Here is a 58,570-nt window from a genome sequence, read left to right as displayed (position 1 = left end):
CTATTAGTATTGCACTAGTACTGCATTCTGTTGAATAAGCAATGTGCAATTGTGCGAGACATTGTTGTGTACTCTTGTGTACAAACTGCATCTCAAAAATCACTCTTGTGTAATGACAAATCATGCTCATCAATTGGTAGTAGTACAGTCTACCAACTGGATGCTCCCTTCAAACTAGCAAACCCTCTTGCTTGCTGCAAATCTAAAAGAAAGCAAGGGGTGAAGCGCAGCAGCCAGACTGTGACGATTTTTAAGATGAACTTCCTGCTTCAATATACATTGTTCATTGAAACTGAGGGTAGTTGTATAATAATACCACAAGGCACAAGCAATCTAGGTCTCCTAAGAAAAATTAAAATTAGGCGACCTGAGAAAATGGTTAACTCTATATCATTCAGTACAATAGTACTGTATAGTAGGGACCACAAAGGAGTAGGCGTGGCCCACGAAATAGTGTCACCCAAAAAAACAGCCTCAATTTCCCCTGACAACGATGAGGCAGTACTGATTGGTTAGGTAAAACTAAGCCCAAACAAGCTTTCAGATTGACCCTAAACGCTTTCAACAAGTTACTATGGAATTTAAAAAAAATTATTTAATGGAATTTTCTAGTGACTGACTGTTGCCTTCAGACAAGTGTAACTCAATAATGGATAAGGCTACAGGCTTGATTTTTTCACTGTTGGATGTCGCTTCGGCCTGACAGGTGCCTTTTGGCATACCGCAGTACGTACAATGCCTTCTTCATGGACTTACCAGTGTCCTCCTTTGTGTCCCATTCATCTTTGCTGACAGCAAAAAGTATCGATTTGGCGATAGCACGTGATGGCTTCCCTTCGTAATGGAAATCGTCTGTATTTGTCATAGTGGCTATTTTGATAACAGAGGTGCTTTTCAAACAGTTCTTGATTCATACTGCTGTGTAACGGGTTGAACATAACCGACAACGAAGCGTAACGATAATTGATATAACCGGGGCATGCGGCACCATCTTTCGGTATGCGTGGATTGCAGAGGTGCTTTTCGAACATTTCTTGATTCAAAATGCTGCGTAACGGGTTGAACAAAGCTGACAATGAAGCATAATGGATACTTCACTTTTCAAACGATAATTGGGGCATGGATGCCATTTCAGATGTGGTATGCGTGGGTTCACCAGTCATAATAATTATTTACAAAAAAGTTAACAAACAAGTATACAGAAAAATTTGGAATTTTCAACTAGAGTAGGGACCATAGCACATCGATAAAAAGTACTGAAACAAGCTGGAGTAGTGCACGATATTAAATCACAGACAAACAATAAGAAGTACCATATAATGGAAATGCACAGTAAGGATATAACACTTTTTATTGTTTTACTGTGATTTAATATTGTGCACTACTCCAGCTTGTTTCAGTACTTTTTATCGATGTGCTATGGTCCCTACTCTAGTTGAAAATTCCAAATTTTTCTGTGTATATATAGCTATATGTATATTATAGCCCGGGCCATTCGTCTTGAAACAAAAAACAAAACAAAAAATTGAATTCATTATTTGGCTGAGAGGGGTTGAGTGTAGCTACATGTGCTATTTTGAAAACGGGCTTAATTTAAGCAGAGATTGACTTGGATATTGAATGGCCATCACTGTAGTGTAAGAATAGGTTATGCAGCTAGCCTAAATTTTTAGTGTTACTAGCTATACCATCTGAGATTGATTCTGTATGATGAGAGTATTTTTAAAGTTGTGTATACATGCAATTTTTAACCTGCCACATGAAAAAAAATGTATTAAACTGTCTGAGATGGGCATTTTTGATAGTTTTGTGCACCATTCTAATAGCAAGCTAACTAGCTTCATAATTTTAGCTAACTATAGCTAGCTGGCCATCAAGGTCTCTCGTGGCTGGGAGCTGAACCCCCAGCAGTATTGAAACACTCTTTGAAGAATCCTGGCTACTTTCCTAACCAACCTGAGGACCGGAGTTTCAGTGGTTTCCCAGCAAGAACAAGCGCCTTTAAAATAATTATTGGTTTAATTTAAAAATTTGCTGTTACGTAAACACCACTCATTCTTCCATGGTTTAAATCGTAGTCAATGTATCGGTACTCTCTCTCTCGTCCCAATGGATTATTGCTAGGTAAGATATAACTGTTTACTTTCTTGATATAGAATTTATTTTAGGTCTGGCCATTTCGATAAATTGACCAAGAATTTGACTTTTCTGCTCGTGTTTCTGCTACTCGGCATGAATCGAACCCAAGAATATGACGCTCTGAAGTACAAGTAAGAAGTAGAGACCATGTACCACTATCGTCTTCTTATTACACTCGATATTACACGACCGTGTCAAGGATCTATGATAGTGTGGATATAGCAAACGGCTTGGTTAGATTTTAAATACATTTAGGAATCAATAGTAAAGTGAGTTGGGACGGCGCGCACGTTCCCAGCTCCTGTCGTGTGCGCTCCTGCCCTCCTAGGGGTAGTGAGCATACACTGCAGCTTTTTGCCCTTTTACATCGAAATGCTGCACCTATCTCTATAGTCAAGCTGTTACCCCAACCTTCTCCGCCTCTCTATATGTAAATGCTATGTATGTGCTAACAAGAGCTAATTACCCACCACTGTGTGGCACAGGTTTCCTCTAGATTCCTAGTCACATCAATGGAACTTGCATTCCTTTTTACAAGGCCTGTATGAGAAAACTTGGCAATATATAACATGTATGTAATAGATTTTATATCTGTCAAATTACACATATACTAGTTAGCTGCTCTGTGTATTGTGAAACAGTTGAATTAGTAAGTATAATGAAATGCAGTGCTTGCTTACCGTGCTGTCTGCGTGTACTGTATAACAGCTACCAAGAATCGTACTCCATTACACAAACATTGCAGAGATCTCTTGACTTGAATAATGGGTTGGTAGTTTGAGATGGTAACAGCAACCCTTTGGACCACAGTGTTTAATAATTGTACTCGTGAGTGACTTATTACACAATTGTTCTGTCATCATCTACAGGTATGACCAATCCCAACGAAGGCTTCAAAGGCTGGAAGAAATGGTGAAGTTGTTAGAAAACCAACTGAAAGAAAAAAGAGACCGAATAGCTGTGTATGTTATGATATACTCATGTATAGCCATTTAGTCCTTAAATTTAAGATATATTTGCTAAAAGAAATCAAGTTGTCTATTATACACACAACGTGTATGTTTTTACATACGGCACCTTTTGGTCACCTCTCTAAGTCAGAAATTGATTCCAAGTAATAAGCATGATTGATAATCTACTTAATCTGGCCATCTCCTAAGAATGTTCACCCTGCACACGACTAAAATTAATTATGTAAGCACAATTGTGAAATTTGATTCCTCAATTAGCATCCGCTTCACACACAGGTCTCATTATAATAGTACTTAATAACAAGATGTACTTTATAACCTCATAAATTATAGTGTGATTTCATTACACTATAGACCATATTTTAAATTCAGATAACTCACTGCCTATTATAATCTCTCTAATTCCAAATCAATTACTAACTCGTTAAAGATGCTTCCTTATTTAGGCATTTGTTTATTCACACTAAGATGCTATAAATATTTGACAGTATACCATGTTTATGTGGTGTGTATTACCCACCTGTCCAGGCTGGAGAGGGTCAGTAATGTTGTGTTGTGGGAGAGGGAGAAGAAACGACTACTAGAGACTACTAAGAACCAGTGAGTTTGTAGTTGTTATGGAAACTGTATTGTGTCCTTGATTTGTTGGTATATGATTATGATGGTGTAATTGCAGTGTTTGTTTGTGCTACATTAATGAAGTTACAGTAATTGTACTTAAATAGAATAGTGTTTGTGTGTGTGTTGTGTGTGCGTGTGTGGTGTAGTGTGTATAAATACATACACAGATACAAACGCGTATGTACATACTTCATGGTGCCATTGCATGTTAGACAAGAAGCCCTGAGTGCAGATCTTGCTCAAGTACAAGAAGAATATGCCAACAGCAAGGACAACTCCAGGAAGACAATACAAGTGAGATGTTTAATCCTCAATCATTTGATGCATACAGAATACAATGCAACCTCTTGAAATTTAAATGGGACCAGTGGATTTTTTTTGCTTGCATATTTGTTCAGCGTAGCTGGTTCTAATAAATCAAGTTCTTATTTGTGTCTGCCTTAGTGGGGTTTTTGCTGTATACTATATACTGTATGTACGTGAAGGGAAGTTGAATTACAGACAGTTTGTGGTGCTGAAAATCTTATGTTTTTGAGTCTTAATGTGGGAGGTCTTTGCTGTACAAAATGTACTACATATTTCTTGTGTGGTTTTTCAACTTGAAATGTCAGTTTTTGCGTGGGACAGTTGTGTATGGTACGGTATAGAAATGTTAGGGTGTATTCTTAACTAGATGTTCTTTAACTTGTCTGCTTGTAAACTCATCACATTAAGCTTGTCAGTTATGGATGGCCTGGATTAATTTTATGTACACAAATGTTTTGTGTGCCTGAGTTTGTAGATATCCTAAGTTAAGAATTTTTGTTTCTTCAACTGTCACAGACATACCATCATCACAATATCAAGCGTGTTGAATATATGCCGAGACCTCATTAATAGGACCACATTTGAGACCAAAAATATGGCCACTTTAGTAGATCATAAAGTTCCATTTGGGACCTACTTGGCTTGGTCACTATAAAGAGATGGTCTTATTAATGAGTACACCATTTGCTATGTATCTGTGTGTTAAACCTAATTGTATACCTTAGCTATCTATGTTTGAGACGTACTCGACATGGTCATTATAATGGAGTGGTCTAGTGAGGTCTTTATGAGGCAAAGGGATAGTGAGTATACACACTTTGCAGCTACCTCTTTAATCAGACCACCTTGGCCATGTTCCATCACTTCCATTAATATGCTAGACCACCTCATAAACAAAGTTATAGTGTCACTAATAAGACTTGATCGTTAATACGGTGTCTATATTTTTCAGTCCCAAATGTGCCCTTATTAACAATCAAGGCTTATTCTTTTCGGCCAACATCTCCTGACCTTATTAACTGCAATAGCATGTACTTGCAAATTGTACGGTGAATTTGGAGATTTTTCATTGGCCAAGTTTAAACAGTTGACCTTGTTAGTTTGTCTACTACGGTTTTTACCACTTATACAATACCTGTATGTTGTGTTATGTACACTGTTTCTGGTTATTGTTCATAATCTGTTCCAAATAACAGAGTCTACAGGAGCAGATTAAGAAGTATGAACTGATGGTGGAGCTGGAGTTGAGGCAGTCTAAGGAAGGTAAGGACCACTGTATTGTGCATGTATAGATATGTCCAAGAAACTGCATCCAACAACTATGTAGATACATACAGTAATTCAGTACAATTTGTATAGTGCGTAATATGTGGGCAGCTGTCATTGTTCAAAAGTAGTTAGTGTATAGTGAGTTAGGTTTGAGGTTAAAATTTTGCAATTGACTGATATGCTATACAGCATTATTCTGTAACGGGGGTTACTATTCAGTGGACTGGACTACTGGACTGGAACACTGGACTGGAACACTGGACTGACATATTTTTGATTTTTGCACATTCTATGGTTGGATTTATGGAGTCTTGCCAGAAAGTACCCTTAAGGCACCTGCAGCCCACTTCTAAACGCTGAAGATGAACAATGGAATATGTGAAAACTGTCTCTTATCTTGATAATTTCACTACTGTACATTATGCCACTATACAACACTTATTTCTTACCCTGGTGTGTAGTAATGCTGCAGGCAGTGCAGGGAATTGATTGTGACAGCAATAGTTAATCAGCAATCAACTAGCCAGTAGACGGTATCCTTTGAGTTATATCCTTAGAGCAAGCTTGAGGAGCAAGCAAGCTAGTCTCGCTGCCAGACTTCTGTCTCAGTGCAAGGGCTTATCAATTAAAGATTATAAGTGCCCATACTGAAAAATCTCTAATTGGTAAGCCCCTGCACTGAACTAGAGGCAAGTCTAGAGGTCTGGCCATGCTGGTGAGACTAGCTTGCTCCTCAAGCTTGCTCTAAGGATATCTTGTCTACTGGCTAGTGGATTGCTGGTGAACCATTGCTGTCACATTCAATTACTACACACCAGGGTAAGGAATAAGTGTTGTATAGTGGCATAATAAACAGCAGCGAAAATATTAAGAGACAGTTTTCGCATATTCCACTGTTCGTCTTCAGCATTTAGAAGTGGGCTGCAGGTGCCATAAGGGTGCTTACTAGCAAGACTCCGTAAATCCAACCGTAGAATGTGCAAAAACCAAAAATATGTCAGTCCAGTGTTCCAGTCCAGTGTTCTAGTCCAGTAGTCCAGTCCAGTAGTCCAGTCCACTGAATAGTAACCCCCATTCTGTAACACTGTTGTCTAGGAGGCAGGTAAACAAGCTAATTGAAATGCTGATTTGCACTAGACCAGAACTTTGTGATTGCAGTGTATCAATACACAAACGTGCAACATTTTGATATGTATCACACATTGGTACATACAGTGCCAAACACACACTTACACTATAATATGTTGTTCCTTCTTCAGATTGCCAGAAGGAGCTGGACAAGGTTAAACAAGAACTTCATGTCAAAAGAACGGTAAGCAACTTGATAATATCTACTTCACTTAAAGTAATCTTATGGCTCACAGGTGGTAGCAAGACTTGAGAAAGAGGTTGCGGAACAGCAGAAGTGTTTTGTTGGTGTTCTGCGAGGCCTGCGAGTTGACTTCAGGTATATTGTCATCATTTGTAAGACTACATGTACTGTCCACATGTGAGAGGGATGGTTGAGCCAATGAAACAACTGATTAAGTTGACATGGCCTGAGTGTAGCCAAATCGTTTACATGAACCGTATTTACTTGGTTATTACTTTATTTCCAAAACTCAATGCAGCAACTAAACAAACTCAACCACTACTCACTGTTGATAACAATGTTTAAGCTCATAATTTTAAAACGACTGTGGCATTGCTTAAGTTTCAAGGTGTGGCATTTAACCAAGTACATACGTATAATATAGAGAGCTTTTGTTCAACTACTCCAGTAAGCAACCTGAAAGAACGTAAACCTGTTGACAAATTTTCTCTAATAGGACAGTCACTTCTGTTCAGATATTCAAGGGTTTGGAAGCCTGCTCTTGTTATTAGCTGGATGCCATCCATCATGTCTAAAACCTTTGGCTGTATAGCGGGTTTTTCTCATGGACAAATTTACTTGTGAAAATAAAATCATGCAACATTAATCTTGTGAGGTGGCAAATTCGCAACATTAAATTCCTCGCAAGAATTTATTACTTATTGTTATAAGTGTTAACATAGAGATGGAAAGCAATGAAATTTTGTCATGTTAGCCATGTTTCTTTGTATCTATGCTTGTATCCATGATAAATTGATGCAGGCGCCTGAAGCTCACCAAAGGGATAGGGCAGCTGTATTCAGCGATGTTTGGTGAAAAAACATGTGTTGTATAGAGCAATGAGTAACTGATTGAGCCTTTATAAATAATCAACAAGCTGTTATGTATATAAACAAGCACTTAGTTTGTTGTCGAATGATCCAACACAAGTTTTCACTAAAATATGTCGTGAATTCTAATACGTCGCGAATTCTAATATTGTGAAGTGCCCAAAACGCGAGATTAAAGTCCTCACGATTAAAACCCGCTATACGGTAATTCTCTTTTTTTAGTACTGTTGTCATTGTGTTGTTAGGGTACTAATGCAGAAATATGTCACAGAGGAGAGCATGCCATCTTGGAAGAATCTTTCAGCCATGTTTGATACAATTTATGATTCTTGTGCAGCAGGTAAACTACAACAATAATACCAATAAACTTTGTCCTGTGTGCTATGTGTATTATATGTATTGGGTCTTGTTTTATAAGGAAACTTGTCATCCCTCCGATTTGCATTGCCAACTCATTATATTGGTCTAACATCAGTAAGTGTGTGTTTGTATGTCTGTGTGTGTTGTGCAACTATATTAGGTGTGCATTTTAGTCATGCTGTATATGTTGCTTGCTCTTTCAGGACATCACTGGTTCTTCATTAATGCTGAGGAAGAAAGGAATGGAGACCTCATCCAGTTGTGTCAGCTTGGAGTCTTTTGATTCTAGCAGTGTTGCTGCTGGTATTGAAAATGATGGAACAGAATCTGTTGATTCTGATGATGATAATGATGACAGGGGATCCATTTCCAGTCTACCGATCCTTGCTCCCAGTGCTAATCTTACTTCGGCCACTTCTAATTTTGTAGTTGAAGTGAAAGAAAAGCTTCAGGCTCACAATCAACACACTACACATGTGTATAGAGAGCAAGCAACACCCAAATCTAATATTGAAGCTATTTCTGTTGCACCCAAACATGTAGCCAGTAGGCAAAGACGTAACTCACTAGGTCTTGATAGGAAAGGATCACGCCATGTTGAAGCTTTGGTGTCCCCGTTAATCAAAAAACGTGCCGTGCAAGGGGCTTGGAGGTCACCCAAATCAGAAAGTTTGCGGTCATCATCTTTCGCCTCATCCAGAGCTAAAGCCAATATATCACCAATTGGTTCCAAGTCCCCTTTAGCCAGCTCAAGCAGTACTGACATGAAACAACAAAAGAAACTTGCAACCAGAATGTCACAAATCTCACTAAACTATCAGGAAGCACAAGAAGAAAAGACAACTCACTCAAGAAGAAAGCTGAAGGCAGAAACAGGTTCCAACTCTATGCCCTTGCCCAGAAAATCACGGATTAAAACTCAATCCACACAGCAACCGGTTGACTTTACAAAGGGTAGGTGATCACGTAATATCTGAATTCTAAAGGTGATGTACAGTCTGTTTCAGGTTGGTTGTCCACATAGGCCAAATGCAAAAATATCACATGAATAGAAATAACCGATGAAATTTCACGCCTGGTGGATGACGCTAGTTTATATAGCAGAAGGCTACTGATCTCATTGGCTACTTTCAAGCACATGACTTTGAACACTTTGTTTCCCTAGTCAACCAACTGGAAATAGACTGTACATACCTTATTCCAAACTTAGTCAGAATGCTGTGTTGTACTTCTCAGGATTTTGGAATTTAAAAACAAATATTTGAGGTTTAAGCAGACAGGCACATCTGCTTCCAGCTGTTTTTCTTTAAGAAAAGAAATTTGTCTACCATAAGTTGCTTTTTTTTGTAAAATAATTTTTGTATGCAACAATTTGCATGAAAATTTCTTACAAGAAAATTTTTACATAAGATCAAACTACTCTAATAGAGCAGTCATTCACTAAATCATACGAAAATATTTTTACACGAAAGTTTTTTTTGTGTAAAAATAAAGCGAATTTATTTATTTATTTATCTAATTTGTCAAAATGACAGGGTGGCACCAAAAGGCATAGCCTGTACAAGGGTGCTTCCCTAAACACATACATTACAAAAATAACACTACAAGGACAAAGAATAACAACACAAAAAGTACACTACAAAGAAAAGAAACAATAGTTACAATAAGCAAAACACACACAGAGACTTAAAAAGCTACGTAGAAAAAAGATGATAAATGGAGTGACGAAAATAATTTACAGATTTAATAGTGAGTGTATCAAATGATACAGTGTTCTACAAAAATACAGTATTCACAAAAAAAAGAATAACGGTGACTGTTGATAGAAGATAGTAAAGGTACAATAGACAGTTCATGGGCTTTGGTGCAGGAAGTATTACAGCGATAGTAAGCAAGCATAAAAGTTAAGAGATGTTCTGTTGTCGAGGATATCATACAGTGTTGACACAGACAGATAGTTATGACGATCAGTGAGACTAGGCCAAAAAAAATGAGTTGCATAAGTGAATTACCAGTTGGCTAGTCAGATTAATGAGATTTTAAAATTTTGCAGATACACAAGCCTTTGTTGTTTGCAGATTAAATAGCATGTATGCTGAAACAGCAAATACTTTATTTAAACTGCTACTAATTCACACGTATACCTACGTAGCAACAGTTCCAAGCCTGGTTGATAAGGAGAATGGAATACTGAAGATTAAAGAGGTGTTGACATGTTTCCCTCACCTCACTGAAGAGCAGGTAACACCTAGTCCAGACTGGTCAGTGTAGTGTGGTCTCTTTGTTAACAGATTTGTAACCACTTTGAGAATTTCATGGAGTATGACACTAACAATGACTACACTCTGGATCTGAGTGAGGTAATACTGTGTACCCTATCACACCTGAGTCCAACTATAAGTTGCCTGGATTTCTTGTCATTTTAAAGTGTGTACTGCTAAGGAATACCTTGGGACCTTCTCAAAGTATAGTTTCCTCTTTTCCAAGTTTTAGCATATGAGAAGAGTTGTGGGTTTATAAAATACCTATCTTTGCTGTACTATAAGGTATCCATATGTGACCGGATTTGCGAAAAGGTACCTTTTTCACACACAAAATGTGACCCATTTTTTGAACTTTAAAGCTTCATACCTTTTTTTATCATGGCATATAATTGCTTGAAATGTTCAATGAATGTAGCTACAGTATCTGGCTACATTTTGATACTAAGAACAAGGTAATCAGTATAAGGAGTCAAATGTTACATCATTTTGTTTGCTGGTATGTCAAATGTGTGGGAAAGGTACCTTTTCGCAAATCCGGTCACATATTATGTACATTTGCAGTGGTGATTTTTTTACAGAGTCTAAAGTGTAGTGCATCACAAGGTTTACCTGTATACAAAAATGAAAATATGTGATCCACTGAGCAAAAATCCGACTTGTTTGCATTTTCATTTTATGACTTTTGTTGTCTAGAGGGAAAAAAACCATTGGGCTGTTAAAGCTTCGGCCTTATGTGTTTATACAAAAAGAGAGCAAAACAATTGATTTGTGTAGTGCCTGTTTGGAAAGAAATTACAAGTACTTGATTGTAAGTCTCCAGTACAGTGGGCTACAGATACAGTTTTTGGCCTAAATACACCCACCCTAGAAGGTTGTTCAAGCTTAGAAACGGTGATAATAAAGTTACATTTTACCACTGCTTCATGGCACGAAAACAAAACAGATATTCTTACTCTCCATGAAGAGGCGAATCCATTGGTATATGAATTTCTTCACTGTTTACTGCAGCAATGTAAAATTATTTATGTAGCATGCATTTTTAATGCAATGTATTTCAATGGCATTTATCTCAAACAAGTCGGATTTCACTCAGCAGGTCTCATATTTGCTGTTTGTGTGTTCCTTTCTGAAGTACCATTGTGACACCTAAGAGTATGCCAAAAAGGCAGATGTTTGCAACTAACTTTTTGCACTCCTTGCTGTAGCTTACAACTGCTATAACACAAGTACTTGAACATGGAATGGTGATCACCAAACAAGAACTCCTAGTAAGACAGCCATTGTATGATCAGTTGCTGACTATATGTGTTATATATGTATTATGTAGGATGTGCTGGAAGAAATCAATTCTCAGTCACTGAATTCTGTTGAGTTTTATGAATACCTATTGCTGTCAAAGAAATGCTTAGAATTGTCAGGTATATTATTTGTGTGTACCTGTGCATTGATGTGTGCCAGTGAGAAAAGGCTATTTAACAGGACCAAAACACCTAAAGTATGGTTTCATTTATGAATGAAGTATCCTTATCATCAAGGTCACACACAATAGGTCATTGACGTACATGTTAGGTATGCTTGTCGTATGATCACTACTATCACGTGGTGATCTATGTTTGGGATCTACTCGAGTGTGCTATAGCTGATATAATGACCTCAATACATATCTCTTTGTAGCAAATTTTGTACTTGATAATTGGTTAGAAACTTTTACCCCTAAGGCCATGTGAGTTAGTAACTGATAGAATATTCCAATAAAACAACCAGGAGTACCTCCATTATTGTGCCCGTGTGACAGTTTAGTTACTAAAGTGTTTTAACTTTAAGCCCAAAACCAAACTATTTTCCATACAGGAACATCTCGTTTACTCAAGAATGAGATGGTGACACAAGATCACAAGAAAATAGCTGAGATGTGCTGTCTCCAGTGACACAAAGCCATTAATATATTATTTGCCATTGACAACCCGTTCACTTATACAATTAATATATACACACTGAAGGTGTAGATTTTTTGACTTAATTTCATAATATAATTTTTATAATCACAATGACGAATGTTACATATTTTGTACAAACAATGTGGTTTATTTATTACACTTGACTTTCCTACTTTCCTTTGTATTGAGGTGGTCTCTTTTCTTGGAAAGCTTTTAATCCTTCTAGTCTATCTTCAGTCGGAATAACCTGGGGTGAAAAAATGATGTATTCTAAATTAATAGACAGTAGTGAGGGTACTGCATAATATTTACATCTCGAAATTGTGGGGTACAACATTGCAAACAAAACAAAAGGGCTACTTGCACAAACTCAAGTGCTGCTGGTAACAACAAACATTGCCAATGTATGAATATGCGGTTGCACGTACAGACCAGTTAGACAATTGAAGGTATGCATAGCTGGCATGAGCCAGCTTACGTACAGTAACAATCCAAGGGTACTAATTGTAATACTTTTTAAAGAACACCTTCGGACCAACCAGATAATGTAGACCAGTTAACACACTAAGAAACATTTTGGAACTTGACTTAGTAATTGGATAACTATACAACAGGAAATTATGATGGAAGGAAAAGTCAAATTGTCACTTCACCAGAATTGATAAATTAAAATTTAATGTTGACAAAAACCACAAAGTCATAGATAGGCTATTGAAGGTGCTAATTTAGGTTTGATGAATTATACCATTTGTCAAATTCATCAACTTCCTCTTTCATCAAAATTTTCCCATTGTACTGCATGCAAGTGTCTTCATTCACAGTACGTGTAACACTAGTACTACTGTATGCAAGTGTGTGTTCTGTTAGAGTAAACTCAACTGTACATTTAGGCAGGACATGTTACCTGTGCATAGCAGGACTCCTCCACTTTCAGAGCAGTAGATAAGTCAGTCTATGAAAATTAAAATTACCTCAACACATCACAGTCAGTACTGCTCACCTGAGCCCCAGTATTGATTGCTTTTTTAGCTAGCTTGATGGCAACTGGCCCCTATATGAAAAGTGAAGACACTTAATTTAATTACAATTGTATCTAGTACTATCTACATGTGCAGTAAGATAAAGCATTATACAAGATACCAATCTCTCAGTAGCTATGTGGCATACCATTCTCAAGCATAGCCACTCAACATGCTTTTGTGAGGAGGAAAAACTGTGGGCTATATAAAAATTTGTCCCATAAATAGCTAGAACATCAGTTTAAGTCAAAATTAGCTGAAATTGTTGATGTTTTAACAGAAAATATTGTACAATTAATAAAAACAGTCAGTCATTCAGCATTTATTGGCATTTCTTCTCCATCTCCAGCAGCTTCATGACACCATCATACATGTCTTGTACACACTGTACTTCAGACAGGCCTAGACGACGCTTGTTGCTGATATCATATACTCCAGCATCTTCACCAGTAGATTCACTGTGTTCACCATGAATACCACGAGCTTGGATCTGGTACTTGTTGCAGACGGCCTTAAAGTCAGGGTGTTTGTAAGCATTGGGGATTTTGATGTGCACACTAGCTCTCATTCCAGTACCAAGGTTAGTGGGGCAGGCAGTGAGATATCCTAAACTTTTGGTATGCTGAAAACCAATCTTGGCATCAATTTCATTCACGGCCTTGCAGAGACGACGGAAAACTGATCCAATGTCACTACCCTTCTCCATACTAATGATACGAAGCTGGTCCTCTTCATTTACCCACACTAGAAAAGTTTTCTTCTCGTTGTGGAAGATTCCACGGCCTTCAGGCCACTCTTTGTTAATGCCAGCAGATTCCAAAAACCGGTCACCCCTCTTGAACAGAAAGTGATCATTAACTAACTGCTGTCTGGTGGCCTCGTCCATTCCTTGTAGGGGGTAGTATTCCCTGCCAGGTCTCCAGTCAAAGATGTCAACACTTCAACCACTTTCTTCTCCACATCAAGACGTTCTTGTTTAGTTAGAGTGGGAGCAAGACCAAATCCCTTCAGATTACGGGCAACGCGGATACGAGTGGAACGTATGTACTTTCCGTCTGGGTCGGGATTAGGGCAGTTGATTTGGCTGGGGTCCATATTGGAAGAATGCAGCGTTTTAACTTTGTACGGTACGTGGTAGTCCTCGATAAGCGGAGTAAACAGAGGAGAGAATAGCGTGTAACATTCCTCGTCTCCGGCATAAAGCCCAACCCCAGAGTCCGGATTCTCCACACCAGATCGGATACAATCGTCGATAGTAACTCCACGCGACGTTTTCTTCTCCTTTAGTTGGTCGAAAACAGCATAAGTAAGATGTTTCTTCAACAAAGACATCACTTTCGGATCGCTCAGCCTACTAGGAAAAGCGTTAGCAGCAGCCATTCTCGAAACGTAATCTGTACAGATTTAGCGAGACACTTGTAACAAGAGCCTTTACAAGCAAGAAACTGTTTTCGTGGAGTGAACGCGTCGCCTTCGTTACACCATACAACTCATTTTCATTGGTTAAAATTGTGCATGACGTCATGACACAAACCTTGCTGGCTATTTCTCTGGCGAGCTCAATAGCTTTGAGATAAGCAGCATTACCATCTTCATTTTGTTCTACAGAGTATTCTGCTAGTCCAATCTCCAGTGCTTCTTTACCAGATAATACTTTAGCACAAAATATCAACTCCTTGGCCTTTGCCACTCCTACCAGTCTTGGCAACCGCTGTGTCCCTCCTGTAGGAAAAAAAAAAATGATCTGAATAAACGACTCCTTACTTTACAATACACTAAAAACTACATAGTTTGGTTTATTTATCCTAATATATGTAGCTGATGAGACTGCTACATTACTGTAAAACATTATCTTGTAACACTGACACATAAAATATCTCAAAACTGCACACATATAAACAGTTACATGGCTTAGTGGCAGGGCTTCATTTAAGGGAGGGTGCTTCCCCCCTTGACGAACTCCTACCCCCACCCCTTAAATTTTAAAATGAAAGTCTCACAACAACTATGAAGTCTAATGAAGACATGATTTGTGTATATTGGCAGGTACAGTAGCTGAGTAACTGTACCTGAGACTTAATCAGGAATAGCAATAAACAGTGAGATTACTTCAAGTACCTGACAATGCACCAGAAGCGACGAGTTAAAACGTTTCATTCACAATGATTAAGGTAAGTAGGTGTGAAGATTTTCTGCAACCTATTTTAAATACAGGTGTAAGGTTTCTTATACTAATTATGCTCTAAGATTTACTGGATACATGGTATGCCTCGTGTGTATTATGTAAATTTTTTGGAAAATATAAATGTAGTATTTATTTCTACAGGTGAACTGACCATGGTGGAATGGGATATATCTGTATGATCATGTTTTTAAGATTGCTAGTGTCAGCAAAAACTATTAATGAACTGACTCATGGCACTATCCAGTACTTTGTGAATAGTAGATTCAACAACCTTAGCTCATTTACCAAACTACACAGGACTTTTTGATATAACCCACTGAGTAGCAGTGAATATAGGATGAATGCCCGACATGGACTTGAGGTTTAAGTAATTAGTCAAATGTTGGAACCACTAGTATCACGCTCCTATAAGCTCCTGATATAACCCATAAGCAGCTTATCACAGCTGGCACAGAACCAGTGAATCAAGACACACGGTAGTGTGTCGTGCGGCCCAAGAAGCCGGCGCGTAACACCCGTGAGTATATTGACAGGAAGAAAGAAAACGCAATTTTCGCACCTCCGTAGCTCTGTGCTTCCTTGATGAAACAAGACGATTTTTGCTGTGGACATGCCCCCCAACTGCAGCACTCTACATTCCAAATTTGAGCGAAATCGCTTCGCGCGTTCCCGAGATATGCGACTTCAAAAATTGGCTGAGTTTCTTCGTTTTTTTTTTCTTCTTCTTCTTCTTCTTCTTCTTCTTCTTATTTTTCTTTTTCTTGTCGCACACTTACAAAAACTGCTATAAAACTCGAACGCGTTATCCGATTGCCTTGAAATTTGGCACACAGAAGGGGGGTATAAAGGCGCATCTCGGTACCAACTTTGGCTGGAATACCATAAACAGACAAAGAGTTATGAGCGATTATGCACGAAAAATAACACCAATATGTTGTCACGCCTACAGGGTAAACCGCGTATGGGAAGAAGCTGAAAATCGGTGGGTGAATAGGTTAACTATTGAACCTCAAACCTTTTGTGGTTTGAAAGAAATCGAGCTAAAAACCAGGAAGATAAAGCGAAAAAATCAACAGTGTGTAACAATTACGCAATCGAGATTAGCTAATTTTTAATATTTTTATTTTATTATTATTATTATTATTATGCTTGCCACGCCTACCAGGTAAACCGCTTGGGGTAATGCTTTCAAAATCGCTGTACAGATGGAGTTATCATCTTAGAAAGGCTCTTCAATGGTGTAGAAGAATCAGACTTAAAGCCACGGAGTTATAACACGAAATCCAACTTGGTGTAGCAATTGCGAGATCGAGATACTCTAATAGAGCAGTCATCCTAATAGAGCAGTCACCCTGAACAGAATTCAAGAGATCAGTTAGAAATAAGTAACCTGTATAGAGATCAGCTACAAACAAATCACCCTGTAGAGAGTTCAGCTACAAACAATTCACCCTGTTAAAACATCAGTTAGAAGAAGATTTCTTGTAGAGAGTTCAGATACAAACAAATCACCCTGTTGAAAGATCAGCTAGAAGATGTCACCTTGTAGATACTTCAGTTACAAAGAAACCACCATGTAGAGAATTCAGCTACAAACTAGTGACCCTGTAGATACATCAGCTAGAAGAAGTTACCTTGTAGAGAGTTGAGCTACAAAGAAACCATTCTGTAAAGAGCTCAGCTGCAAACAAATCACCTGTACAGAATTCAGCTACAAACAAATCACCCTGTAGAGAGATCAGCTAGAAGAAGTTACCTTGTAGAGAGTTCTGCTACAAACAAATCACCCTGTAGAAAGATCAGCTAGAAGAAATCACCTCGTAGAGAGTTCAGCTTCAAAGAAACAATCATGTGAGAGTTCAGGTACAAACAAATTGTCCTGTAGAGAGATCAGCTAGAAGAAGTTACCTTGTAGAGAGTTCAGCTAAAAAGAAACCATCATGTAGATAGTTCAGGTACAAACAAATCACCCTGTAGAAAGATCAGCTATAGAAGAAATCACCTTGTAGAGAGTTCAGCTACAAAGAATCTATCGTGTAGAGAGTTTAACTACAAACAAATCACCCTGTAGAAAGATCAGCTATAGAAGAAATCACCTTGTAGAGAATTCAGCTACAAAGAAACCATCATGTAGAGAGTTCAGCTACAAACAAATCGGCCTGTAGAGAGATCAGCTAGAAGAAATTACCTTGTAGAGAGTTCAGCTACAAAGAAACAATCATGTAGAGAGTTCAGCTGCAAACATATCACCTGTAGAGAGTTCAGCTAGAAACAAGTCACCCTGTAGAGAGATCAGCTAGAAACAAGTCACCTTGTAGAGAGTTCAGCTAGAAGAAGTAACATTGTAGAGCTACAAAGAAGCTACCATGTAGAGTTCAGCTGCAAACAAATCACCCTGTAGAGAACTCAGGTACAAACAAATCGCCCTGTAGAAAGATTAGCTAGAAGAAGTTACCTTATAGGGAGTTCAGCTATGAACAGATCACCCTGTAGAGAGTTCAGCTACAAACAAATCACCCTGGAGAGAGTTAAGTTACAAAGAAACCACCATGTAGAGAGTTCAGCTGCAAAAAAAATCAATCACTCTGTAGAGAGTTCAGCTAGAAGAAGTCACCTTGTAGAGAGTTAAGCTGCAAATAAATCACCCTGTAGAAAGATCAGCTAGAAGAAGTTACCTTGTAGAGAGTTCAGCTACAAAGAAACCACCATGTAGAGAGTTCAGCTGCAAACAAATCACCTGTAGAGAGTTCAGCTAGAAACAAGTCACCCTGTAGAGAGATCAGCTAGAAACAAGTCACCCTGTAGAGAGTTCAGCTAGAAGAAGTCACATTGTAGAGTGTTCAGCTACAAAGAAACTACCACGTAGAGAATCCAGCTGCAAACAAATCATCCTGTAGAGAGTTCAGCTAGAAGAAGTCACCTTTTAGAGAGTTCAGCTACAAAGCAACCACCATGTAAAGAGTTCAGCTGCAAAAAAACTCAATCACCTTGTAGAAAGATCGGCTAGAAGAAGTTACCTTGTAGAGAGTTCAGCTACAAAGAAACCACCATGTAGAGAGTTCAGCTGCAAACAAATCACCTGTAGAGAGTTCAGCTAGAAACAAGTCACCCTGTAGAGAGTTCAGCTAGAAGAAGTCACATTGTAGAGAGTTCAGCTACAATGAAACTCCCATGTAGAGAGTTCAGCTGCAAACAAATCACCCTGTAGAGAACTCAGCTACAAACAAATATGCAGTGAAAAAGATCAGCTAGAAGAAGTTACCTTGTAGAGAGTTCAGCTACAACGAAACCACCATGTAGAGAGTTCAGCTACAAACAAATCACCTGTAGAGAGTTCAGCTAGAAACAAGTCACCCTGTAGAGAGATCAGCTAGAAACAAGTCACCTTGTAGAGAGTTCAGCTAGAAGAAGTCACATTGTAGAGAGTTCAGCTACAAAGAAACCACCATTTAGAGAGTTCAGCTGCAAACAAATCACCCAGTAGAAAGTTCAGCTATGAACAGATCACCCTGTTGAGAGTTCAGTTAGAAACAAGGAATCCTGTAGAGAGATCACCTAGAAGTATCGCCTTGTAGAGTTCAGCTACAAACAAATCACCTGTAGAGAGTTCAGCTACAAACAAATCACCCTGTACAGAGATCAGCTAGAAGAAGTTACCTTGTAGGGATTTCAGCTACAAACAAATCACCCTGTAGAGAGTTTAGCTACAAAGAAACTATTCTGTAAAGAGCTCAGCTGCAAACAAATCACTTGTACAGAATTCAGCTACAAACAAATCGCCCTGTAGAGAGATCAGCAAGAAGAAATTACCTTGTAGATAGTTCAGCTACAAACAAATCACCCTGTAGAAAGATCAGTTAGAAGAAGTTACCTTGGAGAAAGTTCAGCTACAAAGAAACCATTTTGTAAAGAGCTCAGCTGCAAACAAATCACCTGTACAGAATTCAACTACGAACAAATCACCCTGTAGAGATCAGCTATAAGAAGTTACCTTGTAGATAGTTCAGCTACAAACAAATCTCCCTGTAGAGAGATCAGCTAGAAGAAATTACCTTGTAGAGAGTTCAGCTACAAAGAAACCACCATGTAGAGAGTTCAGCTGCAAAGAAATCACCCTGTAGAAAATTCTGCCAGAAACAAATTGCCCTGTAGAAAGATCAGTTAGAAGAAGTTACCTTTTAGAGAGTTCAGCTACAAAGAAACCATTCTGTAAAGAGCTCAGCTGCAAACAAATCACCTATACAAAATTCAGCTACAAACACATCACCCTGTAGAGAGATCAGCTAGAAGAAGTTACCTTGTAGATCGTTCAGCTACAAACAATTCACCCTGTAGAGAGAGCAATTAGAAGAAGTCACCTTGTAGAGTGTTCAGTTACAAAGAAACCACCATGGAGATTTCTGTAATCAATATATGTGACCGGATTTGCGAAAAGGGGTCTTCCACACACATCCAATTCCGTAAATGTTGGAGACCATAACTCAGTGTTCAAGTAACATATTAACCTGAACATTTCACCATGTATTCAGCTATAGTGGTGCTCACCACTGCCCAAATATCAAGGCAATAGCTCTTTCCAATCTGAAGTTATCAATTGTCAAAGTTGGCAAATTGGACCCCTTTTCGCAAATCCGGTCACATATGTATTATACAGTATATATAATTTGTACATTTACTGATAAAATATTTAAAGTACATCTACTTCATCTTTTCTTCTTCCTGTAGTAAAGAAAAAAACATAGGTTAAAAAAGTCCCAAAGCTGGCCATAGGCCGGCTTTGGGGTATACAAATACAAAAAGAAATGAAATCTAATCCAAAACAGCCAAGCTGTAAAAAAAGTGTGCGGCCCTCAGAAAGGCTATGGTGAAAAAAGATGTGAAATCCAAGGTGGCGGCCAAGAAATGGCTGTGATGGTAGGTTAGTGGTAAAAATTTTAATAATGACAATTCAGGTGAATTTTTGTGCCGCTTCACAAAAATTCACCTGAATTGTCGTTATTAAAATTTTTACCACTAACCTACCATCACAGCCATTTCTTGGCCGCCACCTTGGATTTCACATCTTTTTTCACCATAGCCTTTCTGAGGGCCGCACACTTTTTTTACAGCTTGGCTGTTTTGGATTAGATACTTATTATCACACAAATTTTGCAAAACACATCTTCAGACATGCAATACAAAACTATGGCATACAATGTTCATGGCTTTACTACACTTATACACCATTACTTCACTAGCAGGGCCACCTATGCTATCAAAATTATGGACTTGAACTAGGTGGTGTTATCAACAAGGTTATGAATGCACTTTAGCCACTTGACATGTTCACTATGAGGTGGTCCTATTAATGGGGTCATGAAGTATACCCACCTTAGCCATGTATGGGATTGACGTGGTAATTATACACAGGTTGTCTAATACTTTACCTGCTCCAGGTATGATAGCAAGTCTTGTTTCAACCAAACCAATCTTGGCATCATCAGCTACAATGGCATAAAACAAAATAAAATTCTTTAAAGAAGGTTACATCTGCTCCATACCTACAATTCTCATGTCACACCCGAGAGCCATTTCTAGACCACCTCCTAATGCAACACCATCTATAGCTGCTATAACAGGAACTGGTAGCTCAGCCATGTCAGTAATAGTTTGTCTAGCTCGTGCAACAAAGGGACCAACATCCTCTTCCTTCATAGTTCTTCTTTCCTTTAAGTCAGCTCCAGCACAGAACACTCCACGAACGTTACTCTTTAATATCACCACCCTTGCGTTACTGTTAGTTCTCATGTTGCTTATTGCTGACTCCATCTAACAGGAAGGGATGACAGATTTAAATGAGATGGTGCACAACAGTGGAGCCCCAGAAATTTCTGGGAATCAATCACACGATTCAGCCACAGATACCGTAAACATATATTGAATCAGCCTACCTGTAGTAGCAATTTTTTCCCAATGGAGTTCTTTGCAGCTGGCCTGTTCAAGGCAAATACGACAATTCCTACGAAATGAGTCAACAAGCATTATGATACACTTAAGGAATTATTCAGGACTAGTTTACCTGGGGCGTCATCCTGCAGTTCGTCTACGTCAAAGTCGTTAGCAACTTCTGTGGAGTTGAAACGAATTATGTTGGGAGCAGAGCGAGCTGCAGCAACCACAGACGTGAAGTACAAATTTCGATTTGGCATGGTGACACGTAACACGCTGTTTCTAAGGCAACTACCTACATTTTTAAACAGAAAACGCGAATACATTGTCTCCGATTCGTTTTGAAACCACAATCGATCCTTCTAGTGGTGCTTAATGCGCTCTATTTAGAAAACATCATTGTCCTCGAGAGGTTTGAAGTAGAAATAATGGCGAAGACGCTACTTGTAGAGTCGATCGTGTGATGTATGAACTAGAGCTCGAAATTATACACTCTCTTTTAGCTTAGAATGAGATCTAGACTAGAGTATTATTTATAAGCTCAGTTTAACGACAGCTGAAGGAGGTAGCTAGTCCTTTTTCAGGGGTAAGACTGAGGTTCATAGGGACCTCTGAAACTGCCCTTTGATAGGTACAGTGGAACCTCTCCTAACAAACTCCCCGAATTAATCAATTTGATAGAAAAAAACCTCCATAACTGCATAAGGACAAAAATTTTGGTCCCAACAAGTGGCCAGGTCCCAAAATGTCCGTAAAGAGAGGTTCCACTGTAGTCTAGTTTCCCAGCAGGTTTAAGCCAGGAGAATTTTATATGTTTCTGGTTCCCTTCCTGGTCGTTTTTTTTTGCTGAATGAATCGCACAATCACCATATAATAATATATTTTATATCTGTTAAAGGTTTTCATATCTTGTAAACACTCTTTTCTTATAAAGATGCACTAACTTTATACAATAACTTAGTTTTTCCTTATAATTTCATGTACTGTTATGTCAAATGTAAGTATAGAGTTGCAAAAGAAGAAAAAATGTCTGATACCTGGTCAATTTTGGGGAATTGGTAGCACCAGAAACATACAATTAACTTTGCATGGCCTTAGGTATAAATATCAGACAAGATCTAGAGCAACATAGTAAACTTGACAGAGAATAGATGGTGCAAGTATTTCCGTTCTATGCACAAAGTTATCCCAGTAAATCAGTTTATTAAAAATCTGGTATTCACAATTTCATCAGATATGAGCCTATGAAACTTGGCTCTATTATCGATGATTTCATGCAATGTACTAAGCAGAAAGTAGGGTAGCTATGTATGTACCCAGTTAAGTCATGGATTATATTTAAAAGTGTAGAAAAGCTTTTGATAATTTTTTTTGGGATATGTGTCAGTTGATATCACCTTTGGAATATCACAGTGTGTATTAAGTTACAAGGCATTTTTGTTGTTTGGTTAAACATTATATTTGTCATGACACAGAGACAGTGGAAGAGTAGAGTGGATGGCTAACAATTTGGCATACATTCTAGGGATTTGCCGCCGCTCCCCTTCCCAAGAAACAATTACAAAAGACTATTTTCATCGTGTTGTAATTTAGGAGCTACTTAAGAGATAATATGTGGTTGCTATCAGAGAGTTGATCACTCTATTAGATAACTCAGTGTGTGTGTGTGCGTGCGTGCGTGTGTGTGTTGAGGGGAGGAGGTCCCTCAAACCCTCCCTACTGTTTCCACTGCCCCTTGTCATGACACAAACCTTGTTAGCTATTTCTCTGGCGAGCTCAATAGCTTTAAGATAAGCAGCGTTGCCATCTTCATTTTGTTCTACAGAATATTCTGCTAGTCCAATCTCCAGTGCTTCTTTACCAGATAACACTTTAGCACAAAATATCATCTCCTTGGCTTTAGCAATTCCTATTAGCCTCGGTAACCGCTGTGTCCCTCCTGTGAAACAAGAAAATTTTAAATTGATACCAACTGTCACAGTCATGACTTGTACTATACCTCCCCCAGGAATAACAGCAAGTCTTGTTTCTACTAGACCAATCTTAGCATCATCAGCTGAACATTATACATACTGAAATAGCATTAACACAATGGAGATGGTATCATTTACCCGCAATCCTCATGTCACACCCAAGTGCAATTTCCAGACCACCACCCAGTGCAATACCATCAATAGCTGCTATTACAGGAACTGGAAGGTCTGACATGTCAGCAACCACTTGCCTGGCTCGTGATAAGAAAGGAGCAATGTCTTCTTCCTTCATCATTGTTCTCTCTTTCAAGTCAGCTCCCACACAAAAGATTCCGCGAATGTTACTCTTTAAAATCACCACCCTTGTATTGCTGCTGGTCTGAATACTTTTGACTGCTGACTCCATCTATAAGTAGGTGTTTATTTAAGTAATACTTCTACAGCGAAACCTCATTAGCTAATAAAACCTCCTACAGTAGTCCCTCCAGTTTTTTGGCCATCAATTATCTGAATTTTCTGTTATCCAAACTGTGGAAGTGACTGTTCTATTATAGTATTTTGCCTAAAGTATGTTGTATTAAATTTTAACTGAGCTCTGTATATAAATGTATGGGCTTATTGAACACACCCAAGCCCAATGAGTTGGGATTATGGAGGGACCACTGTAATGACCTCTATAGTTTGGTTTTACAAGTGCACATATGGATTACACCTTAGCTACGTACCTACATGACATATATGGTTACTACACTGAGGTTTTACCACTGATGCGATACAGGTATTGGAACCCACTCCACTATAAGGAGTTGAGGAGGGAGGAGGGGGGGGGGGGGGGGGGTAGTGAGTGCAAAATTCAGAGGTAGATTCAGGATTTTGCAGAGGAACAAGGTGGAATACCTGATTAGTGGCTAAAATTGACTGAAATGAAAAATATCTCAAGTGTTTTAAAACACATTAAAGATTGACAATTTTTACAAACTGTAGTGTTAGCAGTGTGCCAGGCTATATTTTATAATGTATATAAGATGTTCAAAATATTATTGGCCTTATAGATCAGTGCTATTATTGATTCTCAAGACTTTGCTGAGTAGTTTTAATTTAAACACGTAACGATTGTCCTAGTAAGTGACTGCTCTATTAGAGTACTTGACTGATCTATAGGTTACCTTGGAAATCTCATTGAGCAAGTATTGTGGGAAAATGTATCCTACATATGCCCTCTAAATTTGCCCACCCTAAAGCATATCTAATGATTCATGAAGTATCCAGTCTTTTAGTAAATGTGTCATAAAGATTAATTGTTTTATGGATGCAGCAGGTCTGAATAAATATAAATAGTATGATCCTTTAAAAAGACTGCTAAGATGATTGCAGACTGTTGAGTATTGTGCAAGCAGTCAAAAGTACATAGCAGCAAAGTGAAGAGAATTTAGGGAAATATACGTAGTATTCCCACTCCATCTCAGAAAAGACTTCAGCTCCTGCATTCGTAAACATCAACAGAGCACTCATATACACTCCAATAAAACAGTCAGGTGTAAATGAAAATTTTATTTATTTTTGACTTGCTGGGTAGCTACTAGAGGATGTGAATACATATTTGGTTATTCATTTTGTGCCAAATCAACAAGGAATTTACGGTTACCTCTTGGATTTTGACGAAACTTGGTGTGTTTGTAGTACCTGTGGTGTTCATCACCCATGTAGTAGTATTAAAAGGATGGTTGTTGGATACGTTTCAGCACTGTGCTTAAGTATATGCTACTATCTTGGCACTTGTTATAGTGGTCATGCCAAACAATTACAAACTACATAGTATAGGCATTTGACACCCCTTCTCTTGTTCTGCACTGACACTACTGCTAAAATTTTGTAAGAACTACCACTCTTTCATTAGCAACAGCTATAATTGGATAACGTTAAAACACTCTAATAGAGCATTCATGATACTCCATACCCCTGTGATAACATAATTATGTGATTTGTAAATTTTCAATGCACAGGGGCAGTGTAGGTAGTTGCTTTTCTAGCCACTATTTGCCTGAACACAGCCATAGGAGACTGTATAAAAGAATACTTAAGCTTGTATCTCCATCTTAATTTAGGCAGCAGGTATAGTAAATTTGTGCTGACTCGATAGCACACTGACACGTTAGCTGACATTTTACAAAATTATTTTTAACTATACACCATGCAGGGAAGAATCGGAATAATGGAATACTTGTAGTGCTGATAGTGAACAGATGCGGGCAGTGGACGGGAAACAGAGAAGCAACCTTATATGTGGTAATCCAAGTGGTAGTAAGGGAAATATAGCCCAGGAAAAATGTAAGTTTTGTCAATTGGCATACACTGAAACACTCCTTTGCCTAAACTGGAGCCATATCCCCATCAAACTATTTACACTAATAATCAAATTGACATTAGTGCAGTTACCATAGCTCTGTTGCAACCATAGATCTGCAGCTCAGATATTGTGGAAACCATAGAAGAATAGCTCTTGTTAGTTCAGTTGCTACATACCTGAAGTGCAAGATTTCTATTTATAGCATTCTTTGCAGCCGGTGGCCTGTTTAAAGCAATCACAAATATTCCTGAAAAAGAAGGAAGGCAAATTGAGTAGTAAATGATGCAGTTCGAGGATACCTGGAGTATCAGTCTGCAATTCTTCTACTTCAACCACCTTGGCACTAGTAGATTCGGTGGAGTTGAACTTACAGTTGGATCGAATTAGCTTAACCTTAGAATGGGTTACAGCAGGCGAATTCATAAAATATAAGGTTCTATCTGGTATGTTAACACGCAGTAATCTGCTAAAACTTCTGAATAGTATGCTGGAATACATGACTGACACTGTCCTTGCTGATGTAAATTACCACAATCGAATCCTGTACGTTGTTTGGCGGGCTCTATTTGGAAACAATACGAGTTGAAGTGTCAGAGTGTCAGAGTGTCAATCAGTGACACTCGTTAAAAATGATCAACGCTTTGAACTTTGTTATGAAGGGTGTTATTGCACTGGTTAAAGTACTTCTGATTGTTCTATGGAACTTATTAACATTCTGTTTGCCAACAGGGCTGTTTAAAAATCCCAAGGCACAAGATTTGAACGCCGAACTAGTCTTGATAACAGGAGCAGGCAGTGGGCTTGGTCGCTCGCTAGCTGTAACCTTTGCTAAACTTGGATCATCTCTGGTACTATGGGACATCAACGAAGAGAGCGTTCGAGCTGTAGCTGACGAGGTAGCCAGCTACGGTGCACACGCCTATCCTTATTTGTGCGATTGCTCAGACAGAGAAGCTGTGTTCAGAATGGCGGAGAAGGTCAAGAAAGAAGTGGGCAATATATCAGTGATTGTTAACAATGCTGGAATCGTAGCTGGCAAAAGCATCATGGAGATTGACCCTACAAAATTTGAAAAGGTTCTAATGGTAAACACAGTTGCACATTACTGGGTATGTGTTTATGTAAACAACTTGTAGCAATTAGTGTTAATAGTGTTAATTGTAGTGTTGATAATTATTAAAGAAGTTCAGATGCAAACAACATTCTCTTTTACTTCAGATTGTCAAGTCTTTTCTGCCTTGGATGTTGGAGAATAACTACGGCTATATCCTAAATGTTGCTTCAGTAGCAGCATATAAAGGGACGGCCAAGGCGGCTGCTTACTGTGCCTCTAAAGCAGCCGCAGTTAGTTTTAGTGATTCCCTGAGGACAGAATTGTTAGTGATGAAGAAAAGTGGTATTCATGTCACCTGTGTGTGTCCTGGTTGGATTAATACTGGAATGTTTAAAGGCATAAAGTTTCCTTTTGGACCCCATTCACCAGATTATGTAGCAAAGAAGGCAGTGGATGCTTTACTGAGGAACCAGTTCATTGCAGTGATACCTGGGTACTTCTATTACATAATGTTATTACAAAGGTAAGTGATACCTTAATCAGCAAAGTAATTTAGTGATGTAATATATGGCAGATGGCAGTTTAGTTGATTTTTTAAAACTAATACAGGCAGCGTTTGTCTTAAAAAGAGAATAAAATTAAGTTGTGATGATCAATAAGTGTACGGATACAATGTAAGTGAGGGTTTTTTAGGGTGAATAGTTTGTCACATGGGCTTCTTATTACATAGCATAAGATAATCATAACATGTCAGGATAAAATTCTAGTGGAAAGCCAAATCTACACACATTTTACATCCCTTGCAGTAGTAGTCCTTTATTGACAGCAAAAAAGTGTTGTTTGGAAAGCATTAATATTCCATTGTTACAATGTTGTGTGTGTTTATCCCCATGGACGCTTGTCATATCACTTGAAATGACAAATAATAAATTTTTAAGGTTTTTGTAATTTGTTATAAATGCGGCCAATTTATAGAGTACTGCAGAATAACAGTTTACCAATGGAGTATCAGAAAAGCAGATACGTGGTGTGTAATCGGATTATTCATGTGTCATATATGTGAAGTTGAATGTCTGTGATAACTAGTAATATCGTGATACTATGATATAAAAGTTACTATCAATTTGTGATAATTGTGATCTACATACTCACATAGTGTAATCAAGGTAAAATTTTCTAAGAACAATTAGAACATAGTTGGGAGTATCAATGTGTAATACATACTGATATATAGGAATATTGCAATAGAGGGATTGCATGCGTGATGCGTTATGATGTATTTTCGTAAAATGCTTAACAACCGTTGCTTGTCAGACATTTGTGAGGTACACGAGTGAAGGCTACAGCCAGCCTCAATGGTTCAGTATAGAATGGAACACGTTCGCTAGGTTAGTCACTTGTATAAACTACGATAGCCGTCATCAAAATCGTACAAAGTGTTAGTGTTCACGACTAATCGACGAAAAATTGATATTACGTTTGTCCAACTTATTGCTAGTATTTAATGTTTGTTTCTAACCTTATCCTAGCTTTTGACAGAGATTCCCTTATTTGGTAAAGTGTGGTGACGAAATAAGTGCATTTGCCCCATTGCCTGCCATTGAAAAGTAAACCTCACAAATGTCAGACTAGCAACGGTTGTTAAGCGTTTTTATAATTCGTGCCATAATACTTTTCGCGTGCAAGCCCTCTATATTCTATCTTGAGATAGATACACTTGCTCACTCATCAATACTTTGATTGCACAATCACAGACATATTAAGGTTTGGTTTTGTACATTTTAACGGTCTATCTTTCTAGACTTGTTATGTAGCATTGCAAGGGAGCAACAACTAGTGCTGAACGAAGAAGGCCCCACACATTTAATTATACATAATGTAGAAGTCTAGTTTTGTAAGTAGATGTGGGAAGCCGATAGCTAACACTCTTGCATAACACGTTTAAGAGGTCATAAGCAATCCAAATAATACTGTTATACTGTCAACCATGTAGTCACTAATGTGATAAACAATACAGTGCATTTTATAGAAGAGCCCTAATTGCAATTACACTATGATAGGGAAAATTTCGGAATATTGCTTGATAGCAAAAGGTAGCATGTACCTGTGTGAATTCAGTAAATAGCCTATATCAGCACTTGTGCTGTAAAGTCTTAATAAATAAATAAATAAAAAATATGAAATTGTATCAATGTAAAACACTGAGGTAATTTGGTCATGGGGGATGTTGGGTTTCTCTGTGTGGGTTATGTGCTGGCCACAACTACATGTATAGCTGCCATATGTGTGTGTGTGTGTGTTCATTTTCTGTAAACAGTAATGTAACAACATGATGTACCACATAGTCAGATGTCTGTGTAGCTTAGGACAAATATATATTTTTATATGTATTTTTAGTCATACCATTTATGGTATAATGTTTAGCCTGGATATGAAACTAGTCTGAATCACTATGAATCTCATTTTTGAAGTCATTATATATGGATATAATAGATATGATATGTGTGGATATGCGTGCCTGTGTAAAACATACAGTGAAACCTCACTTATTGGCCACTTCAGTAATGAGGCCACCTCATTATAGTGGCCAGGTCCAGCAAGTCCAAACGTATTTTCCATTTTATTAATTTTTGTTAATAGGGCCACCTCATTATTAAGGCCAGTGGCCACATACCACTGGACCAAACTGGTAAAACTAATACAATGTTCCCTCAGTAAATAGGCCAGTTGAGCAGGCAGCCAAGGTATCACTGCAAAAGTTGCTGTTCTTAAGTGCATATTTTAACTACTGAAAGTGGTACCCATTATTCTAGCAGTATACTTCATGCTTTTCTAACCTGGAATAATTGGTACATTGTATGATCCTACCTTTCTCTGTGGTAGATCAATTGTACATTGCTGTTACAGCAACTAGGCAGTTGCTGGTATGTTCAAAACCTCAATAATAAGGCCATTTTGTTTTATGGCCGCATTAATGAGGTTTTTATTAATAGGGCCACTAATTATCATGGGTCCCATAGGTGGCCCTATTAATGAGGTTTCACTGTAGTTTGTTCGCTGTGGTAACGACATATTTCTTATCATTTATCGGACATGATAATTATTGCATCTATACATGCATGTAGTGTGCATGCAAGTGAGCACGTGTGTGTGTGTGTGTGTTACAATGGATTTTTTTGCAGCATTTTACCAACGAAGGCAGTGGACATCATTGGTGAATTTCTTGGCACAAATCGTGCAATGGACACTTTTGTAGGCAACCAAAAAAGTGAATAGCATTAATTGTGTTTGTATTTTATATTACAAATATTTTTATATGTATATATATGTATATATATGTATATATATATATATTTCATATTATTACCAAACATTTTATTTGTGTGAATGAAACTTTATTTTATCACTATGCAAAGTGTCTGGGGATTATAATACTTTTTAATGGTACTAAATTTGTGTGAAATGCAACTGTATCTTATGTACTACTATGCAAGCTGTTTGGGGAGATCAAATCACTACTGATAGGATTGTTTTCTGCATTTTAGTACAGTGGTTCTGGCTTTCTACGTTTTATAGGGGTTAGATTTCTCACAGGTGTAGGGTAGGCCCCTAATGAAAAAGTACAGTGGTGATGTTATCTATACAGTATGTGATGTTGTATCACAGAGAATTTTCCTGGAAATTTTGTTACTTGTAAAGTACACAGATTTGCCATACAGTTATCCAATAGTGGGAATGCATCACACATGTTACTGACTAGTAATTGTGATGTACTGTAAAACAACAATTGAGGTCACTTAACAAAATATTTGCACTGTGGTTTACTATGGAATTCAGTACAAGTTTGTACTAAGCACACTGTGGCCAGCCACACTCCAGAAGCCAAACCACAAATATAAAGCTGTTTTTTTTGTACATATTTTAACATGTTATGTCATTCAAATGGTAAAGGAATAGCATTTGGACTAGACAAAATTTGTCCCAGCACTAAATGAGTCATCAGGTACTTGGAAAAGGTCTTGAGACCAATAAGGTTGATGTACCATGGCGCATAAGCACCGATATTGACATAAACCATGTTTGCAGTTTACTGAAGTCATTTGAATATTAGTGCCTCAGCATGAAGCAAGTAATTGTTTTAAACTTTCTATATATTGGAAAGTGTTTTTTTAGAAATATACAGAAGTAATGAAATAACAGCATTAAGTAACAATAACTAGACTAGGTAAGTAAAATATCTAATACTAGAACAACACTACAAATCTGTGTGATTGCCTACTACAGTATAGACTAGCTCTCAATTACCCGACCCTTGTTTTTCTTGTACCCTCATTTATCTGAAATGACTGTTCTATTAGAGTATTTTGAGCAAGGCTTTACAGCACAAGTGCTGAAGATCTGTAGGACACCTGGTTCTACTGCCTGTTTATAAAAAGTATTCTATTACAGTATTTCAACAGAGCTCTGTATATAAAATGTATGGGCTTAAGTTATCCAAGTAATTCATTAATAATTATCTGAACACTTACTATTGTCTAGGGTTTGGATAACCGAGGGTCCACTGTAATCACATATTGACCACCCTTCATGTTATCCTATTATGAATTAATCCGACAACCATGGCAACTGTTGGGACTAATGTATAGCAAACTAAGATCACTATGTGATTAAACATGTAATAAATAATTAAAAAGGATACATTATGACAAACATCATGATGTCATAAAGTACATCATTTAAAAAGTTTTTCATTACTTAGATATATAATACACCAAAGCTGGTGGATGTGTTACACATTCCCTGTTCAAAGGAATGGTAGGCCTTCTGCTATTGTGTGTCAACCTTCTCTCTTCTGTACAGTAGTTGTCTATATGGTCAATGTGGAAGCTAGTTCTAAGAAGATGTTCAATATCTGATTGATCACTGTAGAAAAAGTTGGGAAACAACATCACTTCGGTTTTCCTCCATATAGGTTGGCCATTGGTAAGCTGATCGGCATTCTTGACATGGAATAATTTACCATTTTGATCTGTTGCAAAACATGTTACAAGAATATCATTGGCATTCTTGAAAGCTTCAGTGATTTGGGCAGTTGTAGGGTTGCTTGGTACCATTTCAAGTATCTCAGCAATCTCATCTTCTACTATAGCTGGATCAGCATCAATCCTTGTGTACAGTTTACTGTGGGACCAGTTGGTGGGCAGAAGTAAAACAGCTTTTCCACCAGGTACCAACACTCGCTGAAGCTCTTCAAAGTGTTTGGCATACACTTCAGGTGACAGATTGCAGGTAACAAAGAGGCTAATAGCTACATCAAAACTATCATCATCATAAGGCATATCTCCAACATCTCCAACTTGTATGTGGACCATGTCCAAGTGTGAAGTAGCTTGTTTAGCCAGTTCCACCATCTCTGGTTGTATATCAAAACCATCTACTGATTTTGCACCATATTGAGCAGCAAGGCAGCACCAATCTCCAACTCCACACCCAACATCAAGGACTCTCTTTCCCTTCACTAAAGACTGGAGACCTTCTGCTATACCAGAATCAAGGAAAGCTGCTCCAATTGAACCATGCCTGCCACCAGCAAAAGCTTTAACTCCTTCATCTCCATATCTTGTTCCATTAGTGTAATGTCCATCAGATAGGACTGGTACAATCATCTCAATGGTAGTCATTGTGATCTGATATTACTGCTGCTGTAATTCTAATTGTTCAAGGACTTTGTGCACAGGTTTTATAGACAAATTATATGACCACAACTTCCTGAACAATCCATACATTAATAGGGATGTGGCCAAACCAAACAAACTACAGAAAGTAAGCAATTGAACAAAAACAGGACAATTACTTCACAGGACAACGATGGAATCAGTTAGGCACCAGCCTATTATGCTGGCATACTTTTGAGCATAATAGGTGCCTGAAAGCATTAAGCATAATGCTAGCATAATAGGTAGAATAATTATGTCATACTGTAAGCTAAAATGCATGCCACTGAAAAAGGTGGACAGAACAGTTGATGCTGCAGTGGAGCATGGTTAGTTGACACAACTATTATTATAGTTTACAATGCAGCAAACTCTTAATGCACAACGAGCGTTAACTTTTACACTTATTAACTAGTTGTTCATAAGCAAAAGCTTATCACCATCCATTAGAAAGTAGCAAAACATGGGAACTGCAGAAAAATTTGAGCATAATTATGAGCATAATAGGCAAAAAATTTTGAGCACTGCAGCATAGCATAATAGGCAAATTTAAAAGCATAATAGGCTGGTGCCTAGAATCAGTGATTTTCCTAGAATTGCGTATATTTATTTCTCAACTTGGTACCATATTCACAATTCAAGTTATGGGTTGCCAAGTAATATACACACAATTGGAAAGGCTCTTAGGAATTTGGAACGGCTATAAGACCCCTTTTTGCAGATTCAGTCACAAATGACTTATGGCTTAAAAGCAGATGAAGAGAAGCCATCCTTCAACCAAACACCAGTGTAAAATCACAAAACAAGAGGAGCTGCTGTAGTAGGAGTCATAAACCATATTTACAGCAGCACAAATAACAGATAGTTGGAAATCTAGAGAAGCAAAAGATGTTATTTATTGTGCAAAAGCATCTGTTAGTAACTGTTAATTAATTAACACTTTTACCTCAGCTGCATGTGTATCATACGTGTATACATTTGTGTGGATGCACACATGTGGCTGCATACCTGTTACTTCCATGCACTCACTTAACAATTCATTAAAATCACGTAGCTTGTTAAAAGGCATTTTAAAAAGAACAATAGAGTATGCCACAATTGTAGTCCTGCATGGCCAGACCATTTTTCCTATTATTGAGTAGGGGGAACAGATCCTTATCAGGGAAAAAGGTGATCTGTCCACATAGACTATGATAATTCCACTATATACATAGGTAATGCCTCAATTATGCATTATTGGCTTGCTGATAAATCAACTAACTCATCCACTGCTGTCTATACTAGCTATATTATAGCATCACTAAAATTAATTTACTATGTGTATAGTATGACTGAATTATCCCAGTCATATACAACTGCAATGAAGCAGTAAGAACTACAGAAAAAGTAAAAGAATTGACTTAGTATATTTTCTAGGTATAGCCCCGCAGGAAACATTTTAGGCAGTATACCTACCACAAGTACGTATGTACATCCTAGCTGCATACGTAACTTCCTTTACTTTTTCTGTAATTTCTTCTAATTACATGTATGGTTCCTAGAAAACATTTTAGGCAGTATACCTACCACAAGTACGTATGTACATCCTAGCTGCATACGTAACTTCCTTTACTTTTTCTGTAATTTCTTCTAATTACATGTATGGTTCCTAGAAAACATTTTAGGCAGTATACCTACCACAAGTACGTATGTACATCCTAGCTGCATACGTAAATCCCTTTACTTTTTCTGCAATTTCTTCTAATTACATGCATGGTTCCTAGAAAACATTTAGGCAGTATACCTACCACAAGTACGTATGTACATCCTAGCTGCATATGTAACTTCCTTTACTTTTTCTGTAATTTCTTCTAATTACATGCATATATGGTTCCTAGAAAACATTTTAGGCAGTATCCCTATACCACAAGTACGTATGTACACCCTGGCTACATACATCACTTCCTGTAATTTCTTCTAACTTCCATCAGTTGTACATACCAGGATACGTAATTCAATTATACAATAGTAAAGTAATTTTAGTTATGCTATAATATAGCTAGTATAGACAGCAGTGGATGATTTAGTATCTTTATCAGCAAGTCAATAATCCATAACTGAGGCATTACCTATATAGTGGAATTATTATAGTCTGTTTGGACATATCACCTTTTCCCTGATAAGGATCTGTTCCCCCTACTCAATAATAGGGGAAACAGTCTGGCCATGCAAGACTACAGATGTGGCTATTGTTCTTGTAATAGCGTATTCATTGTTTGTGTGGTAGGTAAAGTATATCAGCTACAAATTGAAGTATTGCTACAGTTGGTTGGTATATCCTCAGTCAACCATACAACTGCTGTATGAATACAATTAACATAATCATATTCACTTGTGTCTTTAAAGAGAAATCGAAGCCATGCCAATAGTGGAAATACAAAGAATTCTAGAGTAAAGCAAAACCTCGGTAATAATATTAACAACAAAATGTATACACCACTTTACAGTTGTAATAATATTGACAGTATAAATGTCTCAATGTATATACAATATCATTTTGTGAACTGTTATCAAGACTATCCTATGACCTTATGCCTTTTACTTGGCTAAACTTTATTTCAGTTGGCATTATATTTCCAGTTGTGCTGTCCAGCAAATGCATAGCTGGCTGATTCAAAAATTGTTGTATTTGCAGTCTGAGGAGCTGAAATATAAGTGGTGTCATGAGTGGTAAAATATTCCAGTAGTCACGCAGGATATGTGATGAGTTATGATGTCAATTAAGTGTTTTTGTAGTGATTAAACATATAATGTTTACACAGCCTATGCAAAATCACTAGGTTGAGATCATGGTCATGTTTATTTAAGAGACCACTTACAGAAACACTAAATGACATAACAGTATATAATCACGGATAAAATGACATAACCTATAATCAGTGATTTGTATATAGTCTGTCTGCCAAGACTGCAAGCCAGCTTGTTTGCCTTACCACATGTACAGTAAAACAGCTATTACCACAGAGCACAAATTCCAGTAATTTTATGCAACTCAATTCATGGTACATATGTACTAGCCTTGACACCATGCTATATAGCCTTTACTATACTCAGTTAAGCCTTTATCATGTAAAATCTCAGTCAGGCTTGCCTCATGGTACATACTTATAGCACATTTGGCAACTAAGATCTGTTACCTACATTAGCTGATTGTAACTTCCTATCTGCACCAAAACAATCATGCTGTGAAAAATGGCACAGTCTTAAAAATCCTGGGTGAAAAGGTTGTGAATTAAAAGATGGCGGCTAAAAAATGGCTGCAATGATGTTTATGCTAATAAATTTACACAGTAGCCTCAGCAACTTGGCAGTGCAAGCTGAACCTGGCACCACGTATACACATTATTGCAGAACACAACAAAGAAAAACTTAATTTGTAATGAATCTGCCCCATCACTACACCATACGTAAAAACTGTGTTGGTGCTTGGTAATCAGTACATTGGCCACCTCTTGTATACTTTAGTGGATGAATCTCCCATACCTTCCTGTCGTGGTAAAAATCAAATGAAAATGTTCAATGTATATAATAATAATAATCCTTGGTTCGCATTCCCTTCTTTTCTATCTCTTTCATGTCAATAGTAGGCCCCTGAAATATAGTCACATTACACTCCTGACATAGTACTATTTTGTAGTGTAATGTGAAGGTGACAGGATAAATGCTCAAGGAGTTATGAGTAGTCTACACTGACAACCATAGAAATACATACACATTTAATTAACATTCACAAACAGCCACATGATGGAAAGTAGTCTACTAGTATATGTATGCTCTCTATAGCTTGTCATTATATGTGATGGGCTGAGCCAAAAACCAAGCTTTTATAGTTACGAAAAATGGTGATTTGGTATACCAAATATTAGCTCCAATGTGAATGTGACCTTGACATGTATTATGCCAAAGTGAAGTGACCACAATATGGTCTATATGCCCCACTTTCACTCAATACACATAAATGCTCCACACACACTGAAGTCAGATTGCAAACCAGAGTAAGGGCCACTCTCTGTAATCCTTGCACAAATAAAATGGCTTTACACACAGGCTAAATAGCATATTCTTTTCACAGCCCCAGCATAGGCACTAGCTGGACCTACTTAAATGTTATTTCAGGATGATTAGGCCAGGTAGCTCAATTACTCTCCAACAGCTGCCAGATCAGTACGTACATGAATCTATGGCTATGGTTCTGATACTACTTATTGCACCGAAAAAAGATAAACAACAAATATTCAGATGTTCTTTCAGTGTTATCTGGTGTTCCACAGGGAAGCATACTAGGTCTTCCTCTTGTTCCTCATTTATATAAATAATCTTCCTCAACAAGTCCTTTCTTCTATACTAGTATTATTTGCCAATGACACTAAATGTTACAAGACTATTGCAGATATAATAGATTATATCCAGTTGCAAGAAGATCTTAACTTACTTAATATTATTTCGGAGTATTGACATAAATTTGCTACGGTTTAATCTGTATCTAAGATATTTTATATGGGTCTCAAGACACAATTTACCGCCACATCATACTCTATTGGATCCAGTACCATTTCTAGAACTGATACACACAGACACTTAGGAATAATGATTTCCTCCAACATATTGTGGGAAGTTCACTACAATAATATTCTTAGCAAAGCCTACAAATTGTTAAATTAACTATACGCCAATCTTTCTCTTCAAATATTCATATAGAAATGAAGAAACACCTTTATGTTTCATTAGTCTGTTCTCAGCTATTGTTCTGCAGTATCACATGGAAACCACAAAACCACACCTGATCAAAGATATCAACTTGATTGAACGAATCCAGCATTGTGCAACTAAGTTCATATTGAACGATTACTCAAGTGACTATATAAAACCTGCTTGTTAAAACTCAAGATCTTACCTCAAATGTACACTCCTGACATTACTTTAAGCCTTCTCACAGGTCCATAGTGGGATAGCATTCACAGAATAAAACCATTTGCTGGTGAGAAGTCAATGTTTAAGTGCAGGTTGAATGCAGAGAAGATCTCAGATCCCAGCTGTCGTGCACGTACCTAGCTAGACTACATGTTACTGGGGATCAAGTCACCACTGGGTCTGGGATTTTTCTGCTTTTAGTTACATGTTTCTGACTCCCTGTATTACAGGCTTTAAGCCTTCTCACAGGTCCCTAGTGGGATGGCATTCACAGAACAGAGCAGAATAGTGATGTAATCTTTCTTTTTCCATCAGATGCTTTTAATATGAAAGAATTTATTACTTTTATATCTGTTAATAGCAGTAGGTAACTCTTGATGTAACTAGAACAATTGAAACTTTTGTTACATTCACTATTAATATTATTATTGTCCCATCAAACTGTGAAGATAGTTCACCAATTATTATTATAGGCATTATCAAAAAATTATTATAGGTTATTACTTACAATATGATGTATATGATAGCTATTGCATGTGGACTCTCGAGAGTCAGTGCAATTGTAGCTAATACTGATAGCTGAAAATAATGTATCATCACTGAAAGTCCACTGCCTTGTGGTTTTTGAGGGGGTGGTGGCCTCGAACCTGGGGTTAATTGGTGTGTTGAGCTCCAAGAGGGCATGGAGGTGGCATTTACCTGCCTCTTCTGGGGGTGCAGCTTGATGGGAATCTGATGGAGGCTTCTTGATTTGTGACTTAGGTATGATATGAAGGTTTAAATCCATAAGTAAATCATCCTCCAATGTGATGTCATTTATATCGAACAATTGTTAGCTCATCCTGCTTTGGGAGTGAAAGTAAAGACACTTTGTTTTGAAAAAATGATGGTTGTGTGCATATATGTGTGTGTGTGTGTGTGTGTGTGTGTGTGTGTGTGTGTGTGTGTGTGTGTGTGTGTGTGTGTGTGTGTGTGTGTGTGTGTGTGTGTGTGTGTGTGTGTGTGTGTGTGTGTGTGTGTGTGTGAGAGAGAGAGAGAGAGAGAGAGAGAGAGAGAGAGAGAGAGTATACGTAGCTATAGTTAATGTGATTGGATTGACTGGTAGTGTTATGAGTGTATACACTGCAGCTGACAGTGTGTATGCCATGCCACATGTGCAACACTATTAATTTTTGATCCATCTCATTCTAAATGGGCCTTTCCATAAAAGTATTTAGAGCATTTTAAGTTGGTAAGCCATATAAGTGCTTTATCTAGCTCTCTTGTATGAAATAAGCCAGGACTAACACATCTAACCAAGACCTGGTAAGCAGAAACATTACTCCCAAAAGCCTTATTCAATGCAGACAAGTATTTCATAATGAGCAACTAAATTAGTAGCAATTTCTCTGCACAGTGGTCCCTCTATTATCCAAACTCATTGGGCCCTAGGTGTGTTCGGATAATGGAAAAGTTTGCATTCATATTATACAGAGCTCAGTTTAAAGTACTCCAATAGAACATACACTTTAGGCAAAATACTTTAATAGAACAGTCACTTCCACAGTTTGGATTACAGAAAATTCATCAAGCTTGTGGTTATGGATGTGGTAGGTGTGATTAATGATTTGTCATTTAATTGTTTGTAAATCTTACACATAGCATTTTGTGGCATTGAATGTCATTTTCCAAGTTACAGCCCACAATGCATTCAGATCATGTTGCAGTCTTCTGTGGAGTTAACAACTCTATGTAACAAGACATTGAATTGTCCAAATATAGGCATACTGTGCTAGAGAACAATAGTGGCCATTAGTGGACCATCCCCAGAGATGTGACAGCCTGCAGCTGTGAGTCACTTGAACATCCATCTAAGATGACTAACTGTGATCCATATGTGATAAATGTTGACCCTCAAAATAATATCAATGTTTGTGAGGCACTTTATCAAATGCCTTCACTACACATCAGTTTGTTTCCCATTGACCTTGTCATGTCCGTTAGCAAATCATTAACATGCAGTAATTATAAGTACCATAACAAAGTGGCTGTTTTATTAGAGAGTATCGATCTAAGGAGCTATGTACAATGCATTTGAATGCCCCATATTGCAATTTGTAGTTTATTGCATATTGCAATTTCTAATATGCCTGGCATACCAGTTCAGCCTATTATGCTTTTTATTTTGCTGGCAAACTTATTGAGACTTACAAGTTTTGAATAGCAAATATTCTACCCTGACCTGTTCTTCACATAAGAAGACATCACTTGAAACTTCAAAAATAGCTCAACTTTTCAACCAAATGAGTGGAATTCCCTAGGGTATTGATAACCGAGGGTCCACTGTAATCACATAGTGACCACCCTTCATGTTATCTTATTATGAATTTATTATTATTAACATTTTACAGTGACCAGCATTGAAGGTCTAACAGCAACTTGTGCTGCAGCCTTAGGATTAAATAACCTAATTTCAAGGACTCAGACTTAAACCATCAACCATTATAAGTAACAGAAATTCAAGTATGGTAACCACATTATTACTATGCTATGGGGGGTGACACCAGTTGTGAGTAGAATCATTAGAAAAATTCATGCAATTTGGTACTACAGTACCCCTTCAGTTCAATTGGAATTGACTATTCTGTTAGAGTATTTTGAGTACAAGTGTATGTCCTATTACAGTATTTTCAGTGAAGCTCTGTATATAAATGTATGTTCAAACAATTCACTTTTTACCATTGCCTGAAAACATTGGGGATCAGCTAGATAACCAAGCTTCCACTCCCTACTATTGGAACTGATGTGTGATTAAACATGTAATAAATATATGTACAATTAAAAAGATGCAATATGATAAACATTATGATGTCATAATTAAAATGTTTCTCATGACTTAGATACATAATAGACCAAAGCTGGTGGATGTGCTACATATTCCCTGTTCAAAGGAATGGCAGGTCTTTTGTTATTGTACGTCAACCTTCTCTCTTCTGTACAGTAGTTGTCTATATGGTCAATGTGGAAGCTAGTTGTAAGAAGATGTACAATATCTGATTGATCACTGTAGAAAAAGTTAGGAAACAACATCACTTCGGTTTTTCTCCATATTGGCTGGCCATTGGTAAGCTGACTGACATTCTTGACATGGAATAATTTACCATTTTGATCCATTGCAAAACATGTTATAAGAATATCATTGGCATTCTTGAAAGCTTCAGTGATTTGGGCAGTTGTAGGATTAATTGGAACTGTTTCGAGTATCTCGGCAATCTCATCTTCTACTATAGCTGGATCAGCATCAAACCTTGTGTACAGTTTACTGTGGGACCAGTTGGTGGGCAGAAGTAATACAGCTTTTCCACCAGGTACCAACACTCGCTGAAGCTCTTCAAAGTGTTTGGCATACACTTCAGGTGACAGATTGCAGGTAACAAAGAGGCTAATAGCTACATCAAAACTATCATCATCATAAGGCATATCTCCAGCATCTCCAACTTGTATGTGGACCATGTCCAAGTGTGAAGTAGCTTGTTTAGCCAGTTCCACCATCTCTGGTTGTATATCAAAACCATCTACTGATTTTGCACCATATTGAGCAGCAAGGCAGCACCAATCTCCAACTCCACACCCAACATCAAGGACTCTCTTTCCCTTCACTAAAGACTGGAGACCTTCTGCTATACCAGAATCAAGGAAAGCTGATCCAATTGAACCATGCCTGCCACCAGCAAAAGCTTTAACTCCTTCATCTCCATATCTTGTTCCATTAATGTAATGTCCATCAGATAGGACTGGTACAATCACCTCAATGGTAGTCATTGTGATCTGATATTACTGCTGTTGTAATTCTGACTGTTCAAGGACTTTGTGCACAGGTTTTTATAGTCAAATGATATGGCCACAACTTCCTGAACAACCCATACATTAATAGGGATGTGGCCAAACCAAACAAACTACAGAAAGTAAGCAATTAAATGAAAGCAGGATGATGACTTCACGGAATCAGTAATTTTCCTGGAAATGCATATATTTATTTCTCAACTTGGCTGTGTAAATTTATTAGCATAAATCATTGCAGTCATTTTTTGGCTGCCACCTTTTATTTCACCACTTTTTCACCCAGGCTTATTAAGACTGCACCATTTTTCACAGCATGATTCTTTTGGTGCAGATAGGGAGTCATAATCAGCTAATGTAGGTAACAGATCTTAGTTGCCAAATGTGCTATATAAGTATGTACCATGGGGCAAGCCTGACAGAGATTTTACATATTAAAGGCTTAACTGAGTATAGTACAGGCTATAATATATAGCATGGTGTCAAGGCTAGTACATGCCATGATTAAAGTTATGTAGTTTTATTCATGATTATATAATGTTATGTCATTTGTGACCGGATTTGCGAAAAGGTACCTTTTCCACACATTTTACATGTAAGCAAACAAAATGATGTAACGCTTGACTCCTTACACTGATTAACTTGCTTTAACTTTCATAATGTAGCCAGATACGTTAGCTGCACTCATGGAAAATTGCAGATAATTATATGCAATGATAAAGACATTATGAAGCATCAAAGTTCACAAAATGGGTCAAATTTTGTGTGTGAAAAAGGTACCTTTTCGCAAATCTGGTCACATTTAATGTTTCTGTAAGTGTGTCTTAAATCAACACCTGACCATGATTTCAACCAAGTGGTTTTGCATGGGCTGCACGAACATTATGTTTATAATCGCTACAAAAACACTTGACATCATAACTCATCACATATCCTGCATGATTACTGGAATATTTTACCACTCGTGACACCACTTATATTCCAGCTCCTCAGACTGCAAACACAACAATTTTTGAATCAGCCAGCTATACATTTGCTGGACTGCAGAACTGGAAATATAATGCCAACTGAAATAAAGTATAAAGTTTAGCCATGGGATAGTCTTGATAACAGTTCACAAAGTTATGTTGTATACACATTGAGACAATTATACTGTCAATATTATTGCAACTTGTAGAGTGGTTTATGCATTTTGTTGGTAATACTATTACTGAGGTTTTGCTTTACTCTAGAAGTCTTTGTATTTCCACTATTGGCATGAAGACACAAGTGAATATGATTATGTTAATTGTATTCATACAGCAGTTGTATGGTTGACTGAGGATATACCAACCGACTGTAGCAATACCTCAATTTGTAGCTGATATACTTTAATTACCTACCACACAAACAATGAATATGTTATTACAAGAACAATAGAGAAAGTAGTCTTGCATGGCCAGACCGTTTTTCCTATTGTTGAGTAGGGGAAACAGATCCTTATCAGGGAAAAAGTGATCTGTCCACATAGACTATAATAATTCCACTAGGTAATGCCTCAGTTATGGATTATTGACTTGCTGATAAAGCAACTAAATCATCCACTGTTGTCTATACTAGCTATATTATAGCATAACTAAAATTACTTTACTATTGTATAATTGAGTATGACTGAATTATCCTGGTATGTACAACTGATGCAGTTAGAAGAAATTACAGGAAGTGATGTATGCAGCTAGGATGTACATATATACTCGTGGTAGGAATACTGCCTAAAATGTTTTCTAGGTATAGGTATATAACTGCAATGAATCATGCAGTTAGAAGAAATTACAGAAAAGGTAAAGGAAGTTAGTTAAGGGATACTGCCTAAAATGTTTCCTATACCTACCTAACTGTCAATTCCTTTACTTTTGCTTCATTGCAGTTGTACATACCAGGATAATTCAGTCATACTATACACATAGTAAAGTAATTTTAGTGATACTATAATATAGCTAGTATAGACAGCAGTGGATGATTTAGTTGATTTATTAACAAGCTAAAATACATAATTGAGGCATTACCGAATTATTATAGTCTATGTGGACAGATCACCTTTTTCCCTGATAAGGATCTGTTCCCCCTACTCAATAATAGGAAAAACGGTCTGGCCATGCAAGACTACAATTGTGGCATACTCTATTGTTCTTGTTTAAAATGCCTTTAACAAGCTATGTGATTTTAATGAACTGTTAAGTGAGCGGAAATAACAGGTACACAGCCACATGTGTGTATCCTCACATACATACACATGCAGCCGAGGTAAAAGTGTTAATAAATCAATCAAGTTCTTAGTTACTAATAGATGCTTTTGCATAATTTTTTGCTTCTGTAGATTTCCAACTATCTGTCATTTGTGCTGCTGTAAATATGGTTTATGACTCTACTACAGCAGCTCCTCTTGTTTTGTGGTTGCACAAAATTGTTTGTGATTTTACACTGGTGTTTGGTTGAAGATGGCTTCTCTTCATCTGCTTTTAAGCCATAAGTCATTTAGTGGTAATTTTGTCACTTCCAGTTTCTTAGACAATTTCATGATTTGGTAATGCTTTGGATTCTCGGTTATCTGAATGTCAAAAGTGACTTCAGCTAGAGTATTTTGTCACTGATGTGCAGCTATGGGCAACACTGCAAGCTTGATTTCTTCATTGTTTGATGTTGCATAGGCCCAAGAGGTACCTATTCACCTACTGCAATGGTTACAATGGATACATCATGGACTTACCTTTGTGTTCCATTTCTTTCTCCACTGCCGCATAGGTGTTGATTCATGGGTAGCACCTAATGTAAATCTAAGCATGTTCTATAATAGTAATTGAACAGCCCTGGTATATCAATTTGGGTACACAAATTTAACCATCTGAACATTTTGTCTGGATGATTGACATAATTATCTTAAATTCCAACTTTAGCACAATCACTTTACAGTTTACCAAAGCCTTTTTGTATTAAGGGATATATATTCCATGAAGAGTGGTTAACTATTGATATTATCGTTAATTTTGTAGGTGCATTCCTGTTTGAAGAGTGCACACTTTTAACAGGGAATATGTACTACAGCACATCTACCAACTTTTGGTGTATTATGTATCCCATCCAAAAACAGCTTATAGCTGTAAAAAAATGCGCGTCCAAGTAAAGCAGAGTTAACTGCGACAAAAAGTAATGATATCACAATGCGGCCATGTGCGAGGTGTGCAAGTTGTAAAATTAATATTAGCTAATCAGATAATACAATGTTATTGTTAAAGTGTTAATGAGAACTATGTGATGCTACTATTTTTAAGTGTGTGAGCATTTTCATAAATGCCACACAAATTTAAAGCAATGTGTATAGATTCTCTGATAGCAATAAATAGTTTGAGTTTGGCCACCTTTCCTTTGTTCGTAGCATTGCCGTATACAGGAAAGACGGCCAAACTCAAACTATTTATTGCTATCAGAGAATCTATAAACATTGCTTTATTGAGAATTAAATTTGTGTGGCATTTATGAAGATGCTCACACACTTAAAAATAGCAGCATCACATAGTTCTCATTAACACTTTAACAATAACATTGTATTATCTGATTAGCTAATATTAATTTTACAACTTGCACACCTCGCACATGGCCGCATTACGATATCATTACTTTTTGTCGCAGTTAACTCTGCTTTACTTGGACGCGCACTTTTTTTACAGCTATAAGCTGTTTTTGGATGGGATTTCAATACTTTTTGTTAGAATAAGCAATGCACTATTGATAACAGTAGGTGAGTTTCCATGGTTTTGACAGAAACCCCAGATTAGTGACAGAATATTAAAATATAACTGTAATTTTAGTGGCCAGGGCCGCCCACATGGGGGGGGGAGTATTTTGCCCCCTGCCACAGCCCGAAAGGGGCCCCTTGAATACCTCTTTAAAGAAAGATCGATATACTCTAATAGAGCAGTCAGGATCTAGACCCTTCCTTGCCCCTGGGCTCTCTAATGAGCCTTATCCGCAATTACGCAAAAATGGCGAAAAGTGTGGGGGCCTTTGTACAGAGAGCCATTGGGAAGAAACCAAAAGCAGCCGACCGTAGGACTACTCGAGAAGTACGAAAATGCGTGCCCCTATACATAGACTAAGCATGAGAAAACTCTGGTGAGGCTTATTAACTATCTTACTATCATAGTAAGATAGTTAATAAGCCTCACCAGAGTTTTCTCATGCTTTCTTCACGTGGAACATCTCGAAACGTTATCCCTTCCATACAAAGTATCCCACTTGGCCCCCACACTTTTCGCCATTTTTGCGTTGTGACGTAATTGCGGATAAGGCTCATTTCTCTGGACGGCCCTGTTAGTGGCATGCAACTGCAGTCAACTAACACCCATTTTAACTAGTAAACCCTTAATAACACTTTGCCTTTCATCTTGTACTGCATTAAATTAAAACGATCAAGATACTCTATTAGAGCAGTCACATACATAATTCCTAAACAACATTCTGATGGAAAAACACAAGAGCTTGACATTTATAGCTAAAATTGATCTGAAAAATCTCAAACGTTTGGCCATGCAACTGATAACATTTAAGATACAGTGCTCATAATGTTTACAGAGTTCTTGGTACAACAATGTTTGATTATTCCTAAGAACTATAACTGTTGTACATACATAGGACAATCATGGCGATTGCTGTTTTATGCTGCTTGCAACTGATTCCATAGTAGAAATCATTTCTGAAAGCATTTGTTGATTCTGTTGATATTTCTGATGTAGTGATTGTAGTTTGACTGCACTATCTGCGCTCTCCACCTGCAGGTCTAGCATCTCTTTACATTTTTTCCTACAGGAACAACACATCATCACATGACAAGTTGTTCATTGAACAGGAAGCAATGCATCATTCACTTGCTGGTGTTCATATAAAGACAGGAAGTAACACATCTCCCCACCCCCTCAATTTAATTAAATCATTAGATATTTTGGGTACTTACCCTAAATAATCCCAAACCTCAATAGTTTATAGCCATGAAGTATGTCTACATATCAGGCAAAGCCCAACTGTCCGTGTTATAGCTAATGTGTACCACTCTGTGTGGGCAGTTCAAAGGCCCCACCAGTGCCATAATTTGTATATAACACTCTTGTGGACTGCAGCAAGTGCATTATAACTTAAAATACACTGGTTGCGGTTTTGCAGACCGTAACAAGTGCATTATAAGTTATAATGCACCGATCGCAGTGCAATGTACACAGACATTGCACTGGCTGCGGTTTTGTGCAGCATAGCACAAGTACAATTTATACCTGGGCTTCCAATTTTTGATTATGGTGCAAAGTACATGTAGTCATTTAGCTACATCGCATAACTTTTTTAAACACATGAGCACTTTAATGAGTACATTAGTGTCAAATGTGGTATGCAAATAAACTAAAGCATTACTGGTGAGTGATATTACCATTTCAAGCCATCTCTAGCATCTATTATGATGGTAATGTATTGCATGGCTAGCTATGTTTTTATAGAGCACCACGTGGCTGTAGGGGTGTGCAATATATAAAAAACTATTGATATCACCATAATTGTTATCATATCAAATTTAGATATTGCAATTTTCAATTTTTATTTTTTATTGTATAGTCAATATATTTTGGTAAAGATACTGCTTTTTTGTAAGTGACTGTACAAATCACGAAATGAAGGTCTGCTCTGTGCAATTTTGCCATCTAAAACGTTTTTTTACCAGTTTTCTATACTTGCTTGATGCAATAGTTTTGGTGTATGAATTGCATATTTGGCAACCCACACAATTAGTACACCCACACAAGGTTATGCTGCACATTTCATATTAAACAGACCTTGGAAGAGAAACCATAGAGACAGTATTACCAACATGTTATGTATACTAAAATGGCATTACTTGAAGATTCAAGTTTATAAGCAATGCAAGCTGATAGACATCCCAGCCCAGTACTATCTCTTAACCACTCGTTAAAGCTCATGCAGCTATATGCTAGAACAAACAATACATGCAGTTTTTCCTTTTTACTAAGTACAATTTCAGATTGGAATAATTAAAACATGGAAGATTTGGACAGTTTAAATTTGAACAATGGACACTTTAAAGGATCGTTTACACGGTGTAATTAATTGATTATCTATTAGCAACTAATCATCTTTGTACATTAGTGTTTACCCTAGATGGTTTTCTAATTTATGCATCGAAATTGACTTGAAATTTCGATATTTTACTAATTATCGTACCAATATCATATTGAAATGAAAATCCAAATATAACACATCTCTAACTTCACCTCTCCTGTGTGTTAGTCACCACTTAAACAATATTCACTTGCTACTCATTAGCCTTTGGTACTGTGTTTGTACAAGAACATTAATACAGCTATTAACATCATGCTGCATGATGAGCTGAATGCCACAATTGAAACGAATTGAGTGCCTACTATAACAAACATATTGAAAACATGCCACCAATTGTAGCCTGGCCATTAGCTACATCTAAAAATGCAGCCCAGTAAAGTGACCAGCCATACTACATTGCAAATGTAGCCTGGGCGGCTCCTTTGATAGTAATAATTCACATGTGTTGACAAAAAAACTTGTGTAAATTTTTGAAATGCCTATTTCTCTGCAAATCTGGTTTCTGTATATCACTGTATTCATAAGTGCCTGTAGTTTATTTTTCACTGTACAGATCAATTTTTCTGCTGTTCCTACTTTGTGGCTCTGTAACTTGGCAACTCAGATTTAACTGTGCATTACGTTGGCTACCTAAACAGTAATAAAACGGAACTCCGAAAATGTGTTAAGCACATTACATTTTCCTGGAGCACATGTTACGTTGTGACATAATATAATGTCCATGACACACAATATGAAGTTTTCTTTCTCAGTAGTGTTATAAGCAACCTGGTAGTATGTTGTGCGGCTAAAAAAACCAGCAACACACAACAAATACTACACTATTGCTACAAAAAGCTTCATAAAACACAAACGCCTTATCTGATCAAGCCAAAATTTGGCACACTTAAAGAGAGTATTTCAGTATTTCCATATTAATTTTGATGATCTATACAGCTAGCACTTTACCATCTAGTACTGGAGGTGGTTGCATATGGGTACAAGTCACTCTGCCGGGCAGAGAAAGACCTAAGCTGAACACTGAGTGTACGCATGGATGTTAATAGTGTAGATAGTCAAGTTAAATAGCTTGCAATAAATTAACTAAATTTGCACATATACATTAGGTGTAAGCCATTCCTTGTTTCAGTATTTTTATATAAATACTTTGCCCATGATCCTTACCAGGAACTCATCGAGTGCTAAGGATGAGGGAGCATGTAACTCTGCATATCCACAACGTAAATGGCAAAATTCAAACATGGTGGACATATTATATAGTTGTGACATGTATGGATTGCATAATACGTATAATTGGACATGTCACCAGTAGAATCAACCCAGCCCAATTTGGATTTATGTAGAATCACTCATCAGTCCAGCAATTACTCTTATTCCTGTTGAATGCTTTTACCTCTCATCAATCATCAGTTGGATGTTATTTACCTGGACATCACCTAGGGATGTGTCAATTTCACCGGAAAATTTTGGCATAATGGGTGGGTAAAAGCAACGAGCAAAATGCTGGCATAATAGGTGCAATTTTTGTGAAGTGGACATAAAATTGCACAAAAGATCGAGATACTCTAATAAAACAGTCACAGGTGATAAAATACAACAATATATAGCTAATCGTTACAAGAACAAGTGATGATCGAGATACCCTAATAGAACAGTCACACACGTTAAGTACTACTAGCTAGTTACCTGTAAGAGCAAGTGCAGATTGAGATACTCTAATAGAAAAGTTACTTTAAGGTGAAATTGTGAGTTGCACTTGGAAATGATCAATTAACAAAGATTAATGCTGAGCAAAATATATAATTCTTGAGCAAAATATGGAGCATAATAGGTGATAATTGCTGGAATGAAAAATAAGTGGAAAAAAGCAAAATATACTTGTCCCTAACATCACCAAAGCTTTTGATACAGTTTCTCACTCACATCTTCTTCACAAACTCTCTTTAATTACCATCGGTGGTGAGCTTTGGCCATGGTTTCATGCATATGTAACCAACAGAACTCAATTTGTATCCATCAACAGTTGCAATTCCCACCTCAATTCCTTTAGAATCTGGAGTACTCCTGGGACCACTGTTATTTATCACATACATGAATAATGCTGTTGTATACAGCAAGGCTATATTGTTTGTGGATGATACTAAATGCTTTAGACACATTAATGTTCCAAGCGACACACAACTGCTACAACACTATCTAAAGTGTCTGTTTAGCTGGAGCACATCATTCCTCCTGTCATTTCATCTCTCCAAATGTTCTCACCGGTCATTCAAATGTAAATCTCCAATTGCAACTTCTTACAATATCAACAATAACCCTATTAATTCCTCCCATACACATAAAGACCTATAAGAAAGCCTACAAAACCCTAGGATTTATACGTAGAACCTTTGGTAAAACCATTATGCCTCAAGTTTCAGTGAAATTGTACATTTCTTTAGTTAGATCACAGCTCATTACTGCTCACCCTATGGCGACCACACCTTTTGAAAGCGGAGAAAAAAGACGGTCTGGGCACGAGGCTAAGCATCTTGCTCGGTCTTACACCTTCACTGATGTTGCGCATTTAGTTACGGGTTCTGTGAGCATGCGGGTTAAGTGCATCCTTATATGGCAATTTCAAAATTACTATTACGGTGCCATGTTTGAATTTCGCCATTTATGGAATTACATGCTTTGGACTCGATGAGCTCCTGCAGTGGTGTCCCCTAGTCGGGCATCGCCCGCTCCTTCGCTAAAAAGTAAGAGTCTGGTGAAATACAAATACCATATCAGTTCAAAAGGAATTCAATCAGACAGCATATGTCGCCATAGGATTCCCGCCTACAATTTGAACAATGGCATTGTGTTGCCAAGGTGATTTCTGTCTAAAACATCATTGGCACACATTAATTGGCTAGCACGGAATTTCAGCACTAGAACTGATATGGTATTTGTATTTCACCAGACCTTTACTTTACTTTTTAGCAAAGGGGTGGGCGGCACCAGACTAGGTGTCCCCTGGATCTATTATGCATGCTTGAATGGCTTCTTGTATCATAATAATAACAATATGATATGAATAATAAGATGAACAAAACAGCAAATTTCAGTCTTGTCAAAAGTTTTCTTGCTTGATTAGACCTAAACTGCAAAGAGCATGGTTTTAGGTGAATGTTCTATTAGAGTTTTTGCAAAATTCCTGGGCAATTCCCACATCCCTACTTGAATCTAAAATTCCAAATTTATTCGTCTATGCACCAACATTTACTAGCCCTCAAATATTTGTGTTCATGATGGGGGTAATTACAGATAAAGCTCACAGTGACACACATGATAACATACAATTCCTCAGTGATTTCATCCAGTCTCCCTTCACCCTTGCCTAGGGCTTGCTCAATCTCCTACAGATATACCATGTGTGTAAGTCTGGTGTTGCCACCCCTTTGATTAGAAATGAAGGGTCTGGTTGATCTAGCATCATGCGCTTATAAGTATCTGGTGCAACCAACAAAATTGTAATGACTGCAGAATTTGTGTGAACCATTTACAAGGCAACAAAGTTTAATGACAATACTGATTGTGACTTTAAAGCAACTGATTTGATTATCACTTTACAGTACTACATAAAGCTAGCTACAGAGAATGCCGAGTGGTTTGTCTGATCAATTTGAAGTCCACAAGTTTTGCGTAGCTAGCAGTAGTTACATAGCGATTCCTCGAGCGATTCTTAGCTACAAGTGCCAACCAGTGGTCTTTGAGCAATAACTTATAACACAACAGCTGACACCCCACAATTCAGCATTGAACACTCACAGTTTAAGTAGTTCCTTAATTAGGTAATATTCAAACTTTTGATTCCGCCAAAATTATGTCTTAGAATTGATGATATCCGGCCCTAATGGCACTCCCATCCTAGCTAAAATGCCTAGTAAAACAAGCAAGATAAAACAGTTAATCTACAGAACCTAGCTAATTAGACCTACAGCTCACTGTGTGGACTGTCAGAATGAGCCAGCATATAAGGAAACCCCCTTAGTGGGGCAGGACTCACGGTAAAGCAAACCCCTGCAACCTATTCCTGATTCTGGTCCTAGCTGAATCAAAAATTGGATGAAGGCTTAGCCATATGGCATTATTCACATGCAACCTTTAAACTTCATAATACGCGCAATAAACAGCATGCAGCTACTGATTTGTGCACCAGTAAGTTTTATTTATTTATTTAATGCAGACGGGCCTGCATTAAAGGTGGCCACAGCCAGAATATACATACAGTAATTACAAATACAGTACTACAATTAATTTAAGTACTAAAGCTACTATATTACAGGTTTTTGCAATTGAATTCGGCGACTTTGCAATTGAATTCGTCCTGTTTGCAATTGAGTTCGTCGCTTTTGCAATTGAATTCGTCCCGTTTGCAATTGAATTCGTCCCGTTTGCAATTGAGTTCGTCGCTTTTGCAATTGAATTCGTCGCTTTTGCCCGTAACAAGAATGGCAGCTGGAGGAAACACGAAAACATGATGTAGCAGCTGCTACAAGAACTTGTTCAAGTACAACAGTAGTAAACAACTCTTTATAAGGCAATAATTCTTCCTCTACAGCCTATCCAGCAACATTCCAAACTCTACTACGCCATTCGCGATGGGTGTGGTCACTCGTGAGCAAGTTAATTAACTTGTCAGACAGCTATCAACTTCGCGTACTACCAGCTCCAATTACTTTCTAGTGTCTCAAGTGTAACTTTCCAAGGCATAAATAGTTCATCTCTTAATGAACGGGTTGGTTTCTTGGAGCCGTTTTGTTTATGACGAATTGTAATGCAAACGCGACGAATTCTATTGCAAAACCAACTAATTCAACTGCAAAACTGATGAATTCAATTGCAAAACCGACGAAGTCAATTGCAAAACCGACGAATTCAATTGCAAAACCGATGAATTCAATTGCAAACGGGACGAAGAATTCAATTGCAAACGGGACGAATTCAATCGCAAAGGCGACGAATTCAATTGCAAAAACCTGTAATGTCATTAAAGTTATGAGGAGTGAATCAGGACAGGCACTCTTTGAGCACGGGCATAGAAAATGTCACATAGACTGCAAGAATTATGTATACTGGCACACTGCTATATTGTGGGACCATAGGTGATGATTCTAAGGGGAAGCCTTGGCCTCCCCTGCTGAAAAATAGCTTTTTACAAATCTTGGAGAAAAGTTGCAGTATAGATTGGCATTGTTATTTTTAGCATTTTTCATGTTTATAGCATAAATTTTAAGCTGTTTTCAAATCTTCAAATTGCAAAAATCCTGCAACTTTGCAACCCCCAGACCCCCCTGAAATTCTACTTTATATTACAGTCATCCAACAATAGTTATGTTGTTCCCTGCTTGGCCCCCCCTGTAGATCAGGACTAGAATTGCCACTGTGTGGGACAGACTTAAATTTGAGTATAGGCTACCGTGTCTACTGTCAGGGCCGCCCAGAGAAATTAAGGGGCCCAGGGCAAAGAGTTAAAGTGGGGCCCTTCACCCAAGTTGTAAGGTGAAGACCAAAAAAAAAAAAAAAAAGGTCACAACCTGCTGGCAATGACAATAACTACCCAGCACCAACCATATCTCCTTATCTATAAGCTTGCTACACTGCTCCTCTGAAGAATACTGTGACTGCTCTATTAGAGTATTTAGATCTGACTGCTCTATTAGAGTATATCGATCTTTTAAAAAGGTATTCAGGGGCCCTTCATGGGGCCTCCTGCATGGGGCCCCTTTCAGGCTGGGGCCCGGGGCAAAATACCCCAGTTGCCCCCCCCCCCCCCCCCCCCCTGTGGGCGGCCCTGTCTACTGTTTCACTGACTCACAACAAGTAGCTAGGCTAAGCCATGTTATAAGTTTAAATATCACATGTTGTATAAAAAGGCTGAAGCACTAAGTACACAACTTATAAGCATGCAACTTACATAGCTATCTGTAAACCTTCTAAACAGTGATTTTTCAAAACCAATAATAGCCAAAATAAGAAAATATGGCCAAAATTAGACACAGTCAAAAACTGATGTGGGAGGGGACAAGAACAGGATTACTACTTGGAATGGCCTAAAGAGAGTGCCAAGGAGGGGGAGAAGGATCCAGGATCCAACTTCCACAATGAGCTGTTAGGCAGCAGATTGAACAATGTAAAAACACCTGCAGGGCAATATATCGCAGCCAAAAGCAAAACAGACAGCTGCTCTAGCAGGTGACGAGACATAGGACGAGGGACTAAGGTTTGACATCAAAATTTATCATTGGGGATATCATCCATACCAATTATATTATATTTTTATGTGTAGCTGCACACTTTATAGCTACACACCTTGCCGTGCCATAGATAATTATGAATAGCTAATTGTTCAATATGGTTCTCTCCTGATTGAGTGACGTAGCGCGCATTCCAGCTGCACAAGTGCATGATGCTGGACAAACCAAACCCTTTATTTCTAATCGACTGGGCAACTGCGCCATGCAGATCACCATTACACAAAAACACACACACAAAATACTGTTACCTCCTGGATTCGCTGACTTTCGAGCTGGCTGCGGCGTTCTTCCAGTTCCTGACGCTCTACGAAACAAGCATGACTGCTAAGATCAACTAGTGTCTTATAACTAACTTTTCTGAAGTGATTTGAGCTTTTCCGCTTCATTTTGTAACTCTTTCTCAATGCTCTTTGAATTAGCCTCCAACATTTGTAGTATGGCCTCCATCGTGCTAGCAGTACGTAGTATGAATGATCAAACTCTACAGAACGCAAAGTAAACCCAAATTGTAACTAGCTAATAACTCTAGCTCTTTTAAAGTTAACAGTTGATGGCTGAATACAAAATGCAACAGCGAAGACAGCAAATTTATATTGAATAGCCTATACCAGGAAACACCAATTAAATGATGCAATTATACGAACTAGCTACAACGATCACAGCATCATACTCCATAATCTGCTTATACATTAGGATAACTACCTGTCTAAACTAATTAGTAACTAAGTTAGCTAACTTCTTGCAATACATGGAGCCATACATATATGTACACATGGCCATGAGCATTTATGGTTTTTCTAAATGCATAATGAAATGCACCATGAAAATTTACCACTGGGTATTTCATGGACTATGATATACCTATGAATCTTAAAATTTCATAGCCCATAGTTTCATGTCATACATGTAAATCATGGACTATGTGACCGGCTCTGCAAAAAAGTATGTCTTAAATAGCCTTTCCAAAGCTTCAAGTTTAACATTTCATGGTTCTAAACTATCTACTTGAAACTATGTAGGTAAATAAGGGCAATAACGAGACCAAATTTCTTTATTCAGATATCAAATTTTGGATTGCCGAGTTGACACATTTATGAACAATAATTATTATATCATTTAAAAAGTGCACTAACAAGTATAAGGATTTTAAATTTTGAATTCCAGTAGGGATCATATTAATAAAAAGTACTGAAACAAGGTGATCATTTACGCCTAACGCACAAATTTAATCCCTACTTTAGCCATATGCAATATAACTAGTTACTAATTGTAAAAGTAGGCATTAAATGTGCACATTAGGTGTAAATGATCACCTTGTTTCAGTACTTTTTATTAATATGATCCCTACTGGAATTTCAAATTTCAAAATTTTCCTCTTAGAATACATCTTACATCACTAGCCAAAGCTGCTAATGGGTAGCTACCATAATCTGTTAATCTGATGTGGCAAGAAACTGTCCCATTTTAGACCACATAGTCTAAGCCTTAGCTACTCATACCTTGTATACACCCTCCAGTGCTTAACCGGCAATTAAAGTAGATAAAAAGAAAAACAAAACAACCTTACAGCCTGAAAACGTCTTTAATATATTTGTAGATATTTTGTACAACTTAGTGCCTCTAAAAATTAATTATAATTAGTCAATGTGTATTTCTGGTTGTATTACAACTTTATGTTTACCTAAATAGTACATAACACTTGTGCAGCAAATATTGGTGTGAATCAAGAGTAGAGGGCGTCACTCCAAGATTACAAAACCAATAATCCTATATAGCTACACAGCTAAATTGCACACATAAGCTGGTCACAGCAAAGAAATCCAAATCACTAAGATATAGCTAGCTGCTTACACATATTTTATAATTTCAGTAAAATGTTCTTGAATCTCACAGATCATATTTGTCTAACACAAAACAGTTGTATAGAAGTAATTCCATGAAGTTTGAAAGGTCTTTTTTCCTCTTCCATCACATGCGTAATTTACAAGATTAATTTTGCATCGATCACATTTTTGTCTCACTACGCCATTTTATTAAGCTGCAATCATGTGATACTACATATTGCATGATGTGTCATGATGTGATGAGTCTTTTGATGTTTATCACAGGACTGTAGTGTAAATGGGGACAAAGTTACAGCAGGTTTTCTAAGTATAAACGAAGAATTTAGTTTTAAAGCGATGTTTTAACACCTTACTGCTGTTCAAGAAAAAGCTTTGGTACCACCTATAAGGAAAACAATGACAGTTGATTCGTGGAAATAGTGCAAGCGAGTGTCGAGTTATAAGAATTTGAATGGAATGGTGCAAAATCTAATGCGTAAGTCTTGGGAACTTTTGGATGCACGCACCATACTACCTATCTAACTACTTAGTTAGGCATGTAGGTAATTAGCCTAATGTAACCACCTGTCTAAGCTAATTATCTACATAAGTAGTTGTCATGTTTACGTATACACATTATTCTTACTTATTCTTCGACCTGCTTATAGTTAGGTAGGCGATTAGTTTAGACAAGTAGTTATCCTAATGTATACATTAGGATAATTACCTGTCAGGAGACAGGTAGTTATCCTTAATATAATGGTAGGATAACTACCTGTCAGGAGACAGGTTAATATAATGGCAGGATAACTACCTGCCAGGAGACAGGTAGTTATCCTTAATATAATGGTAGGATAACTACCTGTCAATACTGGTAGTTATCCTAATATGTGACCAGATTTGCGAAAAGGGGTCTTCCACACACATCCAATTTACCACCTTTTATAATTCATAACTTCAGATTGGAAGGAGCTATTGACTTGAAAATTGGTCAGATGTGAGCATCAACATAGTTGAATAGATGGTGAAAATGCAGATCAATATGTTACTTGGAAACTTTGTTATGGTCTCCCATGCTCACATAATTGGATGTGTGTGGAAGACCCCTTTTCGCAAATCCGGTCACATATAATGTATACATTAGGATAACTACCTCCTCTACCACACTTACAGGTTGAGAACTTCTTGTTCACTATACTGACCCCTCGGATGCTGGCTGTGGAGACGCACCTTAGCCATAGCAACATGATGAAGTACTTCAAGAGGGTTCAGGGTTGAGGTACAAACAACTGACTGATAGGGATGGGTTTCCTATAAACATGATGACAGAGTGAAAAAACTTTCTAGTATATATAGGGGTCATCTAGTAGGGGTCATAAGTACCAAAACAAGGGGATCATAAACCTAACTTACTCCCTACTTTAGCCATGTCATAATAATGCTAGCTAGTAATATGGCTAAAGTAGGGATTAAATTTGCATGTTAGGTGTAAGTGATCCCTTGTTTCAGTACTTTTCGTTAATATGATCCCTACTAGAATTTAAAATTCCAATTTTTTCCTTATACTTGTTTGTGCACTTTTAATAATAATAATTAGACAGTGGATATTGAACTGAAAGTCGGTGCAATGGACCTTATCCACAATGATGTCACAGCACAAAATGGTGGCCGATAGTGTGGACACTTTTGTACAGAGGGCATTGGGAGAGATGGCGGTTCGCTATGATAACATTTACATACTGCAGCAAGGGGAAAGATGAGGCATACATTAACAATAAATTTCCACTCAATTCCCTTTGCTGCAGAAAAATCAATCACATCATCACTTCTAACAACATCACTCCAAATCTTGTTGAGAACTGATCTTGCTGTCTTAAACTGTTTAGCATTGTCTGACAGGATTTGCTTTGGAATAATTACAAGACCAATGCATGTGGTTTTGCGTCAATACCCAATACCATAACTTAAGCCTGGTTTCGTCTGGTGGGACTATTTCGCATTGCCACATCATGCTAACTTGCCTCTTACCTTTATTATCCAACAGTTCTATGTCATGAAATTCGCAAACAAAGCTTATTTTAGTGATTACATACGAAGTGCCCACACTAAACATGGCCATTTTGTCAATTATGATGCCATTGTGGATAAAGTCCATAGTGTAATGACTATTATACCGACAGTCACATGAAATTTACTGAATTGATTCTGACAGACAATAAGAAGGTCTAGGTAGTATCAGCCTGACTCAGCCAGCAAATGAAGTAGTAGAAATAGGTCTACAATGGTTCTCGTATGGTCATGTGATCTGTGTATTTTGCTACCTGTGAATTGATTGTGGGATACAGTATGACCTGTGCCGGGACCTGTGCTCCTCTACTCGTGATTTCAGGAAACCCGTTCACAACAAGTGTGGAACATCTGTGAGTTTCTGTGATAGCCTCTGTGTGGGAACTTGTGCTGGTTCTTGAACTGAAGTCAGTTTGCACCCATCAATGTTAAGCCCCTACTCAGTATGACCTATGTTGCGTTAGGTGGTTTGACAACTCACAAGAGTAAATATGGGGCACAAGTGTTCATCTAACTACCTACCAATTCTCCTAGTTGATATCCTCTTAAGTAGGCTGCACTGCTGGAGAGACTCAATTGGTAGGGCTTCGAATATATATATTTTTATGAAGATAAACTGGATATTGAAGTGGGAAAATGCATCTCCATTCTCTTGTTTATCTCATTCAGAGATACTTGGAGTTACAAATATTCTGCACGTACGGTTACAATTATGCTAATTTTGAGGTTTGTACAAATAAATGATAGCTACTACGTGCCTAATTAGTTCTTTACATCCTTTTTTACCACTTTATAGGGTTGGTGGCCTGGTGCACTGTGTTTGACCACTTGTTGCTAGCTCATGCGTCACTCATAAGAAGACCCGAACTTTCATCTGGAGCATTTTTCTAGACTCATATTGGGCATGAACTTTACTGACCAAAACTTATTTTAACAATTTCAGTTGGTAGTGCTAGCTGCCTGCTTGGTCACAAACTTAAAGTTGATGTTTTGTTAACAGCAGGTAATCTGCAACAATAGGTAATTTGGGTTGTGAAGAGCTAATGTGTGGTGTGAAAGTTAATTAAGCCACAAACTTGGATCAGAAATTACAAGACATGGCTATAGTAAAGACATGGCTATAGTAAAGACATGGCTATAGTAAAGACATGGCTATAGTACATAGTTACAAGTGTAGAAACTATTTGGGTAAAAAATGGATAT

At 37.6% G+C, this 58,570-nt stretch overlaps 5 protein-coding genes and 1 pseudogene across 7 annotated transcripts; 2 read left to right on the top strand and 4 right to left on the bottom strand.

Moving 5' to 3' along the window:
- The first annotated feature begins 2,007 nt into the window (after window positions 1-2,007).
- Window positions 2,008-12,221, top strand: LOC136239789 (putative leucine-rich repeat-containing protein DDB_G0290503). The gene is made up of 16 exons (XM_066030540.1): window positions 2,008-2,124; window positions 2,169-2,270; window positions 3,009-3,101; window positions 3,639-3,710; window positions 3,944-4,025; window positions 5,234-5,300; window positions 6,566-6,618; window positions 6,671-6,753; window positions 7,733-7,827; window positions 7,906-7,961; window positions 8,051-8,801; window positions 10,000-10,088; window positions 10,139-10,207; window positions 11,317-11,379; window positions 11,439-11,529; window positions 11,963-12,221. Exons 2-16 carry the CDS (start codon window positions 2,233-2,235, stop codon window positions 12,037-12,039), a joined length of 1,779 nt encoding a protein of 592 aa, XP_065886612.1. The 5' UTR covers window positions 2,008-2,124; window positions 2,169-2,232; the 3' UTR covers window positions 12,040-12,221.
- LOC136239791 (methylglutaconyl-CoA hydratase, mitochondrial-like) lies at window positions 12,115-26,061 on the bottom strand. Of its 2 annotated transcripts, none has more exons than XM_066030542.1 (8): window positions 25,800-26,061; window positions 25,677-25,747; window positions 23,292-23,559; window positions 23,180-23,236; window positions 22,932-23,119; window positions 13,049-13,099; window positions 12,953-13,000; window positions 12,115-12,295 (listed from the first exon to the last, which is right to left on the bottom strand). In XM_066030542.1, exons 1-8 carry the CDS (start codon window positions 25,996-25,998, stop codon window positions 12,218-12,220), a joined length of 960 nt encoding a protein of 319 aa, XP_065886614.1. In that variant the 5' UTR covers window positions 25,999-26,061; the 3' UTR covers window positions 12,115-12,217. The 2 variants fall into 2 exon arrangements, with proteins under 2 accessions (XP_065886614.1, XP_065886615.1); XM_066030543.1 differs by lacking the exons at window positions 22,932-23,119; window positions 23,180-23,236; window positions 23,292-23,559; window positions 25,677-25,747; window positions 25,800-26,061 and adding exons at window positions 14,602-14,789; window positions 20,679-20,735; window positions 20,793-21,060; window positions 21,183-21,250; window positions 21,311-21,829.
- Window positions 13,106-14,594, bottom strand: LOC136239790 (arginine kinase-like; annotated as a pseudogene).
- LOC136239792 (epidermal retinol dehydrogenase 2-like) lies at window positions 25,754-29,892 on the top strand. The gene is made up of 3 exons (XM_066030544.1): window positions 25,754-26,609; window positions 26,719-27,077; window positions 29,737-29,892. Exons 1-3 carry the CDS (start codon window positions 26,130-26,132, stop codon window positions 29,828-29,830), a joined length of 933 nt encoding a protein of 310 aa, XP_065886616.1. The 5' UTR covers window positions 25,754-26,129; the 3' UTR covers window positions 29,831-29,892.
- Window positions 29,893-39,986: 10,094 nt separating this feature from the next.
- LOC136240366 (uncharacterized) lies at window positions 39,987-41,199 on the bottom strand. Its single transcript, XM_066031321.1, has one exon. The coding sequence runs from the start codon at window positions 41,017-41,019 to the stop codon at window positions 40,087-40,089; it is 933 nt and encodes a 310-aa protein (XP_065887393.1). The 5' UTR covers window positions 41,020-41,199; the 3' UTR covers window positions 39,987-40,086.
- A 4,416-nt stretch (window positions 41,200-45,615) lies between these two features.
- On the bottom strand, window positions 45,616-56,791 carry LOC136240102 (ATP synthase subunit b-like). 2 transcript variants are annotated; one of them, XM_066030952.1, is made up of 5 exons: window positions 56,472-56,791; window positions 53,831-53,958; window positions 53,726-53,781; window positions 50,518-50,576; window positions 45,616-45,873 (listed from the first exon to the last, which is right to left on the bottom strand). In XM_066030952.1, exons 2-5 carry the CDS (start codon window positions 53,922-53,924, stop codon window positions 45,711-45,713), a joined length of 372 nt encoding a protein of 123 aa, XP_065887024.1. In that variant the 5' UTR covers window positions 53,925-53,958; window positions 56,472-56,791; the 3' UTR covers window positions 45,616-45,710. The 2 variants fall into 2 exon arrangements, with proteins under 2 accessions (XP_065887024.1, XP_065887023.1); XM_066030951.1 differs by lacking the exon at window positions 56,472-56,791 and having other exon boundaries at window positions 53,831-54,089.
- Between the last annotated feature and the right edge of the window lie 1,779 nt (window positions 56,792-58,570).

This window comes from Dysidea avara, chromosome 12, assembly GCF_963678975.1.
Source record: "Dysidea avara chromosome 12, odDysAvar1.4, whole genome shotgun sequence".
Lineage (NCBI taxonomy): Eukaryota > Metazoa > Porifera > Demospongiae > Dictyoceratida > Dysideidae > Dysidea > Dysidea avara.
Note: the sequence above shows the minus strand (reverse complement) of the source record. Positions and strands in the feature narration are given on the sequence as shown.

What these genes read in the sequence shown, in the direction of transcription:
- LOC136239792 (XM_066030544.1), top strand. Translation starts at nt 26,130, where the DNA reads ATGATCAACGCTTTGAACTTTGTTATGAAGGGTGTTATTGCACTGGTT. An exon ending in ACACAGTTGCACATTACTGG is followed by an intron (nt 26,610 to 26,718) that starts GTATGTGTTTAT and finishes CTTTTACTTCAG; the next exon opens with ATTGTCAAGTCTTTTCTGCC. An exon ending in TACATAATGTTATTACAAAG is followed by an intron (nt 27,078 to 29,736) that starts GTAAGTGATACC and finishes ATTTTTTTGCAG; the next exon opens with CATTTTACCAACGAAGGCAG.
- LOC136240102 (XM_066030952.1), bottom strand. Translation starts at nt 53,924, where the DNA reads ATGGAGGCCATACTACAAATGTTGGAGGCTAATTCAAAGAGCATTGAG. An exon ending in AAAGTCAGCGAATCCAGGAG is followed by an intron (nt 50,577 to 53,725) that starts GTAACAGTATTT and finishes GTATATCTGTAG; the next exon opens with GAGATTGAGCAAGCCCTAGG. An exon ending in GATGAAATCACTGAGGAATT is followed by an intron (nt 45,874 to 50,517) that starts GTATGTTATCAT and finishes TTGTTCCTGTAG; the next exon opens with GAAAAAATGTAAAGAGATGC.
- LOC136239791 (XM_066030542.1), bottom strand. Translation starts at nt 25,998, where the DNA reads ATGTATTCCAGCATACTATTCAGAAGTTTTAGCAGATTACTGCGTGTT. An exon ending in ATTGCAGACTGATACTCCAG is followed by an intron (nt 25,748 to 25,799) that starts GTATCCTCGAAC and finishes CTTCTTTTTCAG; the next exon opens with GAATATTTGTGATTGCTTTA. An exon ending in CAATCAATACTGGGGCTCAG is followed by an intron (nt 13,001 to 13,048) that starts GTGAGCAGTACT and finishes TAATTTTCATAG; the next exon opens with ACTGACTTATCTACTGCTCT.
- LOC136240366 (XM_066031321.1), bottom strand. Translation starts at nt 41,019, where the DNA reads ATGACTACCATTGAGGTGATTGTACCAGTCCTATCTGATGGACATTAC.
- LOC136239789 (XM_066030540.1), top strand. Translation starts at nt 2,233, where the DNA reads ATGAATCGAACCCAAGAATATGACGCTCTGAAGTACAA. An exon ending in GGCCTGCGAGTTGACTTCAG is followed by an intron (nt 6,754 to 7,732) that starts GTATATTGTCAT and finishes TTGTGTTGTTAG; the next exon opens with GGTACTAATGCAGAAATATG. An exon ending in TTATGATTCTTGTGCAGCAG is followed by an intron (nt 7,828 to 7,905) that starts GTAAACTACAAC and finishes TTGTTTTATAAG; the next exon opens with GAAACTTGTCATCCCTCCGA.